The sequence below is a fragment of the Oncorhynchus nerka genome, unplaced genomic scaffold (assembly GCF_034236695.1).
Source record: "Oncorhynchus nerka isolate Pitt River unplaced genomic scaffold, Oner_Uvic_2.0 unplaced_scaffold_1655, whole genome shotgun sequence".
Taxonomy (NCBI): domain Eukaryota; kingdom Metazoa; phylum Chordata; class Actinopteri; order Salmoniformes; family Salmonidae; genus Oncorhynchus; species Oncorhynchus nerka.
The window spans coordinates 5,018-76,662 of record NW_027039663.1 but is presented as its reverse complement, the minus strand read 5'-3'; the positions used below and the strand labels follow the sequence as shown (position 1 = coordinate 76,662).

The 71,645-nt window shown below is 42.5% G+C and overlaps 2 protein-coding genes and 1 long non-coding RNA gene across 3 annotated transcripts in view; all 3 read left to right on the top strand.

The window, feature by feature from the left end:
• LOC135568168 (uncharacterized) overlaps positions 1–3,133 on the top strand; it is a 7,618-nt gene extending 4,485 nt beyond the window's left edge. The window contains exons 2-3 of the long non-coding RNA XR_010462518.1: positions 1,919–2,347; positions 3,092–3,133. This is a non-coding gene — a long non-coding RNA (uncharacterized LOC135568168). The remainder of the gene's footprint in view (positions 1–1,918; positions 2,348–3,091) is intronic.
• Positions 3,134–4,351: 1,218 nt separating this feature from the next.
• Positions 4,352–17,949, top strand: LOC115119063 (uncharacterized). Its single transcript, XM_065015146.1, has 17 exons — positions 4,352–4,836; positions 6,572–7,006; positions 7,265–7,681; positions 8,083–8,364; positions 8,632–9,060; positions 10,265–10,428; positions 10,549–10,705; positions 11,943–12,377; positions 13,431–13,862; positions 14,459–14,725; positions 14,842–15,099; positions 15,198–15,443; positions 15,692–15,949; positions 16,186–16,527; positions 16,626–16,895; positions 17,582–17,665; positions 17,783–17,949. Exons 1-17 carry the CDS (start codon positions 4,352–4,354, stop codon positions 17,847–17,849), a joined length of 5,028 nt encoding a protein of 1,675 aa, XP_064871218.1. The 3' UTR covers positions 17,850–17,949.
• Positions 17,950–27,566: 9,617 nt separating this feature from the next.
• On the top strand, positions 27,567–55,923 carry LOC135568169 (uncharacterized). The gene is made up of 25 exons (XM_065015145.1): positions 27,567–27,936; positions 28,632–28,866; positions 29,240–29,734; positions 30,225–30,509; positions 36,107–36,535; positions 37,283–37,699; positions 37,974–38,046; positions 38,173–38,399; positions 38,602–39,033; positions 40,775–41,209; positions 41,468–41,884; positions 42,164–42,595; positions 42,863–43,291; positions 44,455–44,889; positions 46,643–47,071; positions 48,309–48,740; positions 50,571–51,029; positions 51,569–51,835; positions 51,952–52,209; positions 52,308–52,553; positions 52,799–53,056; positions 53,293–53,634; positions 53,733–54,002; positions 54,626–54,709; positions 54,825–55,923. The coding sequence occupies exons 1-25, from the start codon at positions 27,567–27,569 to the stop codon at positions 54,889–54,891; spliced, it is 8,223 nt and encodes a 2,740-aa protein (XP_064871217.1). The 3' UTR covers positions 54,892–55,923.
• The last annotated feature ends 15,722 nt before the right edge of the window (positions 55,924–71,645 follow it).

Below are 71,645 nucleotides of genomic sequence, written 5' to 3'. Positions count from 1 at the left end.
ATGTCTGTTTCTGTTGTTATAGTGTAGTGCAGTATGTCTGTTTCTGTTGTTATAGTGCAGTATGTCTGTTTCTGTTGTTATAGTGTAGTGCAGTATGTCTGTTTCTGTTGTTATAGTGCAGTGCAGTATGTCTGTTTCTGTTGTTATAGTGCAGTATGTCTGTTTCTGTTGTTATAGTGTAGTGCAGTATGTCTGTTTCTGTTGTTGTAGTGCAGTATGTCTGTTTCTGTTGTTATAGTGTAGTGCAGTATGTCTGTTTCTGTTGTTGTAGTGCAGTATGTCTGTTTCTGTTGTTATAGTGTAGTGCAGTATGTCTGTTTCTGTTGTTATAGTGTAGTGCAGTGTCTGTTTCTGTTGTTATAGTGTAGTGCAGTATGTCTGTTTCTGTTGTTATAGTGTCTGTTTCTGTTGTTGTAGTGCAGTATGTCTGTTTCTGTTGTTATAGTGTAGTGCAGTATGTCTGTTTCTGTTGTTATAGTGTATGTCTGTTTCTGTTGTTGTAGTGCATGTCTGTTTCTGTTGTTATAGTGTTTCTGTTGTTAGTGCAGTATGTCTGTTTCTGTTGTTGTATAGTGTATAGTGCAGTATGTCTGTTTCTGTTGTAGCAGTATGTCTGTTCTGTTGTTGTAGTGCAGTATGTCTGTTTTGTTGTTGTAGTGCAGTATGTCTGTTTCTGTTGTTGTAGTGCAGTATGTCTGTTTCTGTTGTTATAGTGTAGTGCAATAGATGTCTGTTTCTGTTGTTATAGTGTAGTGCAGCATGTCTGTTTCTGTTGTTGTTGTTGTGTAGTACAGTATGTCTGTTTCTGTTGTTATAGTGTAGTGTCTGTTTCGTTGTTGTAGTACAGTATGTCTGTTTCTGTTGTTATAGTAGTGCAGTATGTCTGTTTCTGTTGTTGTAGTGCAGTATGTCTGTTTCTGTTGTTGTAGTGCAGTATGTCTGTTTCTGTTGTTGTAGTGCAGTATGTCTGTTTCTGTTGTTGTAGTGCAGTATGTCTGTTTCTGTTGTTATAGTGTAGTGCAGTATGTCTGTTTCTGTTGTTGTAGTGCAGTATGTCTGTTTCTGTTGTTATAGTGTAGTGCAGTATGTCTGTTTCTGTTGTTATAGTGTAGTGCAGTATGTCTGTTTCTGTTGTTATAGTGTAGTGCAGTATGTCTGTTTCTGTTGTTATAGTGTAGTATGTCGATTTTGAAAAGGCTTTTAAAGTATGACTACAATAGATATATAAATGCCTGGACTTGTATCGCTCGTCGGAAGAAGTGGACCAAGGTGCAGCGTGTCACACCCTGACCATAGTTTGCTTTGTATGTTTCTATGTTTTGTTTTTGTCAGGGTGTGATCTGAGTGGGCATTCTATGTTGTGTGTCTAGTTTGTCTGTTTCTGTGTTTGGCCTGATATGGTTCTCAATCAGAGGCAGGTGTTAGTCATTGTCTCTGATTGGGAACCATATTTAGGGAGCCTGTTTGGTGTTGGGTTTTGTGGGTGATTGTTCCTGTCTCTGTGTTTGTTGCACCAGATAGGGCTGTTTCGTAACACAGCGTGTTCATGATCTTTATTTCTCACTAAAACAACAAACAAAATGTCACAGAACAAAAAACAACATCCCACAACCTAAGGTGGGAAAACATGCTGCCTAAGTATGATTCCTAATCAGAGACAACGGTAGACAGCTGTCCCTGATTGAGAACACACTTCACTGCCCACATGAACAAATACTTTCACTTTACTATAGAATACTACAATAAAGTATCCAAAACACTACAGTAAAGTCTGCAGTCTAGTATGGTAGTATTTTTTAAAGAAGACATTACAACAACACAAGAGACACACATGACAACAGTATTCAGTCTGTAAAAGAGGCCGCAGTCACATTCTCCCTGCTTCTGAACAGACGTTCTTGTGTTTTATGGGTCACAGGTTTACCCCTCTACAACATCAGAGAGGATCCCCTGAAAGACTGAAGACAGAAGAGAAAGCAGTCCTACTAGATTTGTGTCTACAAGCAGCACTAGATCACAGAGAAACATTCCAGAGAACTGTGAACACACTGCTGTCACTGTTCTCTGTGTATCAAACTGAGAGATATGACATCCTGCTGGATCTGTACTCTCATGTGAAGTATAATAGGAATCAAACAGCCAGGAGTATCCTTCCATCCTTGAAGCCACTTTACCAGTCAGCTTATGCAGTCTGGTCCATAGACCTCTCAGAGAGAAAGGCCTCCCTCCTCCTAGAAGTGTTGAAACTCCAACTAGAGAAGAAACCAGTAGAGCTGAAGGACTGGTCAGATGAAAAGAGTGAAGTGAGGAGTTTCCTTCAGTGTCTGCCCTACATCTCACAGCTGAGGTGAGTGAGTTTATCCAACAAGAGTCCATATATCACTGACCTGGTGTAGATAGTATTCATGTTTTACACTGTCTTTATCTTGTTAATACATTAACATATGAAGAAGCTGTAGAAACTCTAAAATTCCAATTCATAGTTGTATTGTTTTAAAAGATGGAGTCATGTGGTGCTATTAGTTTTCAGTTCCCCAACCCTGTTACTCATATCAGTCCTCGTCACTCACCTGTTTATCATCTCTGTTTTAAACTGTTTGTTCAGATTTTGTTATAGATTTTTGTAATTCATAAATTTAAATTATGTTAATCGGTCTGCAACCCAGAGGTTGTAAAGTTCTGGTCTTAAATTAAACAGACAGAATTCCCAGCTCACAATTGATCAAATCCAAGTTTATTAGCGAGAGCTCTGCTGTGCATATACAAAGACGTTCCTTATATAATATTCTCTTAACCTACGCACATACATACACACTAACATTTGATTCTCTCTTTTTCTCCTGATGTCCCACCACAGTTTATTACCACTCAGCTGACAGTTTCAATCTCCCCAGATACGAGAGCTCTGTCTCCTGTCTCACCAGAGTTACAGCCGGGTCGGTTCAAACATGAGTTAATTGAGACTCTTTGTTTTCGTTAGGCATACATTACCCTCTTCCCAGGTCCACACAACATCTACTCCCTAATGGTTAAGTTTCAGGGTAGAATGATTGAATCATTTATCTTTAACCTTCATAAAATCTTTTAACAGATTTCTTCCACTGAAGGATAACATAAAGAGGAGAAAGAGAGAAGACGTTCCTACTGAATCTGTGTCTTCAAGCAGTTCTCCATGAGAGAGGATCCATACAAACAACTGTAGAGAAAGTGTTGTCGCTGTCTGAAGTATATCACAATCAGAAATGTGATTTCCTGCTGGATCTGTACTCACATGTGAAGGACTATGAGACTCAAACAGGCAGGAGTGTCCTTCCAGCATTACAGACAGTTTACTTGTCATCTCCTGCAGTCTGGTTCATAGACCTCTCAGAGAGAAAGGCCTCCCTCCTCCTAGAAGTGCTGAAACTCCAACCAGAGAAGAAACCAGTAGAGCTGAAGGGCTGGTCAGATGAAGAGAGTGAAGTGAGGAGTTTCCTTCCTTGTCTGTCCTACATCTCACAGCTGAGGTGAGTTGGATCAGTACAGTTCAGGGGTTGTAGTTGTCTGTCCCTGTATTTCCCTTTAGAGAGGAAGTTTGTATATTTCTGCAGTAACTTAATAATTAAATATACACATACTGTTTGGAAAATATGCAGTCTTTCTAGTCATGATTTTAAGGCACAATTGAAGTGAATGAGTTTAAGAAAGATGGTTATTGTATTTTATGTCACCATTAGAAATGCATATCATATCTCTCACGTATTCATCTATTTGTTGTTAAACTGTTCTTGCAGATTTATTCCTCCACAGGATCAGAGAAGATCCCCTGAGGAGAGGACAAAGAGAGAGAAGACATTCCTACTGAATCTGTGTCTTCAAGCAGCTCTCCATGAGAGAGGATCCATACAAACAACTGTAGAGAAAGTGTTGTCACTGTCTGAAGTATATCACTATCAGCCATGTGATTTCCTGCTGGATCTGTACTCACATGTGAAGGACTATGAGACTCAAACAGGCAGGAGTTTCCTTCCAGCATTACAGCCAGTTTACCAGTCATCTCCTGCAGTCTGGTCCATAGACCTCTCAGAGAGAACGGGCTCCCTCCTCCTAGAAGTGCTGAAACTCCAACCAGAGAAGAAACCAGTAGAGCTGAAGAACTGGTCAGATGAAGAGAGTGAAGTGAGGAGTTTCCTTCAGTGTCTGCCCTACATCTCACAGCTGAGGTGAGTGTGTTTACATAGTAATGTTTTCTCATGTTTATGAACAATACCCTAATAATGTCTACATGTTTCAACATGTTAATTTTGTCCCTTGTTTATCCTCAGGTCAGTTTGAACTAATATCAGAGTTTTGTGTTTACTAGTTTAAATAGATGTTGTACACATCACACAGTGTCTGGATCATCTGTTACTGTCCTTGTTGCAGTTTCCATCCATGGTGGCCTGATCCCTCAAAGCAGATCAAGTTCCTGGTGGATCTCCTGTCTCAAGCAGCAGAGTGGGAGGAGCAGACAGGAGAGAAGACACTGAAGCTGGTATCATCAGTGTGTTCTTACAGCACCTTTCCTTTTCTCAGTGGAGACAATTATAAACAGAGTGATTTCCTGTTGGATCTGTACTCACATGTGAAGGACTATGAGACTCAAACAGGCAGGAGTTTCCTTCCAGCATTACAGCCAGTTTACCAGTCAGCTCCTGCAGTCTGGTCCATAGACCTCTCAGAGAGAAAGGCCTCCCTCCTCCTAGAAGTGCTGAAACTCCAACCAGAGAAGAAACCAGTAGAGCTGAAGGGCTGGTCAGATGAAGAGAGTGAAGTGAGGAGTTTCCTTCAGTGTCTGTCCCACATCTCACAGCTGTGGTGAGTCTGAACATGTGATGCTAGTTGTTATTATCTTGTAGAAACATTTGACATATTAAACTTCAAGTGTTGGTAAATCTTGTAGCAGTATTGTTAGAGAGGGGTAAAGGTAGAGATTTTGTTGGGGCGCCAGGCAGGTATTAACCCTGCAGAAAGGAAAAGAGTAGGATAGAGAGAGACCCACTACCAGACACACACACATCAGCAGAAGAGACTGTAGCCTGTTAGCCAGATAGCCAGTGGAGAGAAAAGATAAGACTCACCATATAAAACACCCATCACAGCACAGGGGGAACCCCACCAATAATACCTCATACAATAATGATGGCAGAGCAATTTAACGGCAACTTCATGGAAACAATTTACAAGAAAGAACCCAGTCATCAACAGGAGAGGATTTGCAGTAATCTGTATTACCTCCCAGTGGAGGTGTGCAGAGGGTATGAATGGTGGGGGGTCATAGACAAACAAAGGCCTTAAAATGTCCACAATCTTCTGGGCCACATGCCATTAGTACCACATATATACAGTTCAAATAACAAGACACAATACACGGGCAAGAAACCTCCCTTTAACTAAAATGTCAACCCAAATATGTCTGGCAGGGCAATGATAGTCCAGCGATGCTGAACCTCAAAGGGAAGAGCATTGAAAACTATAATAAAGTCTGCTGCTGTGTAAAGTCCTGGAGAGAGAGATAGAGGGGAGAGAGAGAGAGAGATGGGTGAGGGAGAGAGGAGAGGAGAGGAAGACAGAGGAGAGAGAGAGAGAGAGGGACGAGAGAGGGAGAGAGAGAGAGAGAAGGACGAGAGAGGGACGAGAGAGAGAGAGAGGGACGACAGAGAGAGAGAGGGACGAGAGAGAGACTTCTGTATGTGTAATGTTTACTATTCATTTTTATTGTTTATTTCACTTTATCCATTATCTAGGTCACTTGCTTTGGCAATGTTAACACGTTTCCCATGCCAATAAAGCCCTTGAATTGAATTGAATTGAGAGATGGACGAGAGAGAGAGAGAGGGAGAGGGAAGGACGAGAGAGAGAGGGAGAGGGAAGGACGAGAGAGAGGGACGAGAGAGAGAGAGAGAGAGAGAGAGAGAGGGAGGAGAGAGAGGAGGGACGAGAGAGAGAGAGAGAGAGAGAGAGAGAGAGAGGGACGAGAGAGAGAGGGACGAGAGAGAGAGAGGACGAGAGGACGAGAGAGAGAGAGGGACGAGAGAGAGAGGGACGAGAGAGAGAGGGACGAGAGAGAGAGAGAGGGACGAGAGAGAGAGAGGGACGAGAGAGAGGGAGAGAAAGGGAAGAGAGAGGGGAGGAAAGAGAGAGAGGAGGAAGAGAAATAGAGAGTGGTAAGAGAGAGAGAGGGAAGAGGGAAAATAAACCAGAGTTGTGCAGCATCACCACTATCAAACTGCCCCCCAGAGAGTCTCCTTTCTGACTGCTGATGCAAAGTGGCAGCACACGGTGAAGGCTCCGTATAAAACTACACATGTTGGTGAATCTGGGAACATTTATCAGCCCATTTCCTGACATAACTAATGTTGCATTACTAAATGTCACAGATAAATAATGTTGCATTACTAAATGTCATAGATAATGTGAATGTTTCTAAAATCAAATCAAAATTATACCAAATCACATTATGTAAGTGTATAACTACTTCATATATCTTTATCTATGACTGGTTTCATGTGTTCATCCATGTCTGAATCAGCTGTTACTGTCCTTGTTGCAGTTTCTGTCCACGGAGGTCTGATCCCTCAAAGCAGATCAAGTTCCTGGTGGATCTCCTGTCTCAAGCAGCAGAGTGGGAGGAGCAGACAGGAGAGAAGACACTGAAGCTGGTATCATCAGTGTGGACTTACAGCACCTTTCCTTATTGCCATGGAGACAATTATAAACAGAGTGATTTCCTGTTGGATCTGTACTCACATGTGAAGGACTATGAGACTCAAACAGGCAAGAGTGTCCTTCCAGCATTACAGACAGTTTACCAGTTAGCCAGTCCTGCAGTCTGGTCCATAGACCTCTCAGAGAGAAAGGCCTCCCTCCTCCTAGAAGTGCTGAAACTCCAACCAGAGAAGAAACCAGTAGAGCTGAAGGGCTGGTCAGATGAAGAGAGTGAAGTGAGGATTTTCCTTCAGTGTCTGTCCTACATCTCACAGCTGAGGTGAGTGAGTTTATCCAACAAGAGTCCATATATCACTGACCTGGTGTAGATAGTATTCATGTTTTACACTGTCTTTATCTTGTTAATACATTAACATATGAAGAAGCTGTAGAAACTCTAAAATTCCAATTCATAGTTGTATTGTTTTAAAAGATTGAGTCATGTGGTGCTATTAGTTTTCAGTTCCCCAACCCTGTTACTCATATCAGTCCTCGTCACTCACCTGTTTATCATCTCTGTTTTAAAATGTCTGTTCAGATTTCCTCTACTGAAGGATAATATAGAGACAAGAAAGAGAGAGAAGACATTCCTACTGAATCTGTGTCTTCAAGCAGCTCTCCATGAGAGAGGAACCATACAAACAACTGTAGAGAAAGTGTTGTTGCTGTCTAAAGTATATCGCTTTCAGAAATGTGATTTCCTGCTGGATCTGTACTCACATGTGAAGGACTATGAGACTCAAACAGGCAGGAGTGTCCTTCCAGCATTACAGACAGTTTACCAGTCAGCTCCTGCAGTCTGGTCCATAGACCTCTCAGAGAGAAAGGCCTCCCTCCTCCTGGAAGTGCTGAAACTCCAACCAGAGAAGAAACCAGTAGAGCTGAAAGGCTGGTCAGATGAAGAGAGTGAAGTGAGGAGTTTCCTTCAGTGTCTGCCCTACATCTCACAGCTGAGGTTAGTGTTTTTCAGACATTTCATATTGTAGTTATCTGTCCCTGGTTTCCCTTTAAAATGATGCTGTTTATCCATTAACTCTAATAATTTATACACATTCTGCCATGGAAAATTATGCAGTCTTTCTGTCATGATTTTAAGGCCAATTGAAGTGGATGATGAGTTTAAGAAAGATGGTCATTGTATTTTCTATGTCACCATTGTGCTATCATTCTCATTCAGGTTGTTTATTTGTTGTTCAACTGTTCTTGCAGTTTTACTCCTCCACAGGATCAGAGAAGATCCCCTGAGGAGTTTGGACAAAGAGGAGAAGACATTCCTACTGAATCTGTGTCATTAAGCAGCTCTCCATGAGCAGGATCCATACAAACACCTGTAGAGAAAGTGTTGATGGTCTAAAGTATATCCAATCAGCCATGTGATTTCCTGCTGGATCTGTACTCACATGTGAAGGACTATGAGACTCAAACAGGCAGGAGTGTCCTTCCAGCATTACAGCCAGTTTACCAGTCAGCCAGTCCTGCTATCTGGTCCATAGACCTCTCAGAGAGAAAGGCCTCCCTCCTCCTAGAAGTGCTGAAACTCCAACCAGAGAAGAAACCAGTAGAGCTGAAGGGCTGGTCAGATGAAGAGAGTGAAGTGAGGAGTTTCCTTCAGTGTCTGCCCTACATCTCACAGCTGAGGTGAGTTGGATCAGTACAGTTCAGAGATTGTAGTTGTCTTATAGAGGAAGCCTGTAGATTTCTGCAGTAACTTAACAAACTAAACAGAAACATACTGTTTGGAAAATATGCAATCTTTGTGGTCAGGATTTTAATTAAGGAACAATTGAAGTGGATGATGAGTTTAGAAAGATGGTCATTGTATTTTACCCTCCATAATGTGACCATCAGAAATGCATATCATATCTCTCACGTATTCATCTATTTGTTGTTCAACTGTTCTTGCAGTTTTACTCCTCCACATGATCAGAGAAGATCCCCTGAGGAGAGGACAAAGAGAGAGAAGACATTCCTACTGAATCTGTGTCTTCAAGCAGCTCTCCATGAGAGAGGATCCATACAAACAACTGTAGAGAAAGTGTTGTTGCTGTCTGAAGTATATCGCTTTCAGCCATGTGATTTCCTGTTGGATCTGTACTCACATGTGAAGGACTATGAGACTCAAACAGGCAGGAGTTTCCTTCCAGCATTACAGACAGTTTACTTGTCATCTCCTGCAGTCTGGTTCATAGACCTCTCAGAGAGAAAGGCCTCCCTCCTCCTAGAAGTGCTGAAACTCCAACCAGAGAAGAAACCAGTAGAGCTGAAGGGCTGGTCAGATGAAGACAGTGAAGTGAGGAGTTTCCTTCAGTGTCTGCCCTACATCTCACAGCTGAGGTGAGTCTGAACATGTGATGCTACTTGTTATTGTCTTGTAGAAACATTTGACATATAAAACTTCAAGTGTTGGTAAATCTTGTATTGTATTGTTAGAGAGGTGTAAAGGTAAAGATTTTGTTGGGGTGCCAGGCAGGTATTAACCCTGCAGAAAGGAAAAGAGTAGGATAGAGAGATACCCACTACCAGACACACACACATCAGCAGAAGAGACTGTAGCCTGTTAGCCAGATAGCCAGTGGAGAGAAAAGATAAGACTCACCATATAAAACACCCATCACAGCACAGGGGGAACCCCACCAATAATACCTCATACAATAATGATGGCAGAGCAATTTAACGGCAGCTTCATAGAAACAATTTACAAGAATGAACCCAGTCATCAACATGAGAGGATTTGCAGTAATCTGTATTACCTCCCAGTGGAGGAGTGCAGAGGGTATGAATGGTGGGGGGTCATAGACAAACAAAGGCCTTAAAATGTCCACAATCTTCTGGGCCACATGTCATTAGTACCACATATATACAGTTCAAATAACAAGACACAATAAACTGGCAAGAAACCTCCCTTTAACTAAAATGTCAACCCAAATACGTCTGGCAGGGCAATGATAGTCCATCCACGCTGAACCTCAAAGGGAAGAGCATTGAAAACAATGATAAAGTCTGCTGCTGTGTAAAGTCCTGGAGAGAGAGAGAGAGGGATGAGAGAGGGAAGAGAGAGGGATGAGAGAGAGAGGCGAGAAAGAGAGGGATGAGAGAGAGAGGTAAGAGAAAGAGAGGGATGAGAGAGAGAGAGAGGGGGATGCAAGGATGAGAGGGAATAGGGATGAGGGAAGAGAGAAAATAAAGAAGAGTTGTGCAGCATCACCACTATCAAACTGCCCCCAGAGAGTCTCCTTTCTGACTGCTGATGCAAAGTGGCAGCACACGGTGAAGGCTCCGTATAAAAATACACATGTTGGTGAATCTGGGAACATTTATCAGCCCATTTCCTGACATAACTAATGTTGCATTACTAAATGTCACAGATAAATAATGTTGCATTACTAAATGTCATAGATAATGTGAATGTTTCTAAAATCAAATCAAAATTAAACCAAATCACATTATGTAAATCTATAACTACTTCATATATCTTCATCTATGACTGGTTTCATGTGTTCATCCATGTCTGAATCAGCTGTTACTGTCCTTGTTGCAGTTTCTCTCCAGACTGGTCTGATCCCTCAAAGCTGATCAAGTTCCTGGTGGATCTCCTGTCTCAAGCAGCAGACTGGGAGGAGCAGACAGGAGAGAAGACACTGAAGCTGGTATCATCAGTGTGGACTTACAGAACCTTTCCCTTCTGTGATGATGATGATGAGAGTAAGGAATATCAATGTGATTTCCTGTTGGATCTGTACTCACATGTGAAGGACTATGAGACTCAAACAGGCAGGAGTTTCCTTCCAGCATTACAGACAGTTTACTTGTCATCTCCTGCAGTCTGGTTCATAGACCTCTCAGAGAGAAAGGCCTCCCTCCTCCTAGAAGTGTTGAAACTCCAACCAGAGAAGAAACCAGTAGAGCTGAATGGCTGGTCAGATGAAGACAGTGAAGTGAGGAGTTTCCTTCAGTGTCTGCCCTACATCTCACAGCTGAGGTGAGTCTGAACATGTGATGCTACTTGTTATTGTCTTGTAGAAACATTTGACATATAAAACTTAAAGTGTTGGTAAATCTTGTAGCAGTATTGTTAGAGAGGTGTAAAGGTAAAGATTTTGTTGGGGTGCCAGGCAGGTATTAACCCTGCAGAAAGGAAAAGAGTAGGATAGAGAGATACCCACTACCAGACACACACACATCAGCAGAAGAGACTGTCTAGACTGTAGCCTGTTAGCCAGATAGCCAGTGGAGAGAAAAGATAAGACTCACCATATAAAACACCCATCACAGCACAGGGGGAACCCCACCAATAATACCTCATACAATAATGATGGCAGAGCAATTTAACGGCAACTTCATAGAAACAATTTACAAGAATGAACCCAGTCATCAACATGAGAGGATTTGCAGTAATCTGTATTACCTCCCAGTGGAGGAGTGCAGAGGGTATGAATGGTGGGGGGGGGTCATAGACAAACAAAGGCCTTAAAATGTCCACAATCTTCTGGGCCACATGTCATTAGTACCACATATATACAGTTCAAATAACAAGACACAATAAACTGGCAAGAAACCTCCCTTTAACTAAAATGTCAACCCAAATACGTCTGGCAGGGCAATGATAGTCCAGCCACGCTGAACCTCAAAGGGAAGAGCATTGAAAACAATGATAAAGTCTGCTGCTGTGTAAAGTCCTGGAGAGAGAGAGAGGGAAGAGAGAGGGATGAGAGAGAGAGGCGAGAAAGAGAGGGATGAGAGAGAGAGAGAGAGGGACGAGAGAGAGAGATGGGGAAGAGAGGATGAGAAAGGAAAGAGAGAAAGAGAGACATGGAAGAGGGAAAATAAACCAGAGTTGTGCAGCATCACCACTATCAAACTGCCCCCAGAGAGTCTCCTTTCTGACTGCTGATGCAAAGTGGCAGCACACGGTGAAGGCTCCGTATAAAACTACACATGTTGGTGAATCTGGGAACATTTATCAGCCCATTTCCTGACATAACTAATGTTGCATTACTAAATGTCACAGATAGATAATGTTGCATTACTAAATGTCACAGATAAATAATGTTGCATTACTAAATGTCATAGATAAATCATGTGAATGTTTCTAAAATCAAATCAAAATTAAACCAAATCACATTATGTAAGTGTATAACTACTTCATATATCTTTATCTATGACTGGTTTCATGTGTTCATCCATGTCTGAATCAGCTGTTACTGTCCTTGTTGCAGTTTCTGTCCATGGTGGTCTGATCCCTCAAAGCAGATCAAGTTCCTGGTGGATCTCCTGTCTCAAGCAGCAGAGTGGGAGGAGCAGACAGGAGAGAAGACACTGAATCTGGTATCATCAGTGTGTACTTACAGAACCTTTCCTTATCGCCATGTAGACAATTCTAAACAGAGTGATTTCCTGCTGGATCTGTACTCACATGTGAAGGACTATGAGACTCAAACAGGCAGGAGTGTCCTTCCAGCATTACAGCCAGTTTACCAGTCAGCCAGGCCTGCAGTCTGGTCCATAGACCTCTCAGAGAGAAAGGCCTCCCTCCTCCTAGAAGTGCTGAAACTCCAACCAGAGAAGAAACCAGTAGAGCTGAAGGGCTGTTCAGATGAAGAGAGTGAAGTGAGGAGTTTCCTTCAGTGTCTGTCCTACATCTCACAGCTGAGGTGAGTCTGAACATGTGTGGTGGTTAGTGATCATGTGATGCTAGTGGTTATTATCTTGTAGAAACATTTGACATATAAAACTTCAAGTGTTGGTAAATCTTGTAGCAGTATTGTTAGAGAGGGGTAAAGGTAAAGATTTTGTTGGGGTGCGAGACAGGTATTAACCCTGCAGAAAGGAAAAGAGTAGGATAGAGAGATACCCACTACCAGACACACACACATCAGCAGAAGAGACTGTCTAGAGTGTAGCCTGTTAGCCAGATAGACAGTGGAGAGAAAAGATAAGACTCACCATATAAAACACCCATCACAGCACAGGGGGAACCCCACCAATAATATCTCATACAATAATGATGGCAGAGCAATTTAACGGCAACTTCATAGAAACAATTTACAAGAAAGAACCCAGTCATCAACAGGAGAGGATTTGCAGTAATCTGTATTACCTCCCAGTGGAGGAGTGCAGAGGGTATGAATGGTGGGGGGGGGTCATAGACAAACAAAGGCCTTAAAATGTCCACAATCTTCTGGGCCACATGTCATTAGTACCACATATATACAGTTCAAATAACAAGACACAATAAACTGGCAAGAAACCTCCCTTTAACTAAAATGTCAACCCAAATACGTCTGGCAGGGCAATGATTGTCCAGCCACGCTGAACCTCAAAGGGAAGAGCATTGAAAACTATAATAAAGTCTGCTGCAGTGTAAAGTCCTGGAGAGAGAGAGAGGGAGGGGGAGAGGGGGGAGAGAGGAGATGGAAGGGAGAGAAGAGAGAGAGGGAAGAAGGAGAAGAGATGGATGAGAGAGAGAGGCGAGAAAGAGAGGGATGAGAGAGAGAGAGGGAAGAGAGAGAGAGATGGGGAAGAGAGGATGAGAAAGGAAAGAGAGAAAGAGAGACATGGAAGAGGGAAAATAAACCAAAGTTGTGCAGCATCACCACTATCAAACTGCCCCCCAGAGAGTCTCCTTTCTGACTGGTATATCTTTATCTATGACTGGTTTCATGTGTTCATCCATTCTGAATCAGCTGTTACTGTGCTTGTTGCAGTTTCTGTCCATGGTGGTCTGATCCCTCAAAGCAGATCAAGTTCCTGGTGGATCTCCTGTCTCAAGCAGCAGAGTGGGAGGAGCAGACAGGAGAGAAGACACTGAATCTGGTATCATCAGTGTGTACTTACAGAACCTTTCCTTATCGCCATGTAGACAATTCTAAACAGAGTGATTTCCTGCTGGATCTGTACTCACATGTGAAGGACTATGAGACTCAAACAGGCAGGAGTTTCCTTCCAGCATTACAGCCAGTTTACCAGTCAGCTCCTGCAGTCTGGTCCATAGACCTCTCAGAGAGAAAGGCCTCCCTCCTCCTAGAAGTGCTGAAACTCCAACCAGAGAAGAAACCAGTAGAGCTGAAGGGCTGGTCAGATGAAGAGAGTGAAGTGAGGAGTTTCCTTCAGTGTCTGCCCTACATCTCGGAGCTGAGGTGAGTCTGAACATGTGTGGTGGTTAGTGATTATGTGATGCTAGTAACATTTATACCAAGATTTCAAATGTTACTAAATGTCATACATTTGTTTTTTTTATTCATATATTTTTCAAAACATAACAAATGTTGCTGTTGTGTTAGTAACACCGATATTATGGAGTTTAGTCAAATATTGTTAATTTATCTTAATTATGTGATGCATTTGTCTTTTAGAAACCTTGTTTACCTTTAAGAATCTGAACGTTTATATTCAGAATATCTAATCTATAAAACCAAAATGTCTTGTATATTATGTAACTTTCTCTGTGACATGGTATTATATTTCCATATGACAGGCAGGTCTTCATGTACAGTGAGGTCAAAGTATTGGGACATGGACACATTTGTTATTTTGTCTCTGTACACTTTGGTATGATTCACTGACTGAGGTTAAAGGTCAGTCTGTCAGCTTTAATGTCAGGGCATTTTCACCGTTTAGAAAGTGCTGGACTACAGAGCCAAAACAACAAACAATGTGTCACTGTCCCCATACTTTTGGACGTCACTGTCTCCTAAATGTCTGATTTGATGTCCCCCATGTTCTGCTGTTTCAGCTGTGATGATGACAGGTTCTTCCAGACTCTGTGTGAGTCCATCCCTGTGAGGTCCAGAGAGGAGGACCAGCAGTTGGCCTCTCTTCTCCAGGCCTTGGGCTCTACCCTGTCACTGGGAGGAGTGTTACCCAGGAAAACCTGCAGGTCTGTGGGGAGAGTCCTGGGTCTCTGTGCCTCCAGAGTGGACCTCACTCTCACCCCCAGCAAGATCTCTCTCCAAGGAGCCGCACTTCTTTTGAGACATGAGTCAAAGCTCCACAAGCTCAGGTATGTTCAGGAAGACAGCTTTTACAGGTCTATTGAATAGTTGATTCTCCTACTGAGTATTTATCTGACAAGGTTTCTCTGTTTCAAGTGACTTGCATTTTGTCTTTTCATTCCAGGCTGAGTGTGGATATGGCTGTGAAACTGTCCAGACTGGTTAGGAGGACAGGGAGAGGTTCTACTCCACTGATTGTCCCAGAACTCTCCCTGGTCCTAAAGAGCAGCCAGCCACCAGAGAGAGTGTTATCCAGGGCTCTGAGTAGTGTGGCGTCCCTGCTGAGACTCTGGAGAGTTCAGTGTCTGGACCTGACTGACTTCTGCATCCAGGGTCACTCTCTCATCACACTGCTGTGTCACCAGGGACCTCTCTCTCTCAGGTCAGTCTGAAGCTGATGTTTTTTAAAAGTAGAAATAGTAACGTCATTCGTGTGTTTTTCTTCATATTTCTGACTGCCTGTATGTTCCAACCTCCTAGACTGAACTCAGACACTCTGCAGCAGCTGGCTGTAGTTGTGTATGAAGCTCAGGACAAGGACTTGACTCAGTGGTTCCTGGAGAAGGTTGGTGGAGACCTGACCTCCTGCAGGCTGGACTGGGAAGTGCTTCTCTCTCTACTGCAGCATTCAACCCACAACATCACTGTGGACCTCAGGAAGAACCGGCTCCTAGAGAAGAACAGCTCAGATCTTCTCCCCTTTCTGGGAAGGGTTACTCTCAAGAGGTGAGAGAACTTCTTTCTCTGTTCAGACTTTCTAGAAATAATAAAATAACTATTTGTATCCAGTGACATGTTGTTCTGAGTTTTCCTCTGTAATATCATTAGGGTTTTATTCAAGAGGTGGAAGATCTTGATTCCATATTTATAGTCTTTAATTATTAATGTTCTATCCAGGCCAGTTGTTACTATGTGACTTATCCTTTATAAAACCTTGACGTAACCACAACAATCCTTTCTCCATGTTTGTTCAGGTTCAGTTCCAGCTTTGTAAAGTCCACCATCAGACAGATCTATGACAGTAGAGACAGTGACTGTGTGTCCAGTTTGTTGAGGTCTTCAGACCATTGGATCAACCTGAACAGCAGAGAGCTGGACAGAGTGGACTGTTCCGCTCTGTTTTTTACCCTGCAGCACAGCCACCAAGTCAAAGTCAACCTGCTGTGGACCTCCATACCACCGGGGGAGATAGAGAGCATCCTGCCTCTTCTGGACAGAGTCTCCCAACTCAGGTTTAGTTGGCACTCGTTGACCCTGCTAGAATGGATAGAACTATGAGGCTTTCCACTTCCTGACTGATTTAACCTCTAACCCTAACCTTAGTGTAATGTACTAACCTTAACCTCAGCTAGGAGTGAAATTGAAGGTGAACACCTGGGAGTTGACCTGATAAACAGAGTTGTAGTGTGTTTATCAGTGTTTTAATGTGTGATGGTGTGTAAGTAAGTCTCTCTCTGTCTCTCTGTAGTGTTGACAGGAGGTTACTGCTGAGTTTCCTCCAGTGCTGTGCTGCCTCTCAGGTCCAGCAGGGGGCACCATCATCACCACCAACAGCAGTATGGCTGCTCAGGTCTCTGCAACACAGGCTGGACTTGTCCTGCTCCTCCTCTGTGGACCTGTCAGCTCAGGACCCAGGGGAGGCTCTGTGTCTGACTACTGACCACTGCAGGGCCATCAACTCTGTTCTGAAGCAGAACCAACACGGCACCCAGCTGGTTCAGAACCAGGTCCAGCTCATCCTAAGAGACTGTAAGGTGGAGGACAGAGCACTGAGGGAGCTGCTTCCCAGCCTGCATATTGTCAAGCTGAGGTTAGAGACACAATTACAAACATTTGACCAACTAGTTTATCAGTAGGAGTTAAACCTACTCTGTGTCATAATGTTGTCTCTGCTTCTTGTCCTCTCAGTCCCAGCAAAAATCTGTTACTTCAGCTGCTGGACCTTGTGTGTGAGGGGATTGAAGAGGGGCTGCTGAGGCACGCAGAGTCCCTGTGCAGAGCCCTGGATGGGGAGCTGGACCTCAGTGAGACCAGGCTGGACCAGAATGCCTGTGGATCTCTGGCCCTGGTTCTGGAACACTCAGAGGGTCTGTCAGAACTGGACCTCAGCCACTGTCAACTCACAGATCACCAGCTACAGCCCCTGATCACACACCTGCATAAAGTACAAGTCCTGGAGTGAGTGGCTTTCACTGTGTGTGTGTGTGTGTGTGTGTGTGTGTGTGTGTGTGTGTGTGTGTGTGTGTGTGTGTGTGTGTGTGTGTGTGTGTGTGTGTGTGTGTGAAAGACACTAGATGACAAATGTCTGATCACTCGTTCTCTCTCTCTCTATCTCTCTGTCTCTGTCTCTCTATCTCTCCATCTCTGTCTCTCTATCTCTCCATCTCTGTTCTCTCTCTCTCTATCTCTCTGTCTCTGTCTCTCTATCTCTCCATCTCTGTCTCTCTATCTCTCCATCTCTGTCTCTCTATCTCTCCATCTCTGTCTCTCTATCTCTCCATCTCTGTCTCTCTGTCTCTGTCTCTCTATCTCTCCATCTCTCTATCTCTCCATCTCTGTCTCTCTGTCTCTCTATCTCTCCATCTCTGTCTCTCTATCTCTCCATCTCTGTCTCTCTATCTCTCCATCTCTGTCTCTCTGTCTCTGTCTCTCTATCTCTCCATCTGTCTCTCTATCTCTCCATCTCTGTCTCTCTATCTCTCCATCTCTGTCTCTCTATCTCTCCATCTCTGTCTCTCCATCTCTGTCTCTCTATCTCTCTATCTCTCTTTCTCTGTCTCTCCATCTCTGTCTCTCTGTCTCTCCATCTCTGTCTCTTCATCTCTGTCTCTCCGTCTCTCCCTCTCTCTCTCTCTCTCTCTCAGCCTGAGCCACAATGACATCACTGATGCTCTGACTGACAGATTTCTCCAACTGGTCTCTACCAACACTTCAATACACACCATACGGTAAGGGTGTGTGTGACGGTGAGCAGAGCGTGTGTGTGTGTGTGAGATTATATGGGTGTGTCTGTTTCTGGGGGCAACTGTTGGAGGATGGAGATTCATAATAATCATGTTTTGTAGACTCTTCAACAACAGAATCCAGGACAGAAGACCCTTCCTGACAGACAAGAGGTTTGAGATCTGGTGAAACAACAGCAGGTCTTAGTTCAGGAAGAGAATGCTGAATCCAGGACAGAAGACCCTTCCTGACAGACAAGAGGTTTGACATCTGGTGAAACAACTTATCAGGTCTTAGTCCAGGAAGAAGAAGGCAGAAACCAGGGCAGAAGACCCTTCCTGACAGACAAGAGCTTTGACATCTGGTGAAACAACATCAGGTCTTAGTCCAGGAAGAGAAGGCTGAAACCAGGGCAGAAGACCCTTCCTGACAGACAAGAGGTTTGACATCTGGTGAAACAACATCAGGTCTTAGTCCAGGAAGAGAAGGCTGAATCCAGGACAGAAGACCCTTCCTGACAGACAAGAGGTCTTTGACATCTGGTGAAACAACATCAGGTCTTAGTCCAGGAAGAGAAGGCTGAATCCAGGACAGAAGACCCTTCCTGACAGACAAGAGCTTTGACATCTGGTGAAACAACATCAGGTCTTAGTCCAGGAAGAGAAGGCTGAATCCAGGACAGAAGACCCTTCCTGACAGACAAGAGCTTTGACATCTGGTGAAACAACATCAGGTCTTAGTCCAGGAAGAGAAGGCTGAATCCAGGACAGAAGACCCTTCCTGACAGACAAGAGGTTTGACATCTGGTGAAACAACATCAGGTCTTAGTCCAGGAAGAGAAGGCTGAATCCAGGACAGAAGACCCTTCCTGACAGACAAGAGGTTTGACATCTGGTGAAACAACATCAGGTCTTAGTCCAGGAAGAGAAGGCTGAATCCAGGACAGAAGACCCTTCCTGACAGACAAGAGGTTTGACATCTGGTGAAACAACATCAGGTCTTAGTCCAGGAAGAGAAGGCTGAATCCAGGGCAGAAGACCCTTCCTGACAGACAAGAGCTTTGACATCTGGTGAAGATAATGTTGTATAATAACTCTTTGATGTGGAACATAAACTGATGGAACATTTTAATACAAAAGACACACAACAAACAGTTTTTTCCAGCTGGAACAGTCCGATCATGTATAAACTACAGTCAACAGACTCACTAAAGAGATTCTCTGCTACTTGTTGTGTACTTTTTAGCCAGTAGTGCTGATAGTAACACTCACAAGTCAAAAGTGGTCCCTGAAAATGTTGTACTACATCACATATGTTCACCACGTCATCTCTCTCTCTGCTAAGGCCCGCCCTGCAACCTCATTGGATAACCCTGGGCTGGCTTCTTGCTAGCTGTCACTCAAATACGAGTGGCTGAAGCTCATGAGATAGAACTCTAATTGCCCATGTGGAGGGGAAATGGAGGGGGAAATGGAGGGGGAAATGGAGGGGGAAATGGAGGTGAAATGGAGGGGGAAATGGAGGGGAAATGGAGGGGGAAATGGAGGTGAAATGGAGGGGAAATGGAGGGGGAAATGGAGGTGAAATGGAGGGGAAATGGAGGGGGAAATGGAGGTGAAATGGAGGGAAATGGAGGTGAAATGGAGGGGGAAATGGAGGGGAAATGGAGGGGAAATGGCGCGGCACAGTTTACACAGTGATTATGCATGAATTAACTACATATTGAAACATCCAGCCCAAAGTGTGAGGTTGAAAACCTCAATTACATAAATATCTCCCTACTAACCGCACATTGACTCTGTACCAGTACCCCCTGTATATAGCCTCCACATTGACTCTGTACCAGTACCCCCTGTATATAGTCTCCACATTGACTCTGTACCGGTACCCCCTGTATATAGTCTCCACATTGACTCTGTACCGGTACCCCCTGTATATAGCCTCCACATTGACTCTGTACCAGTACCCCCTGTATATAGTCTCCACATTGACTCTGTACCAGTACCCCATGTATATAGTCTCCACATTGACTCTGTACCAGTACCCCATGTATATAGTCTCCACATTGACTCTGTACCAGTACCCCATGTATATAGTCTCCACATTGACTCTGTACCGGTACCCTGTATATAGCCTCCACATTGACTCTGTACCACTACCCCCTGTATATAGCCTCCACATTGACTCTGTACCGGTACCCCCTGTATATAGTCTCCACATTGACTCTGTACCGGTACCCCCTGTATATAGCCTCCACATTGACTCTGTACCGGTACCCTGTATATAGCCTCCACATTGACTCTGTACCACTACCACCTGTATACAGCCTCCACATTGACTCTGTACCGGTACCCCCTGTATATAGTCTCCACATTGACTCTGTACCGGTACCCCCTGTATATAGCCTCCACATTGACTCTGTACCACTACCACCTGTATATAGCCTCCACATTGACTCTGTACCGGTACCCCCTGTATATAGTCTCCACATTGACTCTGTACCGGTACCCCCTGTATATAGCCTCCACATTGACTCTGTACCGGTACCCCCTGTATATAGCCTCCACATTGACTCTGTACCACTACCACCTGTATACAGCCTCCACATTGACTCTGTACCCCCTGTATATAGCCTCCACATTGACTCTGTACCGGTACCCCCTGTATATAGCCTCCACATTGACTCTGTACCACTACCACCTGTATACAGCCTCCACATTGACTCTGTACCGGTACCCCCTGTATATAGCCTCCACATTGACTCTGTACCACTACCACCTGTATATAGCCTCCACATTGACTCTGTACCGGTACCCCCTGTATACAGCCTCGCTATTGTTATTTACTGCTGCTCTTTAATCATTTGTTATTCTTATCTCTTACTTTTATTGTGGTATTTTCTTAACTGCATTGTTGGTTAAGTGCTTGTAAATAAGCATTTCACTGTACGGTTCTACACCTGTTGTATTCGTCATTTCACTGTAAGGATCTACAGCTGTATTCATGTGACTAATAAAGTTTGATTTGATTATCAGTTGATGATGTACCTTTTGTTTCCATAACAACCAGGTGTTGTAAATTAGCTCAGGCTAGAAACACTACAGCACATCTGACAACTGTTAAATGTGTTGGGACTCGTCTATTTCTAAATATAACAAAACTTAAAATGTTTTAAGTCTTTTCTGATATCAAAACAGAAAAACATCCCAAATGTTTACATTTTTTGACCGTTTTAAATCATTTATGAATATTTTGTTTTTGTATTTTTAATAAATGTCCCATGAGGCACATGATTGGTGTTTGTCACAGTGTTTTCTCTAAAGGTTGAAATCATTACTAGTAAATACTAAATAATCACTTTCAAGTTATTGCTGGTATGAACGATCCCACCCCAAGTGTGTTTCTTTTCATGACGATGTAAAAGTTGTTTGTTGAAGACATCTCCTCCTCTGATAGGCAGATCTCAGGAAAGCCGGACCCATTTACCAGGAAGCACCATATTAGGTCAATGACATCAACTGAATCTCCTTTTGGAACGTTCCATTTCCTGGAAACTTAGAACTTCTAACTTGTTGTCTTTACCTATAAATGCCAGTTAAATTACATATTCAAATAAATCAAACTTTATTAGTCACATGCGCCGAATACAACAAGTGTAGACTTTACCGTGAAATGCTTTACTTACAAGCCCTTAACCAACAGTGCAGTTCAAGAAGAAGAAAAAATTTACCAAGTAGACTAACATAAAAAGTAAAACAATAACAAAAACGAGGCTATATACAGGGGGCACCGGTACCGGGTCAGTGTGGAGGTTATATACAGGGGGCACCGGTACCGGGTCAATGTGGAGGCTATATACTGGGGGCACCGGTACCGGGTCAGTGTGGAGGTTATATACAGGGGGCACCGTACTGGGTCAATGTGGAGGCTATATACAGGGGGCACCGTACCGGGTCAGTGTGGAGGTTATATACAGGGGCACCGTACCGGGTCAATGTGGAGGTTATATACAGGGGGCACCGGTACCGGGTCAATGTGGAGGCTATATACAGGGGGCACCGGTACCGGTCAGTGTGGAGGCTATATACAGGGGGCACCGGTACTGAGTCAGTGTGGACAGGCTATTGAGGGGATACCGGCCATATACCAGTACTGGTCAATGTGGGGGTACAGGCTAGTTGAGGTAATATACAGCCATATACCAGTACTGAGTCAATGTGGAGGTTATATACAGGGGCACCGGTACTGGGTCAGTGTGGAGGTTATATACAGGGGCACCGTACCGGGTCAATGTGGAGGCTATTTACAGGGGGCACCGGTACCGGGTCAGTGTGGAGGTTATATACAGGGGCACCGGTACCGGGTCAGTGTGGAGGTTATATACAGGGGCACCGTACCGGGTCAGTGAGGCTATATACAGCCATATACCAGTACTGAGTCAATGTGGAGGTTATATACAGGGGCACCGGTACCGGGTCAGTGTGCAGGGGTACAGGCTAGTTGAGGCTATATATAGCCATATACCAGTACTGAGTCAATGTGGAGGTTATATACAGGGGCACACCAGGGTTTCTGCAGGGGTAAGGCTAGTTGAGGTATATACAGCCCACACCATGGTTTTCTAGAGAATGTAGCCTATATTCAGCCCACACCAGGGTTTCTCTAGAGAATGTAGACTATATACAGCCCACACCAGGGTTCCCCAACTCGTCCCTGCCCCAGAATTTTGTCACTATATTTATAGGGTTGCATCAGTTACAATGGGGACTTTTATTTTGAAGTCGAACTGCAAATTCCACTATTGCTGCTCACGCCACACTGGTCCACTGATCCACATCGGAATGAAACCTCCGAGTCTCCGCTGTCCGCTCAGGCGGGAGAGGGAGAGAGGACGAACAACTATGAACGGTAGACCTACAGTCTGCAGTATTTACACCTGTTGAATGGCAACTGATTTTTTAGAATAGAAAACCCTCATGAGCGCAGTTACCGACACCTGTCACACCTGTATCACCATAGACAGAGCTGTCATATCTCTCACCCATTGGTGGTGAGACATGCCCGACACCTGTCATAACAGAGCTGCTTTCTCTCACCCATTGGCGGTGATTCGCGCATTTCACCCTCTGATCATGGCACACCTCTTATATCTCACGCAAAATACTTTCTTAGCCTCCAAATGAATAACCATGTCGTAGCCTGATAGTGTTGGGCAGGCTAACTGCAACAGAGGAGGGACTGTAATTTAGCTAAAACTGATCATTCAGACTTTATAAACTAGAACGTGTTATAATAGCGCATGAAGTGTCCTTCTAGAACAGACTGGATGTTAAACTGCGGAAGGTTCTAAGTTATATCATCAGACTCAGACTACAACAGACCACTGACTGCTCACTGCTGTAGATCATTCAGCAAGCAGCCTGGAAACTCCAGAGACAAGTTCCACATCATAGTTTACACGTCATTAAGATTCTAACTCCTATAGCTTTTAATAGACCGACCAAGCGACAGACTTCATTCATAATGCATGAATGAAATGATAGTCATTGCCCGGGACTAAACTAACTGGGGCATGTTATCTAATGTTGACTAAACCATCAGAAACAGGGAGGGACTAACCTGAACTTGTCAAGTGAGAAACGCTTATTCTAGTTGCAAAAAATGTTGCACTATTGAATACACACCAAGAAAGTATGAAACGGCATTCCTGCTGGTGACAACTACAAAAAAAACTATTTTCAGGAGCCAAACGCTGTCGAATGTTGCCGATAGAAATGTCATAAATAGATGTGATTCCTTCTAAATGTCAGAGGCATGTTTGTCCTACATCGGTTATTTTATATCTGTTCAAAAACGTTGCGTCTTGCTGAACCGCCCCCAAAACAGTTTTTATATACGGAAGTATAAGTGAAAGTAAAATAGGTATAGGGAAACACACACGGTCACTGTAGCAGCAGACAACTAGTAGATTTAATTGTCTATAGGAAATGCCAAAACATTAGCATACAGTCTAGTTTGATGTGTTTCCTAATATCCTTTCAGGTGGTATTACTATCATCCAGTGATCCACATAACATGAGGATGAACCCTGCTATTCTCCACTCAGGCGGAGAGAGAAAGACGAGTAAACGATAAGGTAGGCGACAATCTGCAATATAACTGTTCAATGGCTACGATTTTTGAAGAATATAACTTACAAATACCTCATCTGTGCGCAGTATAGCCCTATATAGGATGCAGGGCGTTTACGTCCTACAGGAGGTGGCTACAATGCGGAGCCCGGAAAAGAACAGGTGAATTCTTTAGGGGGGGGGGGGTAGCCTACTTGTTTCCGGAAACCCTGTTACTGAAGGCATATATGTCTATAATCCGTTGTCCTTCCGATCGGATTGTGTGTGGATATCTTTATAGAAACCGTCTGAACCGAACTTTTCTCCAAACCGACTCCTATATTAGGCTACGAGAAAGCGCGTCTTGAGTCTTGAGCGCTGTCTGTCTACCACAGCCAAGGTGCCGGTTTGGAGAAAAGTTCGGTTCAGACGGTTTCTGTAGGTCTACAGATAACCACACATGATAGAATCCGGACCAACGGACAAGGAGTTACGGATTATCGATATTCAGTAACAGGATTTAAGGAAACAAGTAGCCTACCCGCCTACACATTTCTGCCAGTTATTTTCCAGGCTTCACATTGTAGCCACAAATGACGCCAATGCGCGCATGCGCAGCGTCCTATTATAGTGGTAAACATAGAAATAAGAATGAATAGAAGGGTATTTTACTAAATTACAAGAAATTCTTATCACGTTACAAGATCCCTGTAGCACATAAAGACTGTAATAGTTTTGATGCCATTCCCTCAGAGGAGTTGTTTTATTATTCAGGAACATGTCAAGATCCTCAGAACATACCTACGATTAACCCTGTTGACTCATCTGTAGGAAATATTCGTTTTCCTTTAGTTCATTCAACAACAATAGAGCAATAGGATCCTTGTTTCAATAGGATGTTGTATCTATTCCTTATGTCATGTTGGTCCATTCAACAACAATAGAGCAATAGGAGCCTTGTTTCAATAGGATGTTGTATCTATTCCTTATGTCATGTTGGTCCATTCAACAACAATAGAGCAATATGATCCTTGTTTCAATAGGATGTTGTATCTATTCCTATGTCATGTTGGTCCATTCAACAACAATAGAGCAATAGGAGACTTGTTTCAATAGGATGTTGTATCTATTCCTTATGTCATGTTGGTCCATTCAACAACAATATAACTATAGGAGGCTTGTTTCAACAGGATGTTGTATCTATTCCTCATGTATTCAACAACAATATTCTATAGGAGGCTTGATTCAACAGGATGTTGTATCTATACCTCATGTTGGTCCATTCAACAACAATATAACTATAGGAGGCTTGATTCAACAGGATGTTGTATCTATACCTCATGTTGGTCCATTCAACAACAATATTACTATAGGAGGCTTGATTCAACAGGATGTTGTATCTATACCTCATGTTGGTCCATTCAACAACAATATAACTATAGGAGGCTTGATTCAACAGGATGTTGTATCTATACCTCATGTTGGTCCATTCAACAACAATAGAACTATAGGAGACTTGTTTCAATAGGATGTTGTATCTATTCCTTATGTCATGTTGGTCCATTCAACAACAATAGAGCAATATGATCCTTGTTTCAGCAGGATGTTGTATCTATTCCTTATGTCATGTTGGTCCATTCAACAACAATAGAGCAATAGGATCCTTGTTTCAATAGGATGTTGTATCTATTCCTTATGTCATGTTGGTCCATTCAACAACAATAGAACTATAGGAGACTTGTTTCAATAGGATGTTGTATCTATTCCTTATGTCATGTTGGTCCATTCAACAACAATAGAGCAATATGATCCTTGTTTCAGCAGGATGTTGTATCTATTCCTTATGTCATGTTGGTCCATTCAACAACAATAGAGCAATAGGATCCTTGTTTCAATATGATGTTGTATCTATTCCTTATGTCATGTTGGTCCATTCAACAACAATAGAGCAATATGATCCTTGTTTCAATAGGATATTGTATCTATTCCTTATGTCATGTTGGTCCATTCAACAACAATAGAGCAATAGGATCCTTGTTTCAATAGGATGTTGTATCTATTCCTTATGTCATGTTGGTCCATTCAAGAACAATAGAGCAATAGGATCCTTGTTTCAATAGGATGTTGTATCTATTCCTTATGTCATGTTGGTCCATTCAACAACAATAGAACTATAGGAGACTTGTTTCAATAGGATGTTGTATCTATTCCTTATGTCATGTTGGTCCATTCAACAACAATATAACTATAGGAGGCTTGATTCAACAGGATGTTGTATCTATACCTCATGTTGGTCCATTCAACAACAATATAACTATAGGAGGCTTGATTCAACAGGATGTTGTATCTATACCTCATGTTGGTCCATTCAACAACAATATAACTATAGGAGGCTTGATTCAACAGGATGTTGTATCTATACCTCATGTTGGTCCATTCAACAACAATATAACTATAGGAGGCTTGATTCAACAGGATGTTGTATCTATACCTCATGTTGGTCCATTCAACAACAATATAACTATAGGAGGCTTGATTCAACAGGATGTTGTATCTATACCTCATGTTGGTCCATTCAACAACAATATAACTATAGGAGGCTTGATTCAACAGGATGTTGTATCTATACCTCATGTTGGTCCATTCAACAACAATATTACTATAGGAGGCTTGATTCAACAGGATGTTGTATCTATACCTCATGTTGGTCCATTCAACAACAATATAACTATAGGAGGCTTGATTCAACAGGATGTTGTATCTATACCTCATGTTGGTCCATTCAACAACAATATAACTATAGGAGGCTTGATTCAACAGGATGTTGTATCTATACCTCATGTTGGTCCATTCAACAACAATATAACTATAGGAGGCTTGATTCAACAGGATGTTGTATCTATACCTCATGTTGGTCCATTCAACAACAATAGAACTATAGGAGACTTGTTTCAATAGGATGTTGTATCTATTCCTTATGTCATGTTGGTCCATTCAACAACAATAGAGCAATAGGAGCCTTGTTTCAATAGGATGTTGTATCTATTCCTTATGTCATGTTGGTCCATTCAACAACAATAGAGCAATAGGAGCCTTGTTTCAATAGGATGTTGTATCTATTCCATATGTCATGTTGGTCCATTCAACAACAATAGAGCAATAGAGCCTTGTTTCAACAGGATGTTGTATCTATTCCTTATGTCATGTTGGTCCATTCAACAACAATAGAGCAATAGGAGCCTTGTTTCAACAGGATGTTGTATCCTTTCCTTACATCATGCCCTATTGGAATGGTTGTATTGATAATATCTGTTGGGAAAAAGTTTGGATGTTTCCACACACATACCTGCTTATTATCAAAATTAAGGAAGTTTATTTTTCAATTATTCATAAATATCATACTGCCATTTGTTGGGGTTCGTTCCTTGTTCCTTGTCAGTCATTGGCGAAATTAGCATTCAGACAATATTAGATTTTTTCAACTAAGCAAGTCAGTTAAGAACAAATTCTTATTTTCAATGACGGCCTACCGGGGTAGGTTAATAGTGGGTTAACTGCCTTGTTCAACAACGTCATCATTAGCAATAAGAATGTTAAAATGTCAAATCAACTGTAAATCAACTCCATTATTTTGGTTTGATGTTACTGAAAGGTGACTTTCATTTATTAAACCATCAATAGTTATCATATGTAATCTTTGAATGTCTTTATTCTCATTCATTCTGTAGATCCTGCGTTTTTGGTCATGTAGGAAAACCATGTCAAATGAACGTTCAGAAGAATAACCAAAGGCACAATGGCAACCACTAAACGGACTGCTGTGAACTATGTCACAGATCGCAAACTGGACCTTATCAGATTGCTCAAGGATCTGACACTTATTGTTGACAACCTTCAGCAGCAGAGAGTTTTCCTCAATGAGGAAGTGGAAGTTATTAATAGTAAGGAGACAAGAAGTGACAAAGCCAGAGAAATACTGGACAGAGTCGTTAAAAAGGGAGAAGCTGCATGCTACAAGTTACTGGAGATTCTGTACATTACGAGACAGAGGACATTACTGGAGCCTTCCTCTGATTCAAAGGACAGACGGCAGCATGACCTGTACCACTGGATCAGCTGCTTCCCATTCAAGGAAGACCAAGAGGTGGACACTGACATCTTTGAAGGTAGGTAGTGCAGAAGTACGGCATTTGGTGTGCAGAAAATAGACTTGTGTAGAAGAAGAACTTACATCCATTTACATTTTCTATTATTTCACCATTAACTAGATTTTTATTGACCCTTTTCTTAGGCTCAATAGCCTGTCACAGATATCAGACACAGCTGAAATGTAAAGCACGGAAGATCACAGAGGGTGCATGGAAACAAAGCTGTAGTCTCCTACCAGAGAGATGTAGAACTGAGGGGACTTTCTCTTACACCCCAATTGTGTTAGATACAGACGTGCATTCATCTCTCTCTAAAATTAAAGTGAAGAGCAAAAGATGCAAGAAAGCTCGGCCTAAAAAACTAAAGAGCTTCATCCCCTTGGCCAAACAGGAAACATCCCCTACTGAGCTGCTTAAAACACATGAGAAAAAAATCATCCTTTTTGGAAAACCTGGAATTGGAAAAACAACAGTCTCCCATCAAATGTTGAACCTCTGGGCAGAGAAAGATCACAGAGAACTAGATTACATGTATTATTTTGACGTGAGAGACATTTCACACAGAAAACCCATGAGCCTGGAGGACCTTCTCTTTAACATGTACAGTGAGCCAAAAGAAAGTAAAGAAGAAGTGTTACAGGATATTAAGAAGAACTCTGAAAACGTTGTCATCCTATTTGATGGAATCACAGACCTCTCCTCTCTGTCGGTAGTAAAGGACCTTGTGGAGAACCTCCTCCCGGATGCAAAGATTGTGACCACATGCAGACCAGATCAATCGGAAGACTTCCTGACAGACTGGCCCACAGACTGGTTCAGAGTGGAGGTGAAAGGGTTCAGTGATGAATCCATCAGGGCTTATTTAACACAGATGCTGAGTGCTGAGACTGACTCCTTGAGCAGTGTGTTAAACAACCTAGAGTTGTTCAGTCTGTGCCATGTCCCAATGTACGCACTGATGGTGGTTGCCTGCATTTATTTCCCTACATCAGAGGCTTCTAAACAGACATGCACTATAACTGAAATGTACAGCAACATCCTCCGTCACTGCATCCAAAAACACAGTGGCAGACGACGTACGGATATCGACGTTTATCTCAAAGAAAACAGAGAGAAAATATTGTCTCTGGCAGAAATTGCTTTTGATGCAACAAATGAGAAAAACATGAACTTGACAACACTGAGTTGTGAAGAAGGCAGTGTCCATTTTGCATTCTTGGGGGCATTTATGGTTAACATTTCACCCACAGCATCAGACACTTGCGCTGCATTTCTCCATTACACAATGCAGGAGTTCTTTGGTGCCCTTTGGCTCTTACAGAATCCAGACAAAATCAGAGGTTCTAGAGAAGTGCCAGACTGAAGAATGGAAACACACAAAACACTTGATTCCTTTCCTGTTTGGGCTTCTGACTGAGAAGAATATGAGATTGGTTAACAGTCTAGTTCCAGCTCAACAGATCAAGAAGATGTCAGATTGGTTCTTCAAGGAAGTGGTGAACACATTTCTTCCATCTCAAACAAACCAAGATCATGTAGAAGGTGGTGATCCTGAGTTTGAGATAGATCTTCTGTTTTTGTGTCAGTGCTTGTATGAATATCAGTCTACTGAGGCCTGTCAGCTTTTCCTGGACAAACTCAACTACCATCTAGACCTGAGTGGAGAACATCTTGATCCTCACCAGTGCTGTGCAGTCTCTTATGTGACCAGTCAGTCTGCAGAGAGAAAGGTTGGATTGGACCTGAACGGCTGCACTGTGTCAGACCAAGGAGTAAGGCTGATACTGGGCTCTCTGAAGAATGTCAGACATCTTGGGTAAGGTTGTTATCTGTGTACAAACTAACCTAGTCAAATAAAGATTGGTAATCACCAAACCATTCAACTACTTTGCTTCCTTGTTTGTCACATCTGATACCATTTGAGGTCAGGATACATCTCTCTGTAAATTTAAAAACTGTCTCAAGACTTTTCCCTAATGATTAAATCACCCCCAAATCCCTGCAAATAAGTTATCTTGATGAATGCAAAACACACTATCAGTAATTTACTGAGAAAACCTTTGGCTACTTCAAAAAATGTAAGATTTAAATTAAAATTTCTAATCTGTTTTCTGATGATATATCTGACCCTTCAATGCATGTCAGACATCTTGGTTAATATTTGTTTTGTCTAATTCTAAGAAACCCATCTTTAAAAAAATATCTTATATTCTCTTCCCTTCAGATACTGAGTTATAAACACTTCTTTGTCATGCTACTTTGAAATAATCTGTATAATCTAATTTATAATCTATTCTCTTTTAAAGACCATCCTCTGATGATTCATCTGACCCCTCAATGTTGTGTCAACTCTGGAAAACTTTGCTGAGCAGTGAGGCAGAGATGGACTTCACCAGCTTACTTAGTCTCTGTGGAAATGAGTTGCACCTTCCAGTCCAGGGTGAAGGACGAGTGTTTGAGAGAGCAGAAGAAGTGATGACACAGAGTCTAGAGAGGGTTAATCTCTGTGTACACTGGGATCAGAGAACTGTTCTCAGTAAAGCTCTCAGCAAAACCATCTTAAAGTGTCTACCAAATATCAACAAACTCAGGTCAGTATCATCCAGCACCATACCGGTCAGTGATCAGTATCATCCAGCACCATATCGGTCAGTGATCAGTATCATCCAGCACCATATCGATCAGAGATCAGTATCATCCAGCACCATATCGGTCAGCGATCAGTATCATCCAGCACCATATCGGTCAGTGATCAGTATCATCCAGCACCATATCGATCAGAGATTTTTATTTATTTTTTTATTTCACCTTTATTTAACCAGGTAAGCAAGTTGAGAACAAGTTCTCATTTACAATTGCGACCTGGCCAAGATAAAGCAAAGCAGTTCGACACATACAACGACACAGAGTTACACATGGAGTAAAACAAACATACAGTCAATAATACAGCACCATATCGGTCAGCGATCAGTATCATCCAGCACCATATCGATCAGAGATCAGTATCATCCAGCACCATATCGGTCAGCGATCAGTATCATCCAGCACCATATCGGTCAGTGATCAGTATCATCCAGCACCATATCGGTCAGTATCATCCAGCACCATATCGGTCAGTATCATCCAGCACCATATCGGTCAGTATCATCCAGCACCATATCGGTCAGTATCATCCAGCACCATATCGATCAGAGATCAGTATCATCCAGCACCATATCGGTCAGTGATCAGTATCATCCAGCACCATATCGATCAGAGATCAGTATCATCCAGCACCATATCGGTCAGTATCATCCAGCACCATATCGGTCAGTATCATCCAGCACCATATCGGTCAGTATCATCCAGCACCATATCGGTCAGTACATCCAGCACCATATCGGTCAGTATCATCCAGCACCATATCGGTCAGTATCATCCAGCACCATATCGGTCAGTGATCAGTATCATCCAGCACCATATCGGTCAGCGATCAGTATCATCCAGCAGCATATCGGTCAGTATCATCCAGCACCATATCGGTCAGTGATCAGTATCATCCAGCACCATATCGGTCAGTGATCAGTCTCATCCAGCACCATATCGGTCAGTATCATCCAACAACATATCGGTCAGTGATCAGTATCATCCAGCACCATATCGGTCAGCGATCAGTATCATCCAGCACCATATCGGTCAGTGATCAGTATCATCCAGCACCATATCGGTCAGTATCATCCAGCACCATATCGGTCAGTGATCAGTATCATCCAGCACCATATCGGTCAGTGATCAGTATCATCCAGCACCATATCGGTCAGTATCATCCAGCACCATATCGGTCAGTGATCAGTATCATCCAGCACCATATCGGTCAGAGATCAGTATCATCCAGCAGCATATCGGTCAGTATTATCCAGCACCATATCAGTCAGTATCATCCAGCACCATATCGGTCAGTGATCAGTATCATCCAGCACCATATCGGTCAGTGATCAGTATCATCCAGCACCATACCGGTCAGTGATCAGTATCATCCAGCACCATATCGGTCAGTGATCAGTATCATCCAGCACCATATCGGTCAGTATCATCCAGCACCATATCGGTCAGTGATCAGTATCATCCAGCACCATATCGGTCAGTGATCAGTATCATCCAGCACCATATCGGTCAGTGATCAGTATCATCCAGCACCATATCGGTCAGTGATCAGTATCATCCAGCACCATATCGGTCAGTGATCAGTATCATCCAGCAACCATATCGGTCAGTGATCAGTATCATCCAGCACCATATCGGTCAGTGATCAGTATCATCCAGCACCATGTCTGTTTCAGTGATCAGTTATCATCCAGCACCATGTGTCTGTTTCTGTTGTTATAGTGTAGTGCAGTATGTCTGTTTCTGTTGTTATAGTGTAGTGCAGTATGTCTGTTTCTGTTGTTGTAGTGTAGTGCAGTATGTCTGTTTCTGTTGTTATAGTGCAGTATGTCTGTTTCTGTTGTTATAGTGCAGTATGTCTGTTTCTGTTGTTATAGTGCAGTGCAGTATGTCTGTTTCTGTTGTTATAGTGCAGTGCAGTATGTCTGTTTCTGTTGTTGTAGTGCAGTATGTCTGTTTCTGTTGTTATAGTGTAGTGCAGTATGTCTGTTTTTGTTGTTATAGTGCAGTATGTCTGTTTCTGTTGTTATAGTGCAGTATGTCTGTTTCTGTTGTTATAGTGTAGTGCAGTATGTCTGTTTCTGTTGTTGTAGTGCAGTATGTCTGTTTCTGTTGTTGTAGTGCAGTATGTCTGTTTCTGTTGTTATAGTGCAGTGCAGTATGTCTGTTTCTGTTGTTATAGTGTAGTGCAGTATGTCTGTTTCTGTTGTTGTAGTGCAGTGCAGTATGTATGTTTCTGTTGTTGTAGTGTAGTATGTCTGTTTCTGTTGTTGTAGTGCAGTATGTCTGTTTCTGTTGTTATAGTGTAGTGCAGTATGTCTGTTTCTGTTGTTGTAGTGCAGTATGTCTGTTTCTGTTGTTATAGTGTAGTGCAGTATGTCTGTTTCTGTTGTTATAGTGTAGTGCAGTATGTCTGTTTCTGTTGTTGTAGTGCAGTATGTCTGTTTCTGTTGTTATAGTGTAGTGCAGTATGTCTGTTTCTGTTGTTATAGTGTAGTGCAGTATGTCTGTTTCTGTTGTTATAGTGTAGTGCAGTATGTCTGTTTCTGTTGTTGTAGTGCAGTATGTATGTTTATGTTGTTGTAGTGCAGTGCAGTATGTCTGTTTCTGTTGTTGTAGTGCAGTATGTATGTTTCTGTTGTTATAGTGTAGTGCAGTATGTCTGTTTCTGTTGTTGTAGTGCAGTATGTATGTTTATGCTGTCTGTTGTTGTAGTGCAGTGCAGTATGTCTGTTTCTGTTGTTGTAGTGCAGTATTTCTGTTTCTTTTGTTGTAGTGCAGTATGTCTGTTTCTGTTGTTGTAGTGCAGTATGTCTGTTTCTGTTGTTGTAGTGCAGTATGTCTGTTTATGTTGTTGTAGTGCAGTATGTCTGTTTCTGTTGTTGTAGTGCAGTATGTCTGTTTCTGTTGTTATAGTGTAGTGCAGTATTTCTGTTTCTGTTGTTGTAGTGCAGTATGTCTGTTTCTGTTGTTGTAGTGCAGTATGTCTGTTTATGTTGTTGTAGTGCAGTATGTCTGTTTATGTTGTCTGTTTCTGTTGTTGTAGTGCAGTTTGTCTGTTTCTGTTGTTGTAGTGCAGTATGTCTGTTTCTGTTGTTATAGTGTAGTGCAGTATGTCTGTTTCTGTTGTTGTAGTGCAGTATGTCTGTTTCTGTTGTTGTAGTGTAGTGCAGTATGTCTGTTTCTGTTGTTATAGTGTAGTGCAGTATGTCTGTTTCTGTTGTTATAGTGCAGTATGTCTGTTTCTGTTGTTATATTGTAGTGCAGTATGTCTGTTTCTGTTGTTATAGTGTAGTGCAGTATGTCTGTTTCTGTTGTTATAGTGTAGTGCAGTATGTCTGTTTCTGTTGTTATAGTGCAGTATGTCTGTTTCTGTTGTTATAGTGTAGTGCAGTATGTCTGTTTCTGTTGTTATAGTGCAGTATGTCTGTTTCTGTTGTTATAGTGTAGTGCAGTATGTCTGTTTCTGTTGTTGTAGTGCAGTATGTCTGTTTCTGTTGTTATAGTGTAGTGCAGTATGTCTTTTTCTGTTGTTGTAGTGCAGTATGTCTGTTTCTGTTGTTGTAGTGCAGTATGTCTGTTTCTGTTGTTATAGTGTAGTGCAGTATGTCTGTTTCTGTTGTTATAGTGCAGTATGTCTGTTTCTTGTTATTGTAGTGCAGTATGTCTGTTTCTGTTGTTGTAGTGCAGTATGTCTGTTTCTGTTGTTGTAGTGTAGTGCAGTATGTCTGTTTCTGTTGTTGTAGTGCAGTATGTCTGTTTCTGTTGTTATAGTGTAGTGCAGTATGTCTGTTTCTGTTGTTGTAGTGCAGTATGTCTGTTTCTGTTGTTGTAGTGCAGTATGTCTGTTTCTGTTGTTGTAGTGCAGTATGTCTGTTTCTGTTGTTATAGTGTAGTGCAGTATGTCTGTTTCTGTTGTTGTAGTGCAGTATGTCTGTTTCTGTTGTTGTAGTGCAGTATGTCTGTTTCTGTTGTTGTAGTGCAGTATGTCTGTTTCTGTTGTTGTAGTGCAGTATGTCTGTTTCTGTTGTTATAGTGTAGTGCAGTATGTCTGTTTCTGTTGTTATAGTGTAGTGCAGTATGTCTGTTTCTGTTGTTGTAGTGCAGTATGTCTGTTTCTGTTGTTATAGTGTAGTGCAGTATGTCTGTTTCTGTTGTTATAGTGCAGTATGTCTGTTTCTGTTGTTATAGTGTAGTGCAGTATGTCTGTTTCTGTTGTTATAGTATGTCTGTTTCTGTTGTTGTAGTGCAGTGCAGTATGTCTGTTTCTGTTGTTATAGTGTAGTGCAGTATGTCTGTTTCTGTTGTTATAGTGCAGTATGTCTGTTTCTGTTGTTATAGTGCAGTATGTCTGTTTCTGTTGTTGTAGTGCAGTATGTCTGTTTCTGTTGTTGTAGTGCAGTATGTCTGTTTCTGTTGTTATAGTGTAGTGCAGTATGTCTGTTTCTGTTGTTGTAGTACAGTATGTCTGTTTCTGTTGTTATAGTGTAGTGCAGTATGTCTGTTTCTGTTGTTGTAGTGCAGTATGTCTGTTTCTGTTGTTGTAGTGCAGTATGTCTGTTTCTGTTGTTATAGTGTAGTGCAGTATGTCTGTTTCTGTTGTTGTAGTGCAGTATGTCTGTTTCTGTTGTTATAGTGTAGTGCAGTATGTCTGTTTCTGTTGTTATAGTGTAGTGCAGTATGTCTGTTTCTGTTGTTATAGTGTAGTGCAGTATGTCTGTTTCTGTTGTTATAGTGTAGTGCAGTATGTCTGTTTCTGTTGTTATAGTGTAGTGCAGTATGTCTGTTTCTGTTGTTATAGTGTAGTATGTCGATTTTGAAAAGGCTTTTAAAGTATGACTACAATAGATATATAAATGCCTGGACTTGTATCGCTCGTCGGAAGAAGTGGACCAAGGTGCAGCGTGTCACACCCTGACCATAGTTTGCTTTGTATGTTTCTATGTTTTGTTTTTGTCAGGGTGTGATCTGAGTGGGCATTCTATGTTGTGTGTCTAGTTTGTCTGTTTCTGTGTTTGGCCTGATATGGTTCTCAATCAGAGGCAGGTGTTAGTCATTGTCTCTGATTGGGAACCATATTTAGGGAGCCTGTTTGGTGTTGGGTTTTGTGGGTGATTGTTCCTGTCTCTGTGTTTGTTGCACCAGATAGGGCTGTTTCGTAACACAGCGTGTTCATGATCTTTATTTCTCACTAAAACAACAAACAAAATGTCACAGAACAAAAAACAACATCCCACAACCTAAGGTGGGAAAACATGCTGCCTAAGTATGATTCCTAATCAGAGACAACGGTAGACAGCTGTCCCTGATTGAGAACACACTTCACTGCCCACATGAACAAATACTTTCACTTTACTATAGAATACTACAATAAAGTATCCAAAACACTACAGTAAAGTCTGCAGTCTAGTATGGTAGTATTTTTAAAGAAGACATTACAACAACACAAGAGACACACATGACAACAGTATTCAGTCTGTAAAAGAGGCCGCAGTCACATTCTCCCTGCTTCTGAACAGACGTTCTTGTGTTTTATGGGTCACAGGTTTACCCCTCTACAACATCAGAGAGGATCCCCTGAAAGACTGGAGACAGAAGAGAAAGCAGTCCTACTAGATTTGTGTCTACAAGCAGCACTAGATCACAGAGAAACATTCCAGAGTACTGTGAACACACTGCTGTCACTGTTCTCTGTGTATCAAACTGAGAGATATGACATCCTGCTGGATCTGTACTCTCATGTGAAGTATAATAGGAATCAAACAGCCAGGAGTATCCTTCCATCCTTGAAGCCACTTTACCAGTCAGCTTATGCAGTCTGGTCCATAGACCTCTCAGAGAGAAAGGCCTCCCTCCTCCTAGAAGTGTTGAAACTCCAACTAGAGAAGAAACCAGTAGAGCTGAAGGACTGGTCAGATGAAAAGAGTGAAGTGAGGAGTTTCCTTCAGTGTCTGCCCTACATCTCACAGCTGAGGTGAGTGAGTTTATCCAACAAGAGTCCATATATCACTGACCTGGTGTAGATAGTATTCATGTTTTACACTGTCTTTATCTTGTTAATACATTAACATATGAAGAAGCTGTAGAAACTCTAAAATTCCAATTCATAGTTGTATTGTTTTAAAAGATGGAGTCATGTGGTGCTATTAGTTTTCAGTTCCCCAACCCTGTTACTCATATCAGTCCTCGTCACTCACCTGTTTATCATCTCTGTTTTAAACTGTTTGTTCAGATTTTGTTATAGATTTTTGTAATTCATAAATTTAAATTATGTTAATCGGTCTGCAACCCAGAGGTTGTAAAGTTCTGGTCTTAAATTAAACAGACAGAATTCCCAGCTCACAATTGATCAAATCCAAGTTTATTAGCGAGAGCTCTGCTGTGCATATACAAAGACGTTCCTTATATAATATTCTCTTAACCTACGCACATACATACACACTAACATTTGGATTCTCTCTTTTTCTCCTGATGTCCCACCACAGTTTATTACCACTCAGCTGACAGTTTCAATCTCCCCCAGATACGAGAGCTCTGTCTCCCTGTCTCACCAGAGTTACAGCCGGGTCGGTTCAAACATGAGTTAATTGAGACTCTTTGTTTTCGTTAGGCATACATTACCCTCTTCCCAGGTCCACACAACATCTACTCCCTAATGGTTAAGTTTCAGGGTAGAATGATTGAATCATTTATCTTTAACCTTCATAAAATCTTTTAACAGATTTCTTCCACTGAAGGATAACATAAAGAGGAGAAAGAGAGAGAAGACGTTCCTACTGAATCTGTGTCTTCAAGCAGTTCTCCATGAGAGAGGATCCATACAAACAACTGTAGAGAAAGTGTTGTCGCTGTCTGAAGTATATCACAATCAGAAATGTGATTTCCTGCTGGATCTGTACTCACATGTGAAGGACTATGAGACTCAAACAGGCAGGAGTGTCCTTCCAGCATTACAGACAGTTTACTTGTCATCTCCTGCAGTCTGGTTCATAGACCTCTCAGAGAGAAAGGCCTCCCTCCTCCTAGAAGTGCTGAAACTCCAACCAGAGAAGAAACCAGTAGAGCTGAAGGGCTGGTCAGATGAAGAGAGTGAAGTGAGGAGTTTCCTTCCTTGTCTGTCCTACATCTCACAGCTGAGGTGAGTTGGATCAGTACAGTTCAGGGGTTGTAGTTGTCTGTCCCTGTATTTCCCTTTAGAGAGGAAGTTTGTATATTTCTGCAGTAACTTAATAATTAAATATACACATACTGTTTGGAAAATATGCAGTCTTTCTAGTCATGATTTTAAGGCACAATTGAAGTGAATGAGTTTAAGAAAGATGGTTATTGTATTTTATCCATAATGTCACCATTAGAAATGCATATCATATCTCTCACGTATTCATCTATTTGTTGTTAAACTGTTCTTGCAGATTTATTCCTCCACAGGATCAGAGAAGATCCCCTGAGGAGAGGACAAAGAGAGAAGACATTCCTACTGAATCTGTGTCTTCAAGCAGCTCTCCATGAGAGAGGATCCATACAAACAACTGTAGAGAAAGTGTTGTCACTGTCTGAAGTATATCACTATCAGCCATGTGATTTCCTGTGGATCTGTACTCACATGTGAAGGACTATGAGACTCAAACAGGCAGGAGTTTCCTTCCAGCATTACAGCCAGTTTACCAGTCATCTCCTGCAGTCTGGTCCATAGACCTCTCAGAGAGAACGGGCTCCCTCCTCCTAGAAGTGCTGAAACTCCAACCAGAGAAGAAACCAGTAGAGCTGAAGAACTGGTCAGATGAAGAGAGTGAAGTGAGGAGTTTCCTTCAGTGTCTGCCCTACATCTCACAGCTGAGGTGAGTGTGTTTACATAGTAATGTTTTCTCATGTTTATGAACAATACCCTAATAATGTCTACATGTTTCAACATGTTAATTTTGTCCCTTGTTTATCCTCAGGTCAGTTTGAACTAATATCAGAGTTTTGTGTTTACTAGTTTAAATAGATGTTGTACACATCACACAGTGTCTGGATCATCTGTTACTGTCCTTGTTGCAGTTTCCATCCATGGTGGCCTGATCCCTCAAAGCAGATCAAGTTCCTGGTGGATCTCCTGTCTCAAGCAGCAGAGTGGGAGGAGCAGACAGGAGAGAAGACACTGAAGCTGGTATCATCAGTGTGTTCTTACAGCACCTTTCCTTTTCTCAGTGGAGACAATTATAAACAGAGTGATTTCCTGTTGGATCTGTACTCACATGTGAAGGACTATGAGACTCAAACAGGCAGGAGTTTCCTTCCAGCATTACAGCCAGTTTACCAGTCAGCTCCTGCAGTCTGGTCCATAGACCTCTCAGAGAGAAAGGCCTCCCTCCTCCTAGAAGTGCTGAAACTCCAACCAGAGAAGAAACCAGTAGAGCTGAAGGGCTGGTCAGATGAAGAGAGTGAAGTGAGGAGTTTCCTTCAGTGTCTGTCCCACATCTCACAGCTGTGGTGAGTCTGAACATGTGATGCTAGTTGTTATTATCTTGTAGAAACATTTGACATATTAAACTTCAAGTGTTGGTAAATCTTGTAGCAGTATTGTTAGAGAGGGGTAAAGGTAGAGATTTTGTTGGGGCGCCAGGCAGGTATTAACCCTGCAGAAAGGAAAAGAGTAGGATAGAGAGACCCACTACCAGACACACACACATCAGCAGAAGAGACTGTAGCCTGTTAGCCAGATAGCCAGTGGAGAGAAAAGATAAGACTCACCATATAAAACACCCATCACAGCACAGGGGGAACCCCACCAATAATACCTCATACAATAATGATGGCAGAGCAATTTAACGGCAACTTCATGGAAACAATTTACAAGAAAGAACCCAGTCATCAACAGGAGAGGATTTGCAGTAATCTGTATTACCTCCCAGTGGAGGTGTGCAGAGGGTATGAATGGTGGGGGGTCATAGACAAACAAAGGCCTTAAAATGTCCACAATCTTCTGGGCCACATGCCATTAGTACCACATATATACAGTTCAAATAACAAGACACAATACACGGGCAAGAAACCTCCCTTTAACTAAAATGTCAACCCAAATATGTCTGGCAGGGCAATGATAGTCCAGCGATGCTGAACCTCAAAGGAAGAGCATTGAAAACTATAATAAAGTCTGCTGCTGTGTAAAGTCCTGGAGAGAGAGATAGAGGGGAGAGAGAGAGAGAGATGGGTGAGGGAGAGAGGAGAGGAGAGGAAGACAGAGGAGAGAGAGAGAGAGAGGGACGAGAGAGGGAGAGAGAGAGAGAGAAGGACGAGAGAGGGACGAGAGAGAGAGAGAGGGACGACAGAGAGAGAGAGGGGGCGAGAGAGAGACTTCTGTATGTGTAATGTTTACTATTCATTTTTATTGTTTATTTCACTTTATCCATTATCTAGGTCACTTGCTTTGGCAATGTTAACACGTTTCCCATGCCAATAAAGCCCTTGAATTGAATTGAATTGAGAGATGGACGAGAGAGAGAGAGAGAGGAGAGAGGGAAGGACGAGAGAGAGGAGAGGGAAGGACGAGAGAGAGGGACGAGAGAGAGAGAGAGAGAGAGAGGGAAGGAGAGAGAGAGGGAGAGGGGAGGGAGAGAGAGAGAGAGAGAGAGAGAGAGAGGGACGAGAGAGAGAGGGACGAGAGAGAGAGAGAGGGACGAGAGAGAGAGAGGGACGAGAGAGAGAGGGACGAGAGAGAGAGGGACGAGAGAGAGAGGGACGAGAGAGAGAGAGAGGGACGAGAGAGAGAGAGGGACGAGAGAGAGGGAGAGAAAGGGAAGAGAGAGGGGAGGAAAGAGAGAGAGGAGGAAGAGAAATAGAGAGTGGTAAGAGAGAGAGAGGGAAGAGGGAAAATAAACCAGAGTTGTGCAGCATCACCACTATCAAACTGCCCCCCAGAGAGTCTCCTTTCTGACTGCTGATGCAAAGTGGCAGCACACGGTGAAGGCTCCGTATAAAACTACACATGTTGGTGAATCTGGGAACATTTATCAGCCCATTTCCTGACATAACTAATGTTGCATTACTAAATGTCACAGATAAATAATGTTGCATCACTAAATGTCATAGATAATGTGAATGTTTCTAAAATCAAATCAAAATTATACCAAATCACATTATGTAAGTGTATAACTACTTCATATATCTTTATCTATGACTGGTTTCATGTGTTCATCCATGTCTGAATCAGCTGTTACTGTCCTTGTTGCAGTTTCTGTCCACGGAGGTCTGATCCCTCAAAGCAGATCAAGTTCCTGGTGGATCTCCTGTCTCAAGCAGCAGAGTGGGAGGAGCAGACAGGAGAGAAGACACTGAAGCTGGTATCATCAGTGTGGACTTACAGCACCTTTCCTTATTGCCATGGAGACAATTATAAACAGAGTGATTTCCTGTTGGATCTGTACTCACATGTGAAGGACTATGAGACTCAAACAGGCAAGAGTGTCCTTCCAGCATTACAGACAGTTTACCAGTTAGCCAGTCCTGCAGTCTGGTCCATAGACCTCTCAGAGAGAAAGGCCTCCCTCCTCCTAGAAGTGCTGAAACTCCAACCAGAGAAGAAACCAGTAGAGCTGAAGGGCTGGTCAGATGAAGAGAGTGAAGTGAGGATTTTCCTTCAGTGTCTGTCCTACATCTCACAGCTGAGGTGAGTGAGTTTATCCAACAAGAGTCCATATATCACTGACCTGGTGTAGATAGTATTCATGTTTTACACTGTCTTTATCTTGTTAATACATTAACATATGAAGAAGCTGTAGAAACTCTAAAATTCCAATTCATAGTTGTATTGTTTTAAAAGATTGAGTCATGTGGTGCTATTAGTTTTCAGTTCCCCAACCCTGTTACTCATATCAGTCCTCGTCACTCACCTGTTTATCATCTCTGTTTTAAAATGTCTGTTCAGATTTCCTCTACTGAAGGATAATATAGAGACAAGAAAGAGAGAGAAGACATTCCTACTGAATCTGTGTCTTCAAGCAGCTCTCCATGAGAGAGGAACCATACAAACAACTGTAGAGAAAGTGTTGTTGCTGTCTAAAGTATATCGCTTTCAGAAATGTGATTTCCTGCTGGATCTGTACTCACATGTGAAGGACTATGAGACTCAAACAGGCAGGAGTGTCCTTCCAGCATTACAGACAGTTTACCAGTCAGCTCCTGCAGTCTGGTCCATAGACCTCTCAGAGAGAAAGGCCTCCCTCCTCCTGGAAGTGCTGAAACTCCAACCAGAGAAGAAACCAGTAGAGCTGAAAGGCTGGTCAGATGAAGAGAGTGAAGTGAGGAGTTTCCTTCAGTGTCTGCCCTACATCTCACAGCTGAGGTGAGTTGGATCAGTACATTTCAGGGATTGTAGTTGTCTGTCCCTGTATTTCCCTTTAGAGATGATGCTTGTAGCTTTCTGCAGTAACTTAATAATTAAATATACACATACTGTTTGGAAAATATGCAGTCTTTGTAGTCATGATTTTAAGGAACAATTGAAGTGGATGATGAGTTTAGAAAGATGGTCATTGTATTTTACCCTCCATAATGTCACCATCAGAAATGCATATCATATCTCTCACGTATTCATCTATTTGTTGTTCAACTGTTCTTGCAGTTTTACTCCTCCACAGGATCAGAGAAGATCCCCTGAGGAGAGGACAAAGAGAGAGAAGACATTCCTACTGAATCTGTGTCTTCAAGCAGCTCTCCATGAGAGAGGATCCATACAAACACCTGTAGAGAAAGTGTTGTTGCTGTCTAAAGTATATCACAATCAGCCATGTGATTTCCTGCTGGATCTGTACTCACATGTGAAGGACTATGAGACTCAAACAGGCAGGAGTGTCCTTCCAGCATTACAGCCAGTTTACCAGTCAGCCAGTCCTGCTATCTGGTCCATAGACCTCTCAGAGAGAAAGGCCTCCCTCCTCCTAGAAGTGCTGAAACTCCAACCAGAGAAGAAACCAGTAGAGCTGAAGGGCTGGTCAGATGAAGAGAGTGAAGTGAGGAGTTTCCTTCAGTGTCTGCCCTACATCTCACAGCTGAGGTGAGTTGGATCAGTACAGTTCAGAGATTGTAGTTGTCTTATAGAGGAAGCCTGTAGATTTCTGCAGTAACTTAACAAACTAAACAGAAACATACTGTTTGGAAAATATGCAATCTTTGTGGTCAGGATTTTAATTAAGGAACAATTGAAGTGGATGATGAGTTTAGAAAGATGGTCATTGTATTTTACCCTCCATAATGTCACCATCAGAAATGCATATCATATCTCTCACGTATTCATCTATTTGTTGTTCAACTGTTCTTGCAGATTTATTCCTCCACAGGGTCAGAGAAGATCCCCTGAGGAGAGGACAAAGAGAGAGAAGACATTCCTACTGAATCTGTGTCTTCAAGCAGCTCTCCATGAGAGAGGATCCATACAAACACCTGTAGAGAAAGTGTTGTTGCTGTCTGAAGTATATCGCTTTCAGCAATGTGATTTCCTGTTGGATCTGTACTCACATGTGAAGGACTATGAGACTCAAACAGGCAGGAGTTTCCTTCCAGCATTACAGACAGTTTACCAGTCAGCTCCTGCAGTCTGGTCCATAGACCTCTCAGAGAGAAAGGCCTCCCTCCTCCTAGAAGTGCTGAAACTCCAACCAGAGAAGAAACCAGTAGAGCTGAATGGCTGGTCAGATGAAGACAGTGAAGTGAGGAGTTTCCTTCAGTGTCTGCCCTACATCTCACAGCTGAGGTGAGTCTGAACATGTGATGCTACTTGTTATTGTCTTGTAGAAACATTTGACATATAAAACTTCAAGTGTTGGTAAATCTTGTAGCAGTATTGTTAGAGAGGTGTAAAGGTAAAGATTTTGTTGGGGTGCCAGGCAGGTATTAACCCTGCAGAAAGGAAAAGAGTAGGATAGAGAGATACCCACTACCAGACACACACACATCAGCAGAAGAGACTGTAGCCTGTTAGCCAGATAGCCAGTGGAGAGAAAAGATAAGACTCACCATATAAAACACCCATCACAGCACAGGGGGAACCCCACCAATAATACCTCATACAATAATGATGGCAGAGCAATTTAACGGCAGCTTCATAGAAACAATTTACAAGAATGAACCCAGTCATCAACATGAGAGGATTTGCAGTAATCTGTATTACCTCCCAGTGGAGGAGTGCAGAGGGTATGAATGGTGGGGGGTCATAGACAAACAAAGGCCTTAAAATGTCCACAATCTTCTGGGCCACATGTCATTAGTACCACATATATACAGTTCAAATAACAAGACACAATAAACTGGCAAGAAACCTCCCTTTAACTAAAATGTCAACCCAAATACGTCTGGCAGGGCAATGATAGTCCATCCACGCTGAACCTCAAAGGGAAGAGCATTGAAAACAATGATAAAGTCTGCTGCTGTGTAAAGTCCTGGAGAGAGAGAGAGGGAAGAGAGAGGGATGAGAGAGAGAGGCGAGAAAGAGAGGGATGAGAGAGAGAGAGAGAGGGACGAGAGAGAGAGATGGGGAAGAGAGACATGGAAGAGGGAAAATAAACCAGAGTTGTGCAGCATCACCACTATCAAACTGCCCCCAGAGAGTCTCCTTTCTGACTGCTGATGCAAAGTGGCAGCACACGGTGAAGGCTCCGTATAAAAATACACATGTTGGTGAATCTGGGAACATTTATCAGCCCATTTCCTGACATAACTAATGTTGCATTACTAAATGTCACAGATAAATAATGTTGCATTACTAAATGTCATAGATAATGTGAATGTTTCTAAAATCAAATCAAAATTAAACCAAATCACATTATGTAAATCTATAACTACTTCATATATCTTCATCTATGACTGGTTTCATGTGTTCATCCATGTCTGAATCAGCTGTTACTGTCCTTGTTGCAGTTTCTCTCCAGACTGGTCTGATCCCTCAAAGCTGATCAAGTTCCTGGTGGATCTCCTGTCTCAAGCAGCAGACTGGGAGGAGCAGACAGGAGAGAAGACACTGAAGCTGGTATCATCAGTGTGGACTTACAGCACCTTTCCTTATCGCCATGGAGACACTTCTGAACAGAGTGATTTCCTGTTGGATCTGTACTCACATGTGAAGGACTATGAGACTCAAACAGGCAGGAGTGTCCTTCCAGCATTACAGACAGTTTACCAGTCAGCCAGGCCTGCAGTCTGGTCCATAGACCTCTCAGAGAGAAAGGCCTCCCTCCTCCTAGAAGTGCTGAAACTCCAACCAGAGAAGAAACCAGTAGAGCTGAAGGGCTGGTCAGATGAAGAGAGTACAGTGAGGAGTTTCCTTCAGTGTCTGTCCTACATCTCACAGCTGAGGTGAGTCTGAACATGTGTGGTGGTTAGTGATTATGTGATGCTAGTGGTTATTATCTTGTAGAAACATTTGACATATAAAACTTCAAGTGTTGGTAAATCTTGTAGCAGTATTGTTAGAGAGGGGTAAAGGTAGAGATTTTGTTGGGGTGCCAGACAGGTATTAACCCTGCAGAAAGGAAAAGAGTAGGATAGAGAGAGACCCACTACCAGACACACACACATCAGCAGAAGAGACTGTCTAGACTGTAGCCTGTTAGCCAGATAGCCAGTGGAGAGAAAAGATAAGACTCACCATATAAAACACCCATCACAGCACAGGGGGAACCCCACCAATAATACCTCATACAATAATGATGGCAGAGCAATTTAACGGCAACTTCATAGAAACAATTTACAAGAATGAACCCAGTCATCAACAGGAGAGGATTTGCAGTAATCTGTATTACCTCCCAGTGGAGGAGTGCAGAGGGTATGAATGGTGGGGGGGTCATAGACAAACAAAGGCCTTAAAATGTCCACAATCTTCTGGGCTATATGTCATTAGTACCACATCAATACAGTTCAAATAACAAGACACAATAAACTGGCAAGAAACCTCCCTTTAACTAAAATGTCAACCCAAATACGTCTGGCAGGGCAATGATAGTCCAGCCACGCTGAACCTCAAAGGGAAGAGCATTGAAAACTATAATAAAGTCTGCTGCAGTGTAAGGCACTGGAGAGAGAGAGGGAAGAGAGAGGGAAGAGAGAGGGAAGAGAGAGAGGGGGAGAGAGGGGAGAGAGAGGTGGGAGAGGGAGAGAGGAGAGGAGAGGGAAGAGAGAGAAGAGAGCGAGAGGGAGGAGAGAGAAAAGAGAGAGAGGGGAGAAGAGAGAGAGAGGGATGAGAGAGAGAGAGGGGAGAGGGGAGGGAGAGAGAGCGAGGGAGGGAAGAGAGCGAGAGAGGGGCGAGAGGGAAGAGAGGGAGGGAGTGAGGGGAGAGCGAGGGAGGGAAGAGAGCGAGAGAGAGAGGGGAGAGGAGGAGGGAGTGAGGGGGAGAGCCAGGGAGGGAAGAGAGCGAGAGAGGGAAGAGAGAGAGAGGGAAGAGAGCGAGAGAGGGAAGAGAGCGAGAGGCTGAAGAGTGAGAAAGGGAAGAGAGAGAGAGGGAAGAGAGAGAGGAAAGAGAGGGGAGAGAGAGGGGAAGAGAGAGAGAGGGAAGCGAAAGAGAGGGAAGAGAGAGGGAAGAGAGAGAGAGGGGAGAAAGAGAGAGCGAGAGTGGGAGAGAGCGAGAGAGGGAAGAGAGAGCGAGAGAGGGAAGAGAGCGAGAGGGGAGAGAGCGAGAGAGGGAAGAGAGCGAGAGAGGGGGGGGGGGGGAAGAGAGCGAGGGGGAATAGAGAGAGAGTGAAGAGAGGGAAGAGGGAGAGAGAGAGGGAAGAGGGAAAATAAAGAAGAGTTGTGCAGCATCACCACTATCAAACTGCCCCCAGAGAGTCTCCTTTCTGACTGCTGATGCAAAGTGGCAGCACACGGTGAAGGCTCCGTATAAAACTACACATGTTGGTGAATCTGGGAACATTTATCAGCCCGTTTCCTGACGTAACTAATGATGCATTACTAAATGTCACACATAGATAATGTGAACGTCTCTAAAATTAAATACTTTAACATATAACCAAATCACATTATGTAAATGTATAACTACTTCATATATCTTTATCTATGACTGGTTTCATGTGTTCATCCATGTCTGAATCAGCTGTTACTGTCCTTGTTGCAGTTTCTGTCCATGGAGGTCTGATCTCTCAAAGCAGATCAAGTTCCTGGTGGATCTCCTGTCTCAAGCAGCAGAGTGGGAGGAGCAGACAGGAGAGAAGACACTGAAGCTGGTATCATCAGTGTGTTCTTACAGCACCTTTCCTTTTCTCAGTGGAGACAATTATAAACAGAGTGATTTCCTGCTGGATCTGTACTCACATGTGAAGGACTATGAGACTCAAACAGGCAGGATGGTCCTTCCAGCATTACAGACAGTTTACCAGTCAGCTCCTGCAGTCTGGTCCATTGACCTCAGAAAGAGAAAGGCCTCCCTCCTAGAAGTGCTGAAACTCCAACCAGAGAAGAAACCAGTAGAGCTGAAGGGCTGGTCAGATGAAGAGAGTGAAGTGAGGAGTTTCCTTCAGTGTCTGCCCTACATCTCACAGCTGAGGTGAGTCTGAACATGTGTGGTGGTTAGTGATCATGTGATGCTAGTGGTTATTATCGTGTAGAAACATTTGACATATAAAACTTCATGTGTTGGTAAATCTTGTAGCAGTATTGTTAGAGAGGGGTAAATGTAAAGATTTAGTTTGGGTGTCAGGCAGGTATTAACCCTGCAGAAAGGAAAAGAGTCGGATAGAGAGAGACACACTACCAGACACACACACATCAGCAGAAGAGACTGTCTAGACTGTAGCCTGTTAGCCAGATAGCCAGTGGAGAGAAAAGATAAGACTCACCATATAAAACACCCATCACAGCACAAGGGGAACCCCACCAATAATATCTCATACAATAATGATGGCAGAGCAATTTCACGGCAGCTTCATAGAAACAATTTACAAGAAAGAACCCAGTCATCAACATGAGAGGATTTACAGTAATCTGTATTACCTCCCAGTGGAGGAGTGCAGAGGGTATGAATGGTGGGGGGTCATAGACAAACAAAGTCCTTAAATTATCCACAATCTTCTGGGCTATATGTCATTAGTTCCACATATATACAGTTCAAATAACTAGACACAATAAACTGGCAAGAAACCTCCCTTTAACTAAAATGTCAACCCAAATATGTCTGGCAGGGCAATGATTGTCCAGCCACGCTGAACCTCAAAGGGAAGAGCATTGAAAACTATAATAAAGTCTGCTGCAGTGTAAAGCACTGGAGAGAGAGGGAAGATGGGGAGAGAAGAGATGGATGAGAGAGGCGAGAAGAGAGAGGGATGAGAGAGAGAGAGAGAGGGACGAGAGAGAGAGATGGGGAAGAGAGGATGAGAAAGGAAAGAGAGAAAGAGAGAGTGGTAAGAGAGACATGGAAGAGGGAAAATAAACCAGAGTTGTGCAGCATCACCACTATCAAACTGCCCCCCAGAGAGTCTCCTTTCTGACTGCTGATGCAAAGTGGCAGCACACGGTGAAGGCTCCGTATAAAACTACACATGTTGGTGAATCTGGGAACATTTATCAGCCCATTTCCTGACATAACTAATGTTGCATTACTAAATGTCACAGATAAATAATGTTGCATTACTAAATGTCATAGATAATGTGAATGTTTCTAAAATCAAATCAAAATTATACCAAATCACATTATGTAAGTGTATAACTACTTCATATATCTTTATCTATGACTGGTTTCATGTGTTCATCCATGTCTGAATCAGCTGTTACTGTCCTTGTTGCAGTTTCTGTCCAGACTGGTCTGATCTCTCAAAGCAGATCAAGATCCTGGTGGATCTCCTGTCTCAAGCAGCAGACTGGGAGGAGCAGACAGGAGAGAAGACACTGAAGCTGGTATCATCAGTGTGTTCTTACAGCACCTTTCCTTATCGCCATGGAGACAATTCTGAACAGAGTGATTTCCTGCTGGATCTGTACTCACATGTGAAGGACTATGAGACTCAAACAGGCAGGAGTGTCCTTCCAGCATTACAGCCAGTTTACCAGTCAGCTCCTGCAGTCTGGTCCATAGACCTCTCAGAGAGAAAGGCCTCCCTCCTCCTAGAAGTGCTGAAACTCCAACCAGAGAAGAAACCAGTAGAGCTGAAGGGCTGGTCAGATGAAGAGAGTGAAGTGAGGATTTTCCTTCAGTGTCTGTCCTACATCTCACAGCTGAGGTGAGTGAGTTTCTCAGAGATGTGTCATATTGTACCAGCTATTTATCTGGTTTATAAAACATCTGTTTATCCCTCCATTAGTCTGTTTTTGCCATTCTGACATGTAAACATTACAGTGCCTTGCGTAAGTATTCGGCCCCCTTGAACTTTGCGACCTTTTGCCACATTTCAGGCTTCAAACATAAAGATATAAAACTGTATTTTTTTCTGAAGAATCAACAACAAGTGGGACACAATCATGAAGTGGAAGACATTTATTGGATATTTCAAACTTTTTAACAAATCAAAAACTGAAAAATTGGAGCGTGCAAAAATATTCAGCCCGCTAAAATACTTTGTAGCAGCCACCTTTTTGCTGCCAATTACAGCTGTAAGTCATGATGGGGCATGTCTCTATCAGTTTTGCACAGAAACTGAATTTTTCCCATTCCTCCAACCAAAACAGCTTGAGCTCAATCTGAGGTTGGATGGAGAGATTTGTGAACAGCAGTTTTCAGTTCTTTCCACAGATTCTCGATTGGATTCAGGTCTGGACTTTGACTTGGCCATTCTAACACCTGGATATGTTTATTTTTGAACCATTCCATTGTAGATTTTGCTTTATGTTTTGGATCATTGTCTTGTTGGAAGACAAATCTCCGTCCCAGTCTCAGGTCTTTTGCAGACTCCATCAACCCTTCTTCAGAATGGTCCTGTATTTGGCTCCATCCATCTTCCCATCAATTTTAACCAACTTCCTGTCCCTGCTGAAGAAAAGCAGGCCCAAAAAACCATGATGCTGCCACCACCATGTTTGACAGTGGGGATGGTGTGTTCAGGTTGATGAGCTGTGTTGAGACGCCAAACATAATGTTTTGCATTGTTGCCAAAAAGTTCAATTTTGGTTTCATCTGACCAGAGCACCTTCTTCCACATGTTTGGTGTGTCTCCCAGGTGGCTTGTGGCAAACTTTAAACAACACTTTTTATGGATATCTTTAAGAAATGGCTTTCTTCTTGCCACTCTTCCATAAAGGCCAGATTTGTGCAATATACGACTGATTGTTGTCCTATGGACAGAGTCTCCCACCTCAGCTGTAGATCTCTGCAGTTCATCCAGAGTGATCATGGGCCTCTTGGCTGCATCTCTGATCAGTCTTCTCCTTGTATGAGCTGAAAGTTTAGAGGGAAGGCCAGGTCTTGGTAGATTTGCAGTGGTCTGATAGGGAAAATTTCAATATTATTGCTTGCACAGTCCTCCTTGGGATGTTTAAAGCTTGGGAAATCTTTTTGTATCCAAATCCGGCTTTAAACTTCTTTCACAACAGTATCTTGGACCTGCCTGGTGTGTTCTGATCTTCAAAGCAGATGCTCTCTGGTGGATCTCCTGACCTCTGAGACTATCAGAGTGCAGGAGCATTTAGACGGAGACTTGATTACACACAGGTGGATTGTATTTATCATCATTAAACAGTCATTTAGGGATCAACATTGGATCATTAGAGAGACTGAACTTCTGGAGGAGTTTGCTGCACTGAAAGTAAACCAGCTCAGCTATTTTTGGTCACGCCCAATTTTTCAGTTTTTGATTTGTTAAAAAGAAACCAGTTTGAAATATCCAATAAATGTCGTTCCACATTCATGATTGTGAGTCCCACTTGATGTGTGATTCTTCACAAAAAATATCAGTTTTATATCTTTATGTTTATCCAAATGTGGCAAAGTTCTGCAAAGTTCAAGGGGTAAACATTATTAAGGCACTGTATGTGTCTGTGGGTGATTCCTCTGCATTACTTATCCAGAGAATCCAGGATAACTTGTATTAACTATGTTTGTCTGTCTTCTCATTCAGGTTGTTTGTTGGTTATGGTGAAGAGAAGGCCTGGACGTTACTGTCTAAACTCAGTGTTGCTGCAGCTGAGTTTGATACGGAGACAGGAGAGAATATCTTAAAGACATTATCCTCCATATGCAGATACATATATGGTGAAGATGATGATGATGATGATGATGATGATGATGATGGTAAAGATCCATTTAGAGAGAGTGATTTCCTGCTGGATCTGTACTCACATGTGAAGGACTATGAGACTCAAACAGGCAGGAGTGTCCTTCCAGCATTACAGCCAGTTTACCAGTTAGCCAGTCCTGCAGTCTGGTCCATAGACCTCTCAGAGAGAAAGGCCTCCCTCCTCCTAGAAGTGCTGAAACTCCAACCAGAGAAGAAACCAGTAGAGCTGAATGGCTGGTCAGATGAAGAGAGTGAAGTGAGGAGTTTCCTTCAGTGTCTGCCCTACATCTCACAGCTGAGGTGAGTCTGAACATGTGTGGTGGTTATGTGATGCTAGTAACATTTATACCAAGATTTCAAATGTTACTAAATGTCGTACATTTGTTTTTTTTATTCATATATTTTTCAAAACATAACAAATGTTGCTGTTGTGTTAGTAACACCGATATTATGGAGTTTTGTCATATATTTTTAATTTATCTTAATTATGTGATGCATTTGTCTTTTAGAAACCTTGTTTACCTTTAAGAATCTGAACGTTTATATTCAGAATATCTAATCTATAAAACCAAATGTCTTGTATATTATGTAACTTTCTCTGTGACATGGAATTATATGACAGGCAGGTCTTCATGTACAGTGAGGTCAAAGTATTGGTACATGGACACCTTTGTTATTTTGAGGTTAAAGGTGATTCTGTCAGCTTTAATGTCAAGGCATTTTCACCGTTTAGAAAGTGCTGGACTACAGAGCCAAAATAACAAACAATGTGTCACTGTCCCAATACTTTTGGACGTCACTGTCTCCTAAATGTCTGATTTGATGTTTTGCTGTTTCAGCTGTGGTGATGACAGGTTCTTCCAGACTGTGTGTGAATCCATCCCTGTGAGGTCCAGAGAGGAGGACCAGCAGATGGCCTCTCTCCTCCAGGCCTTGGGCTCCACCCTGTCACTGGGAGGAGAGTTACCCAGGAAAACCTGCAGGTCTGTGGGGAGAGTCCTGGGTCTCTGTGCCTCCAGAGTGGACCTCACTCTCACCCCCAGCAAGATCTCTCTCCAAGGAGCCGCACTTCTTTTGAGACATGAGTCAAAGCTCCACAAGCTCAGGTATGTTCAGGAAGACAGCTTTTACAGGTCAATTGAATCGTTTATTTTCTTATTGAGTATTTATCTGACAAGGTTTCTCTGTTTCAAGTGACTTGCATTTTGTCTTTTCATTCCAGGCTCGGTGTGGGTATGGCAGTGAAACTGTCCAGACTGGTTAGGAGGACAGGGAGAGGTGCTACTCCACTGACTGTCCGAGAACTCTCCCTGGTCCTAAAGAGCAGCCAGCCTCCAGAGAGAGTGTTATCCAGGGCTCTGAGTAGTGTGGCGTCCCTGCTGAGACTCTGGAGGGTTCAGTGTCTGGACCTGACTGACTTCTGCATCCAGGGTCACTCTCTCATCACACTGCTGTGTCACCAGGGACCTCTCTCTCTCAGGTCAGTCTGAAGCTGATGTTTTTTAAAAGTAGAAATAGTAACGTCATTCGTGTGTTTTTCTTCATATTTCTGACTGCCTGTATGTTCCAACCTCCTAGACTGAATTCAGACACTCTGCAGCAGCTGACTGTAGTTGTGTATGAAGCTCAGGACAAGGACTTGACTCAGTGGTTCCTGGAGAAGGTTGGTGGAGACCTGACCTCCTGCAGGCTGGACTGGGAAGTGCTTCTCTCTCTACTGCAGCATTCAACCCACAACATCACTGTGGACCTCAGGAAGAACCGGCTCCTAGAGAAGAACAGCTCAGATCTTCTCCCCTTTCTGGGAAGGGTTACTCTCAAGAGGTGGTTGAACTTCTTTATCTGTTCAGACTTTCTAGAAATAATAAAATAACTATTTGTATCCAGTGACATGTTGTTCTGAGTTTTCCTCTAATATCATTAGGGTTTTATTCAAGAGGTGGAAGATCTTGATTCCATATTTATAGTCTTTAATTATTAATGTTCTATCCAGGCAGTTGTTACTATGTGACTTATCCTTTATAAAACCTTGACGTAACCACAACAATCCATTCTCCATGTTTGTTCAGGTTCAGTTCCAGCTTTGTAAAGTCCACCATCAGACAGATCTATGACAGTAGAGACAGTGACTGTGTGTCCAGTTTGTTGAGGTCTTCAGACCATTGGATCAACCTGAACAGCAGAGAGCTGGACAGAGTGGACTGTACTGCTCTGTGTTTTACCCTGCAGCACAGCCACCAAGTCAAAGTCAACCTGCTGTGGACCTCCATACCACCGGGGGAGATAGAGAGCATCCTGCCTCTTCTGGACAGAGTCTCCCAACTCAGGTTTAGTTGGCACTCGTTGACCCTGCTAGAATGGATAGAACTATGAGGCTTTCCACTTCCTGACTGATTTAACCTCTAACCCTAACCTTAGTGTAATGTACTAACCTTAACCTCAGCTAGGAGTGAAATTGAAGGTGAACACCTGGGAGTTGACCTGATAAACAGAGTTGTAGTGTGTTTATCAGTGTTTTAATGTGTGATGGTGTGTAAGTAAGTCTCTCTCTGTCTCTCTGTAGTGTTGACAGGAGGTTACTGCTGAGTTTCCTCCAGTGCTGTGCTGCCTCTCAGGTCCAGCAGGGGGCACCATCATCACCACCAACAGCAGTATGGCTGCTCAGGTCTCTGCAACACAGGCTGGACTTGTCCTGCTCCTCCTCTGTGGACCTGTCAGCTCAGGACCCAGGGGAGGCTCTGTGTCTGACTACTGACCACTGCAGGGCCATCAACTCTGTTCTGAAGCAGAACCAACACGGCACCCAGCTGGTTCAGAACCAGGTCCAGCTCATCCTAAGAGACTGTAAGGTGGAGGACAGAGCACTGAGGGAGCTGCTTCCCAGCCTGCATATTGTCAAGCTGAGGTTAGAGACACAATTACAAACATTTGACCAACTAGTTTATCAGTAGGAGTTAAACCTACTCTGTGTCATAATGTTGTCTCTGCTTCTTGTCCTCTCAGTCCCAGCAAAAATCTGTTACTTCAGCTGCTGGACCTTGTGTGTGAGGGGATTGAAGAGGGGCTGCTGAGGCACGCAGAGTCCCTGTGCAGAGCCCTGGATGGGGAGCTGGACCTCAGTGAGACCAGGCTGGACCAGAATGCCTGTGGATCTCTGGCCCTGGTTCTGGAACACTCAGAGGGTCTGTCAGAACTGGACCTCAGCCACTGTCAACTCACAGATCACCAGCTACAGCCCCTGATCACACACCTGCATAAAGTACAAGTCCTGGAGTGAGTGGCTTTCACTGTGTGTGTGTGTGTGTGTGTGTGTGTGTGTGTGTGTGTGTGTGTGTGTGTGTGTGTGTGTGTGTGTGAAAGACACTAGATGACAAATGTCTGATCACTCGTTCTCTCTCTATCTCTCCATCTCTCTGTCTCTGTCTCTGTCTCTGTCTCTCTATCTCTCCATCTCTGTCTCTCTATCTCTCCATCTCTGTCTCTCTATCTCTCTATCTCTCCATCTCTGTCTCTCTGTCTCTGTCTCTCTGTCTCTGTCTCTCTATCTCTCCATCTCTGTCTCTCTATCTCTCCATCTCTGTCTCTCTGTCTCTCTCTCTGTCTCTCCATCTCTGTCTCTGTCTCTATCTCTCCATCTCTGTCTCTCTATCTCTCCATCTCTGTCTCTCTATCGCTCCATCTCTCCATCTCTGTCTCTCTATCTCTCCGTCTCTGTCTCTCTATCTCTCCATCTCTGTCTCTCCATCTCTGTCTCTCTATCTCTCTCTCCTTCTCTGCCTCTCTATCTCTCTGTCTCTCCATCTCTGTCTCTCTGTCTCTGCCTCTCTCTGTCTCTCTCCGTCTCCATCTCTGTCTCTCCGTCTCTCCCTCTCTCTCTCTCTCTCCAACTCTCTCAGCCTGAGCCACAATGACATCACTGATGCTCTGACTGACAGATTTCTCCAACTGGTCTCTACCAACACTTCAATACACACCATACGGTAAGGGTGTGTGTGACGGTGAGCAGAGCATGTGTGTGTGTGAGATTATATGGGTGTGTCTGTTTCTGGGGGCAACTGTTGGAGGATGGAGATTCATAATAATCATGTTTTGTAGACTCTTCAACAACAGAATCCAGGACAGAAGACCCTTCCTGACAGACAAGAGGTTTGACATCTGGTGAAACAACATCAGGTCTTAGTCCAGGAAGAGAAGGCTGAATCCAGGACAGAAGACCCTTCCTGACAGACAAGAGCTTTGACATCTGGTGAAACAACATCAGGTCTTAGTCCAGGAAGAGAAGGCAGAAACCAGGGCAGAAGACCCTTCCTGACAGACAAGAGCTTTGACATCTGGTGAAACAACATCAGGTCTTAGTCCAGGAAGAGAAGGCTGAAACCAGGGCAGAAGACCCTTCCTGACAGACAAGAGGTTTGACATCTGGTGAAACAACATCAGGTCTTAGTCCAGGAAGAGAAGGCTGAATCCAGGACAGAAGACCCTTCCTGACAGACAAGAGCTTTGACATCTGGTGAAACAACATCAGGTCTTAGTCCAGGAAGAGAAGGCTGAATCCAGGACAGAAGACCCTTCCTGACAGACAAGAGCTTTGACATCTGGTGAAACAACATCAGGTCTTAGTCCAGGAAGAGAAGGCTGAATCCAGGACAGAAGACCCTTCCTGACAGACAAGAGCTTTGACATCTGGTGAAACAACATCAGGTCTTAGTCCAGGAAGAGAAGGCTGAATCCAGGACAGAAGACCCTTCCTGACAGACAAGAGGTTTGACATCTGGTGAAACAACATCAGGTCTTAGTCCAGGAAGAGAAGGCTGAATCCAGGACAGAAGACCCTTCCTGACAGACAAGAGGTTTGACATCTGGTGAAACAACATCAGGTCTTAGTCCAGGAAGAGAAGGCTGAATCCAGGACAGAAGACCCTTCCTGACAGACAAGAGGTTTGACATCTGGTGAAACAACATCAGGTCTTAGTCCAGGAAGAGAAGGCTGAATCCAGGGCAGAAGACCCTTCCTGACAGACAAGAGCTTTGACATCTGGTGAAGATAATGTTGTATAATAACTCTTTGATGTGGAACATAAACTGATGGAACATTTTAATACAAAAGACACACAACAAACAGTTTTTTCCAGCTGGAACAGTCCGATCATGTATAAACTACAGTCAACAGACTCATTAAAGAGATTCTCTGATACTTGTTGTGTACTTTTTAGCCAGTAGTGCTGATAGTAACACTCACAAGTCAAAAGTGGTCCCTGAAAATGTTGTACTACATCACATATGTTCACCACGTCATCTCTCTGTCTGCTAAGGCCCGCCCTGCAACCTCATTGGATAACCCTGGGCTGGCTTCTTGCTAGCTGTCACTCAAATACGAGTGGCTGAAGCTCATGAGATAGAACTCTAATTGCCCATGTGGAGGGGAATGGAGGGGGAAATGGAGGGGGAAATGGAGGGGAAATGGAGGTGAAATGGAGGGGGAATGGAGGGGAAATGGAGGGGGAAATGGAGGTGAAATGGAGGGGAAATGGAGGGGGAAATGGAGGTGAAATGGAGGGGAAATGGAGGGGGAAATGGAGGTGAAATGGAGGGGGAAATGGAGGTGAAATGGAGGGGGAAATGGAGGGGAAATGGAGGGGAAATGGCGCGGCACAGTTTACACAGTGATTATGCATGAATTAACTACATATTGAAACATCCAGCCCAAAGTGTGAGGTTGAAAACCTCAATTACATAAATATCTCCCTACTAACCGCACATTGACTCTGTACCAGTACCCCCTGTATATAGCCTCCACATTGACTCTGTACCAGTACCCCCTGTATATAGTCTCCACATTGACTCTGTACCGGTACCCCCTGTATATAGTCTCCACATTGACTCTGTACCAGTACCCCCTGTATATAGCCTCCACATTGACTCTGTACCAGTACCCCCTGTATATAGTCTCCACATTGACTCTGTACCAGTACCCCATGTATATAGTCTCCACATTGACTCTGTACCAGTACCCCCTGTATATAGCCTCCACATTGACTCTGTACCAGTACCCCATGTATATAGTCTCCACATTGACTCTGTACCGGTACCCTGTATATAGCCTCCACATTGACTCTGTACCACTACCCCCTGTATATAGCCTCCACATTGACTCTGTACCGGTACCCCCTGTATATAGTCTCCACATTGACTCTGTACCGGTACCCCCTGTATATAGCCTCCACATTGACTCTGTACCGGTACCCTGTATATAGCCTCCACATTGACTCTGTACCACTACCACCTGTATACAGCCTCCACATTGACTCTGTACCGGTACCCCCTGTATATAGTCTCCACATTGACTCTGTACCGGTACCCCCTGTATATAGCCTCCACATTGACTCTGTACCACTACCACCTGTATATAGCCTCCACATTGACTCTGTACCGGTACCCCCTGTATATAGTCTCCACATTGACTCTGTACCGGTACCCCTGTATATAGCCTCCACATTGACTCTGTACCACATACCCCCTGTATATAGCCTCCACATTGACTCTGTACCACTACCACCTGTATACAGCCTCCACATTGACTCTGTACCAGTACCCCCTGTATATAGTCTCCACATTGACTCTGTACCTCCACATTGACTCTGTACCCCCTGTATATAGCCTCCACATTGACTCTGTACCACTACCACCTGTATATAGCCTCCACATTGACTCTGTACCGGTAATTTCTGTACCTCTGTACCCTACCACCTGTATAGCCTCCACATTGACTCTGTACCACTACCACCTGTATATAGCCTCCACATTGACTCTGTACCGGTACCCCCTGTATACAGCCTCGCTATTGTTATTTACTGCTGCTCTTTAATCATTTGTTATTCTTATCTCTTACTTTTATTGTGGTATTTTCTTAACTGCATTGTTGGTTAAGTGCTTGTAAATAAGCATTTCACTGTACGGTTCTACACCTGTTGTATTCGTCATTTCACTGTAAGGATCTACAGCTGTATTCATGTGACTAATAAAGTTTGATTTGATTATCAGTTGATGATGTACCTTTTGTTTCCATAACAACCAGGTGTTGTAAATTAGCTCAGGCTAGAAACACTACAGCACATCTGACAACTGTTAAATGTGTTGGGACTCGTCTATTTCTAAATATAACAAAACTTAAAATGTTTTAAGTCTTTTCTGATATCAAAACAGAAAAACATCCCAAATGTTTACATTTTTGACCGTTTTAAATCATTTATGAATATTTTGTTTTTGTATTTTTAATAAATGTCCCATGAGGCACATGATTGGTGTTTGTCACAGTGTTTTCTCTAAAGGTTGAAATCATTACTAGTAAATACTAAATAATCACTTTCAAGTTATTGCTGGTATGAACGCGATCCCACCCCAAGTGTGTTTCTTTTCATGACGATGTAAAAGTTGTTTGTTGAAGACATCTCCTCCTCTGATAGGCAGATCTCGGGAAAGCCGGACCCGCCCATTTACCAGGAAGCACCATATTAGGTCAATGACATCAACTGAATCTCCTTTTGGAACGTTCCATTTCCTGGAAACTTAGAACTTCTAACTTGTTGTCTTTACCTATAAATGCCAGTTAAATTACATATTCAAATAAATCAAACTTTATTAGTCACATGCGCCGAATACAACAAGTGTAGACTTTACCGTGAAATGCTTTACTTACAAGCCCTTAACCAACAGTGCAGTTCAAGAAGAAGAAAATATTTACCAAGTAGACTAACATAAAAAGTAAAACAATAACAAAAACGAGGCTATATACAGGGGGCACCGGTACCGGGTCAGTGTGGAGGTTATATACAGGGGGCACCGGTACCGGGTCAATGTGGAGGCTATATACAGGGGGCACCGGTACCGGGTCAGTGTGGAGGTTATATACAGGGGGCACCGGTACCGGGTCAATGTGGAGGCTATATACAGGGGGCACCGGTACCGGGTCAGTGTGGAGGTTATATACAGGGGGCACCGGTACCGGGTCAATGTGGAGGTTATATACAGGGGGCACCGGTACCGGGTCAGTGTGGAGGTTATATACAGGGGGCACCGGTACTGGTCAGTGTGGAGGCTATATACAGGGGGCACCGGTACTGGTCAGTGTGGAGGGGTACAGGCAGGGGTGATACCGGTACAGGGTCAGTGTACCAGTACTGGTCAATGTGAGGTAATATACAGCCATATACCAGTACTGAGTCAATGTGGAGGTTATATACAGGGGGCACCGGTACTGGGTCAGTGTGGAGGTTATATACAGGGGGCACCGGTACCGGGTCAATGTGGAGGCTATTTACAGGGGGCACCGGTACCGGGTCAGTGTGGAGGTTATATACAGGGGGCACCGGTACCGGGTCAGTGTGGAGGTTATATACAGGGGCACCGGGTCAGTGTGCAGGGTCAGTGTGGAGGTTATATACAGCCATATACCAGTACTGAGTCAGTGTGGAGGTTATATACAGGGGCACCGGTACCGGGTCAGTGTGCAGGGGTACAGGCTAGTTGAGGTATATACAGCCCACACCATGGACTGAGAATGTGGAGCCTTATATACAGGGGCACACCAGGGTTTCTCTAGAGAATGTTGAGGTAATATATAGCCCACACCATGGATTCTCTAGAGAATGTAGCCTGTATTCAGCCCACACCAGGGTTTCTCTAGAGAATGTAGCCTATATACAGCCCACACCAGGGTTCCCCAACTCGTCCCTGCCCCAGAATTTTGTCACTATATTTATAGGGTTGCATCAGTTACAATGGGGGACTTTTATTTTGAAGTCGAACTGCAAATTCCACTATTGCTGCTCACGCCACACTGGTCCACTGATCCACATCGGAATGAAACCTGCGAGTCTCCGCTGTCCGCTCAGGCGGGAGAGGGAGAGAGGACGAACAACTATGAACGGTAGACCTACAGTCTGCAGTATTTACACCTGTTGAATGGCAACTGATTTTTAGAATAGAAAACCCTCATGAGCGCAGTTACCGACACCTGTCATAACAGAGCTGCTATCTCTCACCCATTGGTGGTGAGACATGCCCGACACCTGTCATAACAGAGCTGCTTTCTCTCACCCATTGGCGGTGATTCGCGCATTTCACCCTCTGATCATGGCACACCTCTTATATCTCACGCAAAATACTTTCTTAGCCTCCAAATGAATAACCATGTCGTAGCCTGATAGTGTTGGGCAGGCTAACTGCAATAGAGGAGGGACTGTATTTAGATAAAACTGATCATTCAGACTTTATAAACTAGAACGTGTTATAATAGCGCATGAAGTGTCCTTCTAGAACAGACTGGATGTTAAACTGCGGAAGGTTCTAAGTTATATCATCAGACTCAGACTACAACAGACCACTGACTGCTCACTGCTGTAGTTCATTCAGCAAGCAGCCTGGAAACTCCAGAGACAAGTTCCACATCATAGTTTACACGTCATTAAGATTCTAACTCCTATAGCTTTTTAAAAGACCGACCAAGCGACAGACTTCATTCATAATGCATGAATGAAATGATAGTCATTGCCCGGGACTAAACTAACTGGGGCATGTTATCTAATGTTGACTAAACCATCAGAAACAGGGAGGGACTAACCTGAACTTGTCAAGTGAGAAACGCTTATTCTAGTTGCAAAAAATGTTGCACTATTGAATACACACCAAGAAAGTATGAAACGGCATTCCTGCTGGTGACAACTACAAAAAAAACTATTTTCAGGAGCCAAACGCTGTCGAATGTTGCCGATAGAAATGTCATAAATAGATGTGATTCCTTCTAAATGTCAGAGGCATGTTTGTCCTACATCGGTTATTTTATATCTGTTCAAAAACGTTGCGTCTTGCTGAACCGCCCCCAAAACAGTTTTTATATACGGAAGTATAAGTGAAAGTAAAATAGGTATAGGGAAACACACACGGTCACTGTAGCAGCAGACAACTAGTAGATTTAATTGTCTATAGGAAATGCCAAAACATTAGCATACAGTCTAGTTTGATGTGTTTCCTAATATCCTTTCAGGTGGTATTACTATCATCCAGTGATCCACATAACATGAGGATGAACCCTGCTATTCTCCACTCAGGCGGAGAGAGAAAGACGAGTAAACGATAAGGTAGGCGACAATCTGCAATATAACTGTTCAATGGCTACGATTTTTGAAGAATATAACTTACAAATACCTCATCTGTGCGCAGTATAGCCCTATATAGGATGCAGGGCGTTTACGTCCTACAGGAGGTGGCTACAATGCGGAGCCCGGAAAGAACAGGTGAATTCTTTAGGGGGGTAGCCTACTTGTTTCCGGAAACCCTGTTACTGAAGGCATATATGTCTATAATCCGTTGTCCTTCCGATCGGATTGTGTGTGGATATCTTTATAGAAACCGTCTGAACCGAACTTTTCTCCAAACCGACTCCTATATTAGGCTACGAGAAAGCGCGTCTTGAGTCTTGAGCGCTGTCTGTCTACCACAGCCAAGGTGCCGGTTTGGAGAAAAGTTCGGTTCAGACGGTTTCTGTAGGTCTACAGATAACCACACATGATAGAATCCGGACCAACGGACAAGGAGTTACGGATGATCGATATTCAGTAACAGGATTTAAGGAAACAAGTAGCCTACCCGCCTACACATTTCTGCCAGTTATTTTCCAGGCTTCACATTGTAGCCACAAATGACGCCAATGCGCGCATGCGCAGCGTCCTATTATAGTGGTAAACATAGAAATAAGAATGAATAGAAGGGTATTTTACTAAATTACAAGAAATTCTTATCACGTTACAAGATCCCTGTAACACATAAAGACTGTAATAGTTTTGATGCCATTCCCTCAGAGGAGTTGTTTTATTATTCAGGAACATGTCAAGATCCTCAGAACATACCTACGATTAACCCTGTTGACTCATCTGTAGGAAATATTCGTTTTTCCTTTAGTTCATTCAACAACAATAGAGCAATATGATCCTTGTTTCAATAGGATGTTGTATCTATTCCTTATGTCATGTTGGTCCATTCAACAACAATAGAGCAATAGGAGCCTTGTTTCAATAGGATGTTGTATCTATTCCTTATGTCATGTTGGTCCATTCAACAACAATAGAGCAATATGATCCTTGTTTCAATAGGATGTTGTATCTATTCCTTATGTCATGTTGGTCCATTCAACAACAATAGAGCAATAGGAGCCTTGTTTCAATAGGATGTTGTATCTATTCCTTATGTCATGTTGGTCCATTCAACAACAATATAACTATAGGAGGCTTGTTTCAACAGGATGTTGTATCTATTCCTCATGTTGGTCCATTCAACAACAATATTACTATAGGAGGCTTGATTCAACAGGATGTTGTATCTATACCTCATGTTGGTCCATTCAACAACAATATAACTATAGGAGGCTTGATTCAACAGGATGTTGTATCTATTCCTCATGTTGGTCCATTCAACAACAATAGAGCAATATGATCCTTGTTTCAATAGGATGTTGTATCTATACCTCATGTTGGTCCATTCAACAACAATATTACTATAGGAGACTTGATTCAACAGGATGTTGTATCTATACCTCATGTTGGTCCATTCAACAACAATAGAACTATAGGAGACTTGTTTCAATAGGATGTTGTATCTATTCCTTATGTCATGTTGGTCCATTCAACAACAATAGAGCAATATGATCCTTGTTTCAATAGGATGTTGGTATCTATTCCTTATGTCATGTTGGTCCATTCAACAACAGAGCAATAGGATCCTTGTTTCAATAGGATGTTGTATCTATTCCTTATGTCATGTTGGTCCATTCAACAACAATAGAACTATAGGAGACTTGTTTCAATAGGATGTTGTATCCCTTATGTCATGTTGGTCCATTCAACAACAATAGAGCAATATGATCCTTGTTTCATGTTGTATCTATTCCTTATGTCATGTTGGTCCATTCAACAACAATAGAGCAATAGGATGTTTCAATATGATGTTGTATCTATTCCTTATGTCATGTTGGTCCATTCAACAACAATAGGATATGATCCTTGTTTCAATAGGATATTGTATCTATTCCTTATGTCATGTTGGTCCATTCAACAACAATAGAGCAATAGGATCCTTGTTTCAATAGGATGTTGTATCTATTCCTTATGTCATGTTGGTCCATTCAAGAACAATAGAGCAATAGGATCCTTGTTTCAATAGGATGTTGTATCTATTCCTTATGTCATGTTGGTCCATTCAACAACAATAGAACTATAGGAGACTTGTTTCAATAGGATGTTGTATCTATTCCTTATGTCATGTTGGTCCATTCAACAACAATATAACTATAGGAGGCTTGATTCAACAGGATGTTGTATCTATACCTCATGTTGGTCCATTCAACAACAATATAACTATAGGAGGCTTGATTCAACAGGATGTTGTATCTATACCTCATGTTGGTCCATTCAACAACAATATAACTATAGGAGGCTTGATTCAACAGGATGTTGTATCTATACCTCATGTTGGTCCATTCAACAACAATATTACTATAGGAGACTTGATTCAACAGGATGTTGTATCTATACCTCATGTTGGTCCATTCAACAACAATATAACTATAGGAGGCTTGATTCAACAGGATGTTGTATCTATTCCTCATGTTGGTCCATTCAACAACAATATAACTATAGGAGGCTTCAACAGGATGTTGTATCTATACCTCATGTTGGTCCATTCAACAACAATATTACTATAGGAGGCTTGATTCAACAGGATGTTGTATCTATACCTCATGTTGGTCCATTCAAACAATATAACTATAGGAGGCTTGATTCAACAGGATCTATACCTCATGTTGGTCCATTCAACAACAATATAACTATAGGAGGCTTGATTCAACAGGATGTTGTATCTATACCTCATGTTGGTCCATTCAACAACAATATAACTATAGGAGGCTTGATTCAACAGGATGTTGTATCTATACCTCATGTTGGTCCATTCAACAACAATAGAACTATAGGAGACTTGTTTCAATAGGATGTTGTATCTATTCCTTATGTCATGTTGGTCCATTCAACAACAATAGAGCAATAGGAGCCTTGTTTCAATAGGATGTTGTATCTATTCCTTATGTCATGTTGGTCCATTCAACAACAATAGAGCAATAGGAGCCTTGTTTCAATAGGATGTTGTATCTATTCCATATGTCATGTTGGTCCATTCAACAACAATAGAGCAATAGGAGCCTTGTTTCAACAGGATGTTGTATCTATTCCTTATGTCATGTTGGTCCATTCAACAACAATAGAGCAATAGGAGCCTTGTTTCAACAGGATGTTGTATCCTTTCCTTACATCATGCCCTATTGGAATGGTTGTATTGATAATATCTGTTGGGAAAAAGTTTGGATGTTTCCACACACATACCTGCTTATTATCAAAATTAAGGAAGTTTATTTTTCAATTATTCATAAATATCATACTGCCATTTGTTGGGGTTCGTTCCTTGTTCCTTGTCAGTCATTGGCGAAATTAGCATTCAGACAATATTAGATTTTTTCAACTAAGCAAGTCAGTTAAGAACAAATTCTTATTTTCAGACGGCCTATAGGTTAATAGTGGGTTAACTGCCTTGTTCAACAACGTCATCATTAGCAATAAGAATGTTAAAATGTCAAATCAACTGTAAATCAACTCCATTATTTTGGTTTGATGTTACTGAAAGGTGACTTTCATTTATTAAACCATCAATAGTTATCATATGTAATCTTTGAATGTCTTTATTCTCATTCATTCTGTAGATCCTGCGTTTTTGGTCATGTAGGAAAACCATGTCAAATGAACGTTCAGAAGAATAACCAAAGGCACAATGGCAACCACTAAACGGACTGCTGTGAACTATGTCACAGATCGCAAACTGGACCTTATCAGATTGCTCAAGGATCTGACACTTATTGTTGACAACCTTCAGCAGCAGAGAGTTTTCCTCAATGAGGAAGTGGAAGTTATTAATAGTAAGGAGACAAGAAGTGACAAAGCCAGAGAAATACTGGACAGAGTCGTTAAAAAGGGAGAAGCTGCATGCTACAAGTTACTGGAGATTCTGTACATTACGAGACAGAGGACATTACTGGAGCCTTCCTCTGATTCAAAGGACAGACGGCAGCATGACCTGTACCACTGGATCAGCTGCTTCCCATTCAAGGAAGACCAAGAGGTGGACACTGACATCTTTGAAGGTAGGTAGTGCAGAAGTACGGCATTTGGTGTGCAGAAAATAGACTTGTGTAGAAGAAGAACTTACATCCATTTACATTTTCTATTATTTCACCATTAACTCGATTTTTATTGACCCTTTTCTTAGGCTCAATAGCCTGTCACAGATATCAGACACAGCTGAAATGTAAAGCACGGAAGATCACAGAGGGTGCATGGAAACAAAGCTGTAGTCTCCTACCAGAGAGATGTAGAACTGAGGGGACTTTCTCTTACACCCCAATTGTGTTAGATACAGACGTGCATTCATCTCTCTCTAAAATTAAAGTGAAGAGCAAAAGATGCAAGAAAGCTCGGCCTAAAAAACTAAAGAGCTTCATCCCCTTGGCCAAACAGGAAACATCCCCTACTGAGCTGCTTAAAACACATGAGAAAATCCTCCTGGTTGGAAAACCTGGAATTGGAAAAACAACAGTCTCCCATCAAATGTTGAACCTCTGGGCAGAGAAAGATCACAGAGAACTAGATTACATGTATTATTTTGACGTGAGAGACATTTCACACAGAAAACCCATGAGCCTGGAGGACCTTCTCTTTAACATGTACAGTGAGCCAAAAGAAAGTAAAGAAGAAGTGTTACAGGATATCAAGAAGAACTCTGAAAACGTTGTCATCCTATTTGATGGAATCACAGACCTCTCCTCTCTGTCGGTAGTAAAGGACCTTGTGGAGAACCTCCTCCCGGATGCAAAGATTGTGACCACATGCAGACCAGATCAATCGGAAGACTTCCTGACAGACTGGCCCACAGACTGGTTCAGAGTGGAGGTGAAAGGGTTCAGTGATGAATCCATCAGGGCTTATTTAACACAGATGCTGAGTGCTGAGACTGACTCCTTGAGCAGTGTGTTAAACAACCTAGAGTTGTTCAGTCTGTGCCATGTCCCAATGTACGCACTGATGGTGGTTGCCTGCATTTATTTCCCTACATCAGAGGCTTCTAAACAGACATGCACTATAACTGAAATGTACAGCAACATCCTCCGTCACTGCATCCAAAAACACAGTGGCAGACGACGTACGGATATCGACGTTTATCTCAAAGAAAACAGAGAGAAAATATTGTCTCTGGCAGAAATTGCTTTTGATGCAACAAATGAGAAAAACATGAACTTGACAACACTGAGTTGTGAAGAAGGCAGTGTCCATTTTGCATTCTTGGGGGCATTTATGGTTAACATTTCACCCACAGCATCAGACACTTGCGCTGCATTTCTCCATTACACAATGCAGGAGTTCTTTGGTGCCCTTTGGCTCTTACAGAATCCAGACAAAATCAGAGAGGTTCTAGAGAAGTGCCAGACTGAAGAATGGAAACACACAAAACACTTGATTCCTTTCCTGTTTGGGCTTCTGACTGAGAAGAATATGAGATTGGTTAACAGTCTAGTTCAGCTCAACAGATCAAGAAGATGTCAGATTGGTTCTTCAAGGAAGTGGTGAACACATTTCTTCCATCTCAAACAAACCAAGATCATGTAGAAGGTGGTGATCCTGAGTTTGAGATAGATCTTCTGTTTTTGTGTCAGTGCTTGTATGAATATCAGTCTACTGAGGCCTGTCAGCTTTTCCTGGACAAACTCAACTACCATCTAGACCTGAGTGGAGAACATCTTGATCCTCACCAGTGCTGTGCAGTCTCTTATGTGACCAGTCAGTCTGCAGAGAGAAAGGTTGGATTGGACCTGAACGGCTGCACTGTGTCAGACCAAGGAGTAAGGCTGATACTGGGCTCTCTGAAGAATGTCAGACATCTTGGGTAAGGTTGTTATCTGTGTACAAACTAACCTAGTCAAATAAAGATTGGTAATCACCAAACCATTCAACTACTTTGCTTCCTTGTTTGTCACATCTGATACCATTTGAGGTCAGGATACATCTCTCTGTAAATTTAAAAACTGTCTCAAGACTTTTCCCTAATGATTAAATCACCCCAAATCCCTGCAAATAAGTTATCTTGATGAATGCAAAAACACACTATCAGTAATTTACTGAGAAAACCTTTGGCTACTTCAAAAATGTAAGATTTAAATTAAAATTTCTAATCTGTTTTCTGATGATATATCTGACCCTTCAATGCATGTCAGACATCTTGGTTAATATTTGTTTTGTCTAATTCTAAGAAACCCATCTTTAAAAAAATATCTTATATTCTCTTCCCTTCAGATACTGAGTTATAAACACTTCTTTGTCATGCTACTTTGAAATAATCTGTATAATCTAATTTATAATCTATTCTCTTTTAAAGACCATCCTCTGATGATTCATCTGACCCTCAATGTTGTGTCAACTCTGGAAAACTTTGCTGAGCAGTGAGGCAGAGATGGACTTCACCAGCTTACTTAGTCTCTGTGGAAATGAGTTGCACCTTCCAGTCCAGGGTGAAGGACGAGTGTTTGAGAGAGCAGAAGAAGTGATGACACAGAGTCTAGAGAGGGTTAATCTCTGTGTACACTGGGATCAGAGAACTGTTCTCAGTAAAGCTCTCAGCAAAACCATCTTAAAGTGTCTACCAAATATCAACAAACTCAGGTCAGTATCATCCAGCACCATACCGGTCAGTGATCAGTATCATCCAGCACCATATCGGTCAGTGATCAGTATCATCCAGCACCATATCGATCAGTGATCAGTATCATCCAGCACCATATCGATCAGAGATCATTTATCATCCAGCACCATATCGGTCAAGTGATCAGTATCATCCAGCACCATATCGAGTCAGAGATTTTTATTTATTTTTTTATTTCACCTTTATTTAACCAGGTAAGCAAGTTGAGAACAAGTTCTCATTTACAATTGGACCTGGCAAGATAAAGCAAAGCAGTTCGACACATACAACGACACAGAGTTACACCATGGAGTAAAACAAACATACAGTCAATAATACAGCACCATATCGGTCAGCGATCAGTATCATCCAGCACCATATCGATCAGAGATCAGTATCATCCAGCACCATATCGGTCAGTGATCAGTATCATCCAGCACCATATCGGTCAGTGATCAGTATCATCAGCACCATATCATCATCAGCACCATATCGGTCAGTATCATCCAGCACCATATCGGTCAGTATCATCCAGCACCATATCGGTCAGTATCATCCAGCACCATATCGGTCAGTATCATCCAGCACCATATCGGTCAGAGATCAGTATCATCCAGCACCATATCGGTCAGTACATCCAGATCAGTATCATCCAGCACCATATCGGGTCATCATCCAGCACCATATCGAGTGATCAGTATCATCCAGCACCATATCGGTCAGTATCATCCAGCACCATATCGGTCAGTATCATCCAGCACCATATCGGTCAGTATCAGTATCAGCCACACCATATCGGATCAGTACATCCAGCACCATATCGGTCAGTATCATCCAGCACCATATCGGTCAGTATCATCCAGCACCATATCGGTCAGTGATCAGTATCATCCAGCACCATATCGGTCAGTGATCAGTATCATCCAGCAGCATATCGGTCAGTATCATCCAGCACCATATCGGTCAGTGATCAGTATCATCCAGCACCATATCGGTCAGTGATCAGTCTCATCCAGCACCATATCGGTCAGTATCATCCAACAATCGGTCATGATCAGTATCATCCAGCACCATCAGTGATCAGTATCATCAGCACCATATCGGTCAGCATCAGACCATCAGTATCATCCAGCACCATATCGGTCAGTGATCAGTATCATCCAGCACCATATCGGTCAGTATCATCCAGCACCATATCGGTCAGTGATCAGTATCATCCAGCACCATATCGGTCAGTGATCAGTATCATCCAGCACCATATCGGTCAGTATCATCCAGCACCATATCGGTCAGTGATCAGTATCATCAGCACCATATCGGTCAGTGATCAGTATCATCCAGCACCATATCGGTCAGTGATCAGTATCATCCAGCACCATATCAGTGATCAGTATCATCCAGCACCATATCGGTCAGTGATCAGTATCATCCAGCACCATATCGGTCAGTGATCAGTATCATCCAGCACCATATCGGTCCATCAGCACCATATGTTCAGTGATCAGTATCATCCAGCACCTGTTTCTGTTGTTATAGTGCAGTATGTCTGTTTCTGTTGTTATAGTGCAGTGCAGTATGTCTGTTTCTGTTGTTAGCACCAGTATGTCTGTTTCTGTTGTTATAGTAGTGCAGTATGTCTGTTTTTGTTGTTATAGTGCAGTATGTCTGTTTCTGTTGTTATAGTGTAGTCAGTATCTGTTTCAGCACCAGTATGTCTGTTTCTGTTGTTGTAGTGCAGTATCTGTTTCTGTTGTTATAGCAGTGCAGTATGTCTGTTTCTGTTGTTATAGTGTGAGTGCAGTATCTGTTTCTGTTGTTGTAGTGCCAGTATGTATGTTTCTGTTGTTGTAGTGTAGTATGTCTGTTTCTGTTGTTGTAGTGCAGTATGTCTGTTTCTGTTGTTATAGTGCAGTGCAGTATGTCTGTTTCTGTTGTTGTAGCAGTATGTCTGTTTCATATGTAGTGCAGTATGTCTGTTTCTGTTGTTAGTGAGTGCAGTATGTCATTTCAGCAGTATGTCTGTTTCTGTTGTTATATGTAGTGCAGTGTCTGTTTCTGTTGTTATAGTATCAGTATGTCTGTTTCTGTTGTTAGTGTACCATGTCTGTTTCTGTTGTTGTAGTGTCAGTGTATGTTTATGTATCATGCAGCATGTCTGTTTCTGTTGTTATAGTGTATGTCTGTTTCTGTTGTTATAGTGTAGTGCAGTATGTCTGTTTCTGTTGTTATAGTGTTTAGTTGTTGTAGTGCAGTATGTCTGTTTCTGTTGTTGTAGTGTAGTGCAGTATGTCTGTTTCTGTTGTTGTAGTGCAGTATGTCTGTTTCTGTTGTTATAGTGCAGTATGTCTGTTTCTGTTGTTAGTGCAGTATGTCTGTTTCTGTTGTTGTAGTGCAGTATGTCTGTTTCTGTTGTTATAGTGTAGTGCAGTATTTCTGTTTCTGTTGTTGTAGTGCAGTATGTCTGTTTCTGTTGTTGTAGTGCAGTATGTCTGTTTCTGTTGTTGTAGTGCAGTATGTCTGTTTATGTTGTTGTAGTAGTGTCTGTTTCTGTTGTTGTAGTGCAGTATGTCTGTTTCTGTTGTTATAGTGTAGTGCAGTATGTCTGTTTCTGTTGTTGTAGTGCAGTATGTCTGTTTAGTTGTTGTAGTGTAGTGCAGTATGTCTGTTTCTGTTGTTGTGTAGTGCAGTATGTCTGTTTCTGTTGTTGTAGTGCAGTATGTCTGTTTCTGTTGTTATATTGTAGTGCAGTATGTCTGTTTCTGTTGTTATAGTGTCTGTTTCTGTTGTTGTAGTGCAGTATGTCTGTTTCTGTTGTTATAGTGTAGTGCAGTATGTCTGTTTCTGTTGTTATAGTTTCTGTTTCTGTTGTTATAGTGCAGTATGTCTGTTTCTGTTGTTATATTGTAGTGCAGTATGTCTGTTTCTGTTGTTATAGTGTAGTGCAGTATGTCTGTTTCTGTTGTTGTGTAGTGCAGTATGTCTGTTTCTGTTGTTTATGTTGTAGTGCAGTATGTCTGTTTCTGTTGTTGTTATATGTCTTTTCTGTTGTTAGTGCAGTATGTCTGTTTCTGTTGTTGTAGTGCAGTATGTCTGTTTCTGTTGTTATAGTGTAGTGCAGTATGTCTGTTTCTGTTGTTGTAGTGCAGTATGTCTGTTTCTGTTGTTGTAGTGCAGTATGTCTGTTTCTGTTGTTGTAGTGCAGTATGTCTGTTTCTGTTGTTATAGTGTAGTGCAGTATGTCTGTTTCTGTTGTTAGTGCAGTATGTCTGTTTCTGTTGTTATGTGTAGTGCAGTATGTCTGTTTCTGTTGTTGTAGTGCAGTATGTCTGTTTCTGTTGTTGTAGTGCAGTATGTCTGTTTCTGTTGTTGTAGTGCAGTATGTCTGTTTCTGTTGTTGTAGTGCAGTATGTCTGTTTCTGTTGTTATAGTGTAGTGCAGTATGTCTGTTTCTGTTGTTGTAGTGCAGTATGTCTGTTTCTGTTGTTATAGTGTAGTGCAGTATGTCTTTTTCTGTTGTTATAGTGTAGTGCAGTATGTCTGTTTCTGTTGTTGTAGTGCAGTATGTCTGTTTCTGTTGTTATAGTGTAGTGCAGTATGTCTGTTTCTGTTGTTGTAGTGCAGTATGTCTGTTTCTGTTGTTGTAGTGCAGTATGTCTGTTTCTGTTGTTGTAGTGCAGTAGTTGTCTGTTTCTGTTGTTATAGTGTAGTGCAGTATGTCTGTTTCTGTTGTTATAGTGTAGTGCAGTATGTCTGTTTCTGTTGTTGTAGTGCAGTATGTCTGTTTCTGTTGTTATAGTGTAGTGCAGTATGTCTGTTTCTGTTGTTGTAGTGCAGTATGTCTGTTTCTGTTGTTGTAGTGCAGTATGTCTGTTTCTGTTGTTATAGTGTAGTGCAGTATGTCTGTTTCTGTTGTTATAGTGTAGTGCAGTATGTCTGTTTCTGTCTGTTTCTGTTGTTGTAGTGCAGTATGTCTGTTTCTGTTGTTATAGTGTAGTGCAGTATGTCTGTTTCTGTTGTTATAGTGCAGTATGTGTTTCAGTGCAGTGTCTGTTTCTGTTGTTGTAGTGCAGTATGTCTGTTTCTGTTGTT

Coding starts and splice junctions, on each gene's coding strand:
- LOC115119063 (XM_065015146.1), top strand. CDS start 4,352: ATGTTGTACACATCACACAGTGTCTGGATCATCTGTTACTGTCCTTGT. Junction 7,682..8,082: donor CCCTACATCTCACAGCTGAG/GTTAGTGTTTTT, acceptor GATGGTCTAAAG/TATATCCAATCAGCCATGTG. Junction 16,528..16,625: donor CTGCATATTGTCAAGCTGAG/GTTAGAGACACA, acceptor TTGTCCTCTCAG/TCCCAGCAAAAATCTGTTAC.
- LOC135568169 (XM_065015145.1), top strand. CDS start 27,567: ATGGCAACCACTAAACGGACTGCTGTGAACTATGTCACAGATCGCAAA. Junction 37,700..37,973: donor TCCTACATCTCACAGCTGAG/GTGAGTTGGATC, acceptor CTGTTCTTGCAG/ATTTATTCCTCCACAGGATC. Junction 43,292..44,454: donor CCCTACATCTCACAGCTGAG/GTGAGTCTGAAC, acceptor TCCTTGTTGCAG/TTTCTCTCCAGACTGGTCTG.